The 66,075-nt window shown below is 48.5% G+C and overlaps 1 protein-coding gene across 1 annotated transcript; it reads left to right on the top strand.

Moving 5' to 3' along the window:
• Positions 1–37,350: 37,350 nt before the first annotated feature.
• On the top strand, positions 37,351–37,830 carry LOC116204234 (pollen-specific leucine-rich repeat extensin-like protein 1). The gene has a single exon (XM_031536315.1). It carries the CDS (start codon positions 37,351–37,353, stop codon positions 37,828–37,830), a length of 480 nt encoding a protein of 159 aa, XP_031392175.1.
• The last annotated feature ends 28,245 nt before the right edge of the window (positions 37,831–66,075 follow it).

Here is a 66,075-nt window from a genome sequence, read left to right on the forward strand (position 1 = left end):
CGTTGCTTCCTTCATGAAAAGTATGAGAACTAAGTTGAAGTTCAACAGAGTCCTTTCAAGCTCTCCCAATGTCATCACCAAGCTTTCTTTCTTCAAGCCATTCACACTCGCACTATGGTCCTTTTGCACTTGTTATGGACTAAGTGGTGCTAAGACAATACTTTTCCCTTCTTTGGTGAATGAATAAGTATTATTGTATCCATCGTGCAAAGCCCTCCTATCGTATTGCCACGGTCTTCCCAATAGAAGATGACTTGCACTCATCGGAACCACGTCACATACTACTTCATCTTTATACATCTTCCCAATTGAGAATGGAATACGAACTTGCTGAGTAACTCGTGCCTCGCCTTGATCATTCTGCCATCTCAACTTATAGGGGCATGGATGCTTTGTAGTAGCCAGATTCAGCTTCTCCACCAAGGTCGTAGACGCAACATTGGTGCAACTCCCACTGTCGATGATAACTCTGCACACCTTATTTTGGATGGTGCACCGAGTTCGGAAAAGATTGTCCCGCTGTTCTTCTTCCAGCTTTGCTTCGGAACTCAAGACTCGACGAATCATGAGCATCTCACCCTCATCGGCAAACTCTACATTCTCTCCCTGCGCACCTCGAGAAACCTCCTCATCCACCCCTTCATCTTCACTCTCGATCTCTTGAGTGTTTTGGATGGTCATCACTCGCCGATTCGGACATTGGGAAGCTATGTGTCCTAATCCAAGACATTTGAAGCACTTGATGTCTCGGCTCCGAACAGGGCGTTGCGGATCGGTGTGCTTCTCCTTTCCCTTTGTCGCCTCAGCTTGAGGCCTTTGAGAGCCTCCTACATCCTTCTGCTGCGCATTCCACTTCGAAGAGGATCCTGAACTAGCAGTGATAGGCTCACGAACCAGAACTGGGTAAGAAAGAAGGGTGGAGGGTAGAACCAACAAAACTCACTCGATAAGATGACTCGCCACGAGTAAGAAAAGTCGGGTTGATTCGCCACGCTCAAGGAAGAACGATAAGAATCGGGGTTTTCGCCACTAAACAAGGAACTTGTTTAGATAAGAAAGAGAAGAAACGCTCTAAGCAATTTCATTCAAATATTCATCAAAGTCTGTCTTCTTCTCTTACAATAGGTGCATATTTATATAGAGAGAATACACCTCCATTGACTCTAGAATAGGAAACTGACACCTAATAATATAGGAAACTGATATCTGATATCTTCTAGATTACTTTTGTCAGCACCCCATTTTGGCCCACCGGCTTCCTACGAGAGAATCTCCGACCAAAGCCCGGGTTACTATTCATCACCCGACGATCATAGGCGAATATGCGGGCACAGAGACATGAATTACAGGAGAAAAGCAAGGTGCACTAAAAAGGCAGAGGAAAGCAGTCAAAAGAACAGACAAACGAGGAACCCCGAAAACAGCGGAGCCGGCACTATGGCACTATTCATCGCCGGATCACCGGAGCGTCAGAAGATACCCAATATGGGACTTTAAAAATCCCTCTTGGTACCAAAATGACCAATGGCACCTCCGAGCGCATTTCAGAAGCCTCCTGCTTAAGCCGAGGCACACCCGAACATTTGCAGACGCCTTCCTAACGGGGCTCCCGGGACGCCCGATCCACGGACAAGTAAACGGCGCCCGGAAACAGGCCTGCACACCCCCAAGGACCACCAGGACCAAGGAATAAGTTTCAGACTGCCTTTCAGAGTTAGTCTTGGTCTCTCGAGCGGATCCCGACCCGGAGAAAGGACCCCTTTTTGCACAGAAACGTGGCCAGAGACGCTTTTAATGAACCGTCAGTGCACGAAATCCGCGCCAACCAATCCCGAAGACCTCAAGGCCTGGGAAAACGAACCCTGATCGCATTGTACAATCCATTTGGGTTTCCCGGGTACTATTCCGGCAACAAAAGGGCTCCTTTCAAGCGGAATCTTGCGCTTAGAGCTCATTCGAGGAAATGTTGACGTCCGAGCTTTGCACCACCCACTCCCAACAACCCCCAGGGGCTAGGAAATCATTTCGGTTCTGACCAAGCAAGTCATACCGATCTCCCGAGTGACATTTCAATGGTCACGATGCCTCCCGACAAGCCTTCGGGACTCGTTTTTGACAAACGGAGATCACAGTGGTCTCCGAACACATCAGAACACTCGGGAAACACTGAGAAAGCCCCATTCGCGGATTCCTAGGACGCCTCCGGATATCGATCTCCAACCGAGGCCAACAAGTAAACCGTTCTGTCCAAAGCACAAAGCATGCCGACACGAGCGGTACATCACGCAGAGGCGCGAACAAGCGATAGAAATGGACAACTTCACCCCGATCATCCAAACGGAGCAAAACCGGCTTTCGAGTCCCCGGGACGCCCGAGCATTCATCCATACGAAGAATGTCAATACAAGGCTCATTAAAACCGTATTCGCGCATACATCGATAATTCGTCGTTCAAGCGAATCACGGAAATCGAATGCGTGATCAATCAAGCCCCGAGCTTCTTCCGGCTTTCTTCCTAATCAAGTGGGACCCTTGAGCTAGCCAAGCCGAGCCGAGCCGAGCCGCGAGCCATGGCTCTCCTCTAAAGACAAGCCAAATGAGCCTCCACCACACATTTTCAAAATATCTTCTTACACCCATCACCTCCCTTCTCCCATCCATCACCTCCCATCCACTTTCCCCTAACTTCCCCTACACTCAACATGACAACTTCCCCACCCTAATCTTCCTTCCAAAAATTCGGATCCCCTAAGCACCACTTAATTGCACTTAACTCCACTTAATCTTGTCATATAGTCTTCCTTTATAAGCCCATTGCATCATTAACTTAATGACAACTCCTCTTGCACTCTCTCTCTAGTATTTCTCACTCAAACAAATGCTCTCAACCTCCCAAGAACTTCAGCAAAATCGCAGCAAGCAAGAACCACCCAAAAACCAAGCAAAACACTCAAGACTTAATTCGGAATCCATCCCGACTTAAATCCAAACTTGACCAAACTTCATATCCCACATGTATTCGACCTCCCGAGTCCATTTCCGGTGTTAGTTTCAGCATTTGAAGCTCCCAGCATGCAGATCTAGAACATTTCAGAATCGGGCCTCTAGGTACTTTCTCGGTTCCTAGGCGAGTCCCGCCCCCCAACTTTGCTCGAGCCTTGACCAAACTTCTTACCCGACATGTTTTCGACCTTCTAAATCCATTTCCGAGCCTAGTTTTAGCATTTGAAGCCTCCAACACACCGTTTCAGCAGGTAGCAGAAACAGTGCAGAAACGGGTTTCCATGGCCACCCCGGGATCCTTGGCACGCCATTTCTTCCCACGACCATGGCGAGTCGTGCCATCACTTCATAGGGGTTCCTCACAACCCTCACTCTTCCTCGTGACAAGGTGGTCACGTGCCGAGAGCCGTTCAACCGTGCACCACCGCCTTTTCTCTCCTTTCTCCCTTCACAGATTTTTCCAGTTTTTTTACCGGTTTTCTTTGCATCTTTCAAGAAAATAGACATGTCTAATCCTCATGAAACCACTGCAGGTATGATCCTCACTCAGTTAGGAGTCCAATGCCACCGATCTCGCACCAAAAGACCACCGGGAGCCTCCCGTAGAGTCGTTTCTTCATCGGGTGCCAGTCAGGTCTTTTCCTCTGGTCGTCTTTTCTAACCCGACCTTTGCAGGGATGCACAGGTCAGCTCGGGTTGAATCTCGCTACGAGCCACCCATCACCGTGCTCCTCACTCCGTTAGGAGTCCAATGCCACCGACCTTGCATCAAAAGACCACCGGGAGCCTCCTGTGGAGCCGTTTCTTCATCGGGTGCCAGTCGGGTCTGTTTTGACCCGACTGGGTCTGTCCTTTTTTTACTGACCCGACTTTGTTTTTGATTTCCGGAAAATCTACGGATGCTCTCCTCCCGAAACCACCACAGGAGCGATCCTTAGTCTCTTGGGAATCCAACGCAACTGGCCCCGCGCGGAAATTCCATCCCGATCAACCGGTACAGCCCCGACAAGCCAGACTGCCAGTCGGGTCTGCCAGTCGACCCGACTGCACCGGTTCGGGTCTGTTCGTTCCAACCGAGTCTCCCGACTCCCTTTGCCACTTCTCCGACTCTTTCCTCGTGTTCCGAGGCTAGGTAACATTCCTCTATGACTTAGAGAAGCTAGGATCCCCGATGTTTGCTTGTTATGAAGTGTTAATGTGATTTATAAACCGGAAATCATGAAAGTTGCTATTTTTCTTCTAGATCCGGACTTCCTCATGCCTTTCCATGCACATACGTCCATCATATTCCATTTATGTGCTCATATCATATCCGTATGATGCATAAGTTCATGTGCCATGATAGGAAAAGATCCAAATCGGGGCCGAAGAGACCATCCCGACCCGTGTGAGCCACGGAAGCTCCCGGTCATTCTTGATGGAATACGGCCGAGAGGTTCCTTGGACCACACAAGTCCGGGAGGCCCTCTTTCGCCTCGAGATGGGCCGATTCCCGTGTTTTATCCGTTTTGTTATCACTTGAGTCGATGCCGTTTTATTGATTCCGCTTAAATATTTTGTTCGTGCGTGTTTGTATGCTCTTTTGCGTGATTATGACCATGGCGGCATCGATGTGATTAAAACGTGTGTTATTATCGTGTTTGATGTATCATGCATGTAAGATACGATCGTCACCGAATAATTTCACGAATGGGAGAAACGGGACGTATCATTCGGCTAATTAAATCACTTGGACCAAATAATTGGGTTAATCGATCCTTAATTCGTAAACGCATCGATGGTTTACGGAACGGCGAGAATGCCCTTTTTCACTAAAATTCACAATTTCAAAATACCGAGACGCGTAACACGAATAGAATTGACGTCTAGCGAGTACTCACGTGCCTTGACTCGAGTCCGGGCCCAATTTGAGGCGGCTTGAGTCGGGGCATGAGAATCCTTCTTAGACTCCTTCATGTGACGCAAATCTCCAATTTATACACGAACATCACAATTTTATCATCCAAGGGCATAACAGTCATTCCTTGATTCACCGATACCCTAGGCGCTAGGAAGCCGGAAACGCCTCGATCTATGGACGGAAAAGGGCTACCCGTTCGGGTACGAGTTTCATTCACACGGCCCATTCCGTCCACTTTCGGTGTTTCTATCTTCCTATCGTAGATTCGGTGGGGAGCATTTTATTTCAGTTACAAAATACAAAGAACCGGACTAATCATACATTCGGCCTAATCAAACACTAGATAATGGATAAGCGGAATGATAGATTCCAATCTAGAGTCAAAACACGAGTTTGGATAATTCGGTGAAACCGTAGCGACACTTAACTGAATAAGAGTCTTAAAACAAACACACACATGTAATTGGCTTAGAACCCTATTCTAATCCACCATCTATGTTTGCCTAGGTTAGATACATTGTTTGCTAATCAACCCCGATTAATAACTGATTAAATCACGTACATTCGACTTAATACACCACTTGTCTGTATTCACCGACAATTGTCAGTTGCTTTCTGTATCGTGTCAGTTACATCAGTTTTCTTCAGTTTTATTCTTGCTTTTGATGATTTATTGCGGTTCGGGCCCGAACCCATAAGTCACGTGTTGCATGGGGTCCAACGCCCCAAATCACCGAACACGAGGTCCAACGCCTCTTAACTCACCGAGCGCGTGCAACTCGAGTGCGGAATGGGATCTAGCCTCGATTCACCGTCACACTCCGAATACGGCCTATGTGGAAGGCGGATTTGGATTGAGCGCGTGAAACGTGTTTAGATATCACCCGGGAGCTCGATCGATCCAACGGTTACAGTGGAAACAAGTCGTTTTTCTGCAAACCGACGGTTCGATCGGACCCGACCCCCGGCTCTTTGAGCCCGCGTTGCCTTAATTTATTTATCGGTTATTCAAAATACACGGTGAGCAGGAGCGGAATAGTGGCCCAATGCAAACCGATCGGGATCCATTTACTTATTCGGTTATACTTTGTAATTGTTCGAGAGAACATTGTGAGGATTCTATTTGTATGTTCATTCATCTCCTTGTAAGGATCCCCGATCGGTGAGCGAGAGGTCCGAGTGCTGGATCGGTTAAGTTGATCTATCGCTACCAAAGGGTGAGTAAGCTTGGATACTCGTGGTTTCGGTTCACGCAGGGAATCAACCATCACGGTTCGATGAACTGTAACGCTAAGATAGTGAACCGACTCCTCGATGCACAAGCCTACTCATCTTTCGGACTCTTGGTCCAACTTGATCAATTCATCGAATTTACGGTGTCAAAACGGGCGAGTCGAGCGCAACTCTAAATCACGCGGTAAATAAACAAAATGGCAAGCCTAGCAAGCTAGAGTACCGAGAGGGCGTGCGGGATATAGGCCCGCACGTAATAGAACCCCCGAATTCGGAATTTTCGGTTCCGTACGACCATTGCCTTAGCATTTAGGTGTATCATGTACCCCTAGACCCGGGTAACTTGCCGGCCCTCGACCCTCGGGTCGTAAAATGGCAAGTGGCGACTCCTTCTCTCACGCGTGTCCGTCACGCGTCCCCCCCCCCGAGAAGGTGGACACTCCCAAGCCGCGCGATCCAAAAGCGCGCATGCGTGCCCCGACGAGATCAAATTCGGGTGCGCACAGCTTGGCGACTCTACTGGGGACATCTAGAGGGTTCGGGCTCAATCCCGTTTGCTTGCTTGCTTGTTTATTTACTGCTTTCCGTCGTTTACCGCTTATCTATTTACGCACATTTATTTCACGTATGCATTGCATATCATACTAGTTTCTTAGGTACCTTGTCCGACATCCCACGGGCACCAATATAAGAAGCTAGGTTAGTCAGAGGTTCCGAGTAAGGGAACGGATCGAGTCGGCTATGCCACCGAACCGGCCCCCAAAGATCCTCGCTCGATTTCAAGGAATTCACACCCTTGAGTCGGGAGCCCCCATCCATAGATAGCACGGTCCCTGTAGCACCGAACCATGCATCGTGCTATGCCTCCATGCAAGCCTTCAACCCGACTCCGACAAATAGTCCATCAGGTCGGCCTGCGTGCCACTTTGAGTCTCTTCTATTTCGAGAGTGATGTACATGTACCTTGTAATTTATATTAAGCCGTGGGCATTTACTCTCTTCGTACACATGCATCATGCAGTTTTCAAAAATTAGGATGTCATTCATGTTGACGAGTCCTAAACGGAGTTTCCTGTCGTCTTGGTAAGGGACGCCTTGCTCGGCCTCCTGCCCGCGCCTCGACAAAGTCCGCCAACACACGAGGACCTCACCGACTCGCCACAGAACGCAAATGGGGTATATTCCGGGACAAAATGATCGACCTCATCAACACTAGGTTCGATCACCGAGAGGTCGCTGAGAGATGAAGAACTCGCCGGCCAACCACCTTAGAGGGATCTCTCCCAAACCCATGCCAAGATGCAGAGATGCGGTCAGGAGCTTGCTTGAGCGAACGCCGCCCTAGAGAGGTCTAGGAAGAGGGCTCGAGGAGGCCTACACATGCACTCTAGGATAGATATCTCTGTAAGGCCCTCGCCTAGAACCGATGCTTTCCGGGGCCGCGCTCGCTTAAACCCCGAGTGTGGTGGCAAATCAGCTTAAGGCTCTATTTTACAAAATTTGCATTGTATTTTGAACCTTTCGAGTCAATGTGAACGACAACATTAGCTTTTGAAAACTCACGTACTGCATGCATCCTATCCATTTACTGTTTTACACGACAATTAACACTACCACACGGTAGACAAAGTTGTGACCGCCTTTGCAGGTGGACCTCTCGTGGTCCTCACCCTTCCTCCACGGCGAGACGATCGGTAGCTCAAGGGCCAACCATCCAGGCAACACTAACTCCCCATTAATCCCGCGCAATCGATTATGTCATTGCATGGTTGAGCACACGTCCCTCTATGCTACAAGTGCTTCCATCAGCACAACTGAGCGTGCCATTTCCGCGTCGTGCGAGCATGCCTCCACCTTCTCCATGCACACACCCTCGGCGTGCTCGTACGACGCCTACCAGGCTAGATCAATCCCCTAAGCCCTTACGCTGAAATCGCGAATATGGTTTACTCCTTCATTGTTTTCTTTTCCCATTGTAGGAAATTCTACACAAGAAGACAGCCTGAATACTGATCGACCACAATTGAGACAACAAACGCCTTCCATCCATCCAGCTCCTTGGGATTTCAACACTGAGTCCCCATCCCTGCTCCACAAAGCAAGACCGCAAGCAAATCAGCGTCACCTCATTGCAGCGCCTCACGCTATTCCTCAGCATTGACCTTTGCTTTCGCATTTCTTGCACTTTCCTATCAACCCCGCATTTATTGCATCGGGCTTCGGCCCCTCATCGGGCTTTGGCCCGCATCGGGCTCCGGCCCCGCATTTACTGCATCGGGCTCCGGCCCCGCGTTTACTGCATCGGGTTTCGGCCCCGCATCGGGCTCCGGCCTCGCATTTACTGCATCGAGCTTCGGCCCCGCATCGGGCTCCGGCCCTGCATCGGGCTTCGGCCCCTCATCGGGCTTCGGCCCCGCATCGGGCTCCGGCCCCGCATTTACTGCATCGGGCTCCGGCCCCGCGTTTACTGCATCGGGCTTCGGCCCCGCATCGGGCTCCGGCCTCGCATTTACTGCATCGGGCTTCGGCCCCGCATCAGGCTCCGGCCCTGCATCGGGCTTCGGCCCCTCATCGGGCTTTGGCCCCGCATCGGGCTCCGGCCCCGCATTTACTGCATCGGGCTCCGACCCCGTATTTACTGCATCGGGCTTCGGCCTCGCATCGGGCTCTGGCCCTGCATCGGGCTCCGGCCCCTCATCGGGCTTTGGCCCCGCATCGGGCTCCGGCCCCGCATTTACTGCATCGGGCTCCGGCCCCGCATCGGGCTCCGGCCCCGCATTTACTGCATCGGGCTCCGGCCCCGCATTTACTGCATCGGGCTTCGGCCCCGCATCGGGCTCCGGCCCTGCATCGGGCTTCGGCCCCGCATTTACTGCATCGGGCTCCGGCCCCGCATTTACTGCATCGGGCTCCGGCCCCGCATTTACTGCATCGGGCTTCGGCCTCACATCGGGCTCCGGCCCTGCATCGGGCTCCGGCCCCTCATCGGGCTTTGGCCCCGCATCGGGCTCCGGCCCCGCATTTACTGCATCGGGCTCCAGCCCCGCATCGGGCTCCGGCCCCGCGTTTACTGCATCGGGCTTCGGCCGCGCATCGGGCTCCGGCCCTGCATCGGGCTCCGGCCCCGCAATTACTGCATTGGGCTTCGGCCCCGCATCGAGCTCCGGCCTTGCATCGGGTTCCGGCCCTGCATCGGGTTCCGGTCCCGCATTTACTGCATTAGGCTTCGACCTCACATCGGCCTCCGGCCCTGCATTTACTTTTGGGTTTCGGCCCTGCATCGGGCTCCGGCCCCACTTTTGGGCTTTAGCCCCACTTTTGGGCTTCGGCCCCACTTTTGGGCTGCGGCCCCTCATCGGGCCTCGGTCCCGCATTTGCTGCTTTTGGGCTCCGGCCCCGCATTTACTGCTTTCAGGTTTTGACACCTCGCGTTTACTGCTTTCAGGCTCAACTAAAATCCAAAATCGACTTGGATTCAAATTCATCCAAGCGATACTCCGAGGAGCAAGTCTAATCCTTCAACCGCAAAAGATCACAGGCAACAGCTCCGACGAACAGAGCATGGCCCTGCCCACCCGCCGCGAAAGTCACTAGCACGATCACATCTCCGACCGGAGAATGATCCCTGCCCACCCTCCGCTGTGGCCATCAACCAGCCACTGGGGCAACATGCACTCTTCCCTAAACTCTCTTTTACATTTATTCATGAATGGGCTCCAGGCATGAACAAACCCTTCAAGTGGCACTTGGACCATCCCAGAGATGCTCTATTGGTTCTGTCGGACCTATTCGACTCGCCTGTCCTCATTGGACCTGGCTCCTCGAGCCTTCCCTAGGACGGCTGCGCATGCCAACCCGTAATCAGGGAAAGTACACCTATATGGCCCTAGTCACGGTTTGCCCACTCCAGGGTGGTGATGACTAAACTCTCGGAATTGAGTGTCCCTCACGCGCGGCACTCCATGGGTCGCACGCTGGACGATGGGACTTCCCATGGGATCACTTTACATTTCTTACCGTACATTCCACCGAACAATCACCCAATGCATCATCTTCTTTGTCATCTCTCACAGGGACATGCCGGTTACAGGCAAAGAACGATACACGGGTTCACATCTCCCTGAGAATTCCTCTCAGACCCTTTCCTCATACTTCGACGAGGGAGGTTTCCGACGAATATGTACCCCCTATGAAGCCGACGACGAAAGCGTTCGAACGAGCCGCATGCCTTCAACGCAACCGTCTTAATCGACAAACAAACATGCCTATCGGCTTTGAGAGCACACCTCTCCGGCGTACAACTGATGCTGGAGCGACAACGCACGATCGGGTGCGGCAATCATACAAGACTCCCGACACAGGCTATAATGATCAGGGCATCCCCATCCAACATTCACGCGGAGGCAACCTTGGTCACCCACACTCCTGGGGCAATTTTGTTTTCGTTTTAGACAATAGGGGAAATAACTTGTAAAGCTTGCAAGGACAAAAGACGCGAAGTTCGACTTTCGAGTGCACAAGAATCAGACTTCTGAGAAAACCAGCCATCACAAAATTGGGCTAGGATAACGAAGTACATCAAGTCTCCATGGGGCTAAGCAAACAAAAGTGACCTCGGCAATGCAAAGTCGAGGAGTTTCAAACAAATACAAGGGGCACAATACAGACCCCAACTGCAAAAAAAAAAAAAGAGCGAAAAGACGCGGGAAAAACCCGCCAACAAAGAAGAGAAGAGAGAGAGAAAAGAAGCGGGAAAAACCCGCCAACAAAAAATGGGGCAATGCCGAGGTTTACCAAAAGCACCGGCACCCCAAATCCAAAAGAAATGAACAAACCCCGACAAAAAGGGGAAGCAGCAGACGCAACTCCTCGACGGAGACAGAATGTAACGCACTCGGAAGTCGATTTATTCGAACCCTTCGCCCTTGCAAACTCGAGAGACAAAAGAATCGAGCCTGCTAGGTCGAAAACCCCTCGGGGCGATCTAGGCAAAAATTAGGGCAAAAGAGAGGCACGACTGAAAATCCCAAGGCGGGCGGTCGTGGCAAAAGGAGAGTTCATCCCCTTTAGGTTGAGAGGTACGGCCCCGAGGCGGGTGACCGTAGCAAAAGGAGAGTAAAATGAGAGATAAACAAAACAGTCACCCTAGGCCTTCGCACACTGCGCGGACCAGGGATCCCCAAGGGAAATGGCCAGGTTATCTACTCCAACACGACCCCGATCGGCTCTCCTACCGAACTCAACCATCCAAGGCGGATTCTTCTTCAAGCACAGCGGGCGACCAAGCACGCAATCCAAACAGTTTAAGACAGCCAACGCCAACCGAAGGACGGAAGAGAAGGGGGTACATCTCACGGCAAGCGTGAACCCGTGTATCCTTTTAGCCTTGGGCAACCGGCTCCCCAAGCTTTCTCTTTTCTCCTTGTCATTTACATAACTCCAAAATGGGTCACAGCCACCCTTCAATCGGCTACCACAAAGCCAAAATCCTAGACATTTCTTTCCGGGAGTCTAGTCATAACACTCTGAAAATGACTAGACCGAGGTCTGACCAAGTTTGAACAAAATTCCGCATGCGGGTTACAAATGCAGCCACCCTACGGTATCCTGATGAGAAGGGTCCTAAGTTTACGGGCGCGTCGAACAACCGATAGAGTCGCTTGGGCACCTTTGAGAACGTCTCGATATGCCCATGCAAGGCCAACAGGAGCCCCGGAGGCCTCACATCGGGGCCTCTGAAAGCGGGACCCCCATTCGCACCACCAAAGCAAAAACTCTCCACGGGTCGCCCAGGCAACCCGAAACTGAAGAGCATGCGTTACAAACACTTCATTTTACCTGTGCTTACAAATCGCTAGTAATCCCATGACTTACTAATGATGTCAGGATCACAGGTACAACAAACACAAGAACTACGGCGAACTCTGATTTTCGACCCCTCGGGTCCATCTCGGCTTTTAAATTCCAATTCAGGTCTATCCTGGCCCCTCGGGTCCATCCCGGCTTTTAAATTTCTGTTCAGGTCTATCCTGGCCCCTCGGGTCCATCCCGGCTTTTAAATTTCTGTTCAGGTCTATCCTGGCCCCTCGGGTCCATCCCGGCTTTTAAATTTCTGTTCAGGTCTATCCTGGCCCCTCGGGTCCACCCGGGCTTTTAAATTCCAGTTCAGGTCTATCCTGGCCCCTCGGGTCCATCCCGGCTTTTAAATTTCTGTTCAGGTCTATCCTGGCCCCTCGGGTCCATCCCGGCTTTTAAATTCCAGTTCAGGTCTATCGGGTCCATCCCGGCTTTTAAATTCCAGTTCAGGTCTATCCTGGCCCGTCGGGTCCATCCCAGCTTTTAAATTCCAGTTCAGGTCTATCCTGGCCCCTCGGGTCCATCCCGGCTTTTAAATTTCTGTTCAGGTCTATCCTGGCCCCTCGGGTCCATCCCGGCTTTTAAATTCCAGTTCAGGTCTATCCTGGCCCCTCGGGTCCATCCCGGCTTTTAAATTTCTGTTCAGGTCTATCCTGGCCCCTCGGGTCCATCCCGGCTTTTAAATTTCTGTTCAGGTCTATCCTGGCCCCTCGGGTCCACCCCGGCTTTTAAATTCCAGTTCAGGTCTATCCTGGCCCCTCGGGTCCACCCCGGCTTTTAAATTTCAGTTCAGGTCTATCCTGGCCCCTCGGGTCCATCCCGGCTTTTAAATTTCTGTTCTGGTCTATCCTGGCCCCTCGGGTCCATCCCGGCTTTTAAATTTCTGTTCAGGTCTATCCTGGCCCCTTTCAGGTTCATCCCGTTTTCTTTCGGGTTTATCCCAGTTTCCTTCGGGTCCATCCCGGTCTTAATTTCCAGCAATATCCCTATACATCCAAGCAGGCCGCGAGCAGCCACGGTGAAGCTACAACGGAGCGGTCGCCAGGACCAAAAAGGGGATGCTTGTTATGGTCTTTGGCCACATCCTCTAACCGAGCATGCAACCAAAGAGGGGCAAGCTGTCAGCACCCCATTTTGGCCCACCAGCTTCCTACGAGAGAATCTCCGACCAAAGCCCGGGTTACTATTCATCACCCGACGATCATAGGCGAATATGCGGGCACAGAGACATGAATTACAGGAGAAAAGCAGGGTGCACTAAAAAGGCAGAGGAAAGCTGTCAAAAGAACAGACAAACGAGGAACCCCAAAAACAGCGGAGCCGGCACTATGGCACTATTCATCGCCGGATCACCGGAGCGTCAGAAGATACCCAATATGGGACTTTAAAAATCCCTCTTGGTACCAAAATGACCAATGGCACCTCCGAGCGCATTTCAGAAGCCTCCTGCTTAAGCCGAGGCACACCCGAACATTTGCAGACGCCTTCCTAACGGGGCTCCCGGGACGCCCGATCCACGGACAAGTAAACGGCACCCGGAAACAGGCCTGCACACCCCCAAGGACCACCAGGACCAAGGAATAAGTTTCAGACTGCCTTTCAGAGTTAGTCTTGGTCTCTCGAGCGGATCCCGACCCGGAGAAAGGACCCCTTTTTGCACAGAAACGTGGCCAGAGACGCTTTTAATGAACCGTCAGTGCACGAAATCCGCGCCAACCAATCCCGAAGACCTCAAGGCCTGGGAAAACGAACCCTGATCGCATTGTACAATCCATTTGGGTTTCCCGGGTACTATTCCGGCAACAAAAGGGCTCCTTTCAAGCGGAATCTTGCGCTTAGAGCTCATTCGAGGAAATGTTGACGTCCGAGCTTTGCACCACCCACTCCCAACAACCCCCAGGGGCTAGGAAATCATTTCGGTTCTGACCAAGCAAGTCATACCGATCTCCCGAGTGACATTTCAATGGTCACGATGCCTCCCGACAAGCCTTCGGGACTCGTTTTTGACAAACGGAGATCACAGTGGTCTCCGAACACATCAGAACACTCGGGAAACACTGAGAAAGCCCCATTCGCGGATTCCTAGGACGCCTCCGGATATCGATCTCCAACCGAGGCCAACAAGTAAACCGTTCTGTCCAAAGCACAAAGCATGCCGACACGAGCGGTACATCACGCAGAGGCGCGAACAAGCGATAGAAATGGACAACTTCACCCCGATCATCCAAACGGAGCAAAACCGGCTTTCGAGTCCCCGGGACGCCCGAGCATTCATCCATACGAAGAATGTCAATACAAGGCTCATTAAAACCGTATTCGCGCATACATCGATAATTCGTCGTTCAAGCGAATCACGGAAATCGAATGCGTGATCAATCAAGCCCCGAGCTTCTTCCGGCTTTCTTCCTAATCAAGTGGGACCCTTGAGCTAGCCAAGCCGAGCCGAGCCGAGCCGCGAGCCATGGCTCTCCTCTAAAGACAAGCCAAATGAGCCTCCACCACACATTTTCAAAATATCTTCTTACACCCATCACCTCCCTTCTCCCATCCATCACCTCCCATCCACTTTCCCCTAACTTCCCCTACACTCAACATGACAACTTCCCCACCCTAATCTTCCTTCCAAAAATTCGGATCCCCTAAGCACCACTTAATTGCACTTAACTCCACTTAATCTTGTCATATAGTCTTCCTTTATAAGCCCATTGCATCATTAACTTAATGACAACTCCTCTTGCACTCTCTCTCTAGTATTTCTCACTCAAACAAATGCTCTCAACCTCCCAAGAACTTCAGCAAAATCGCAGCAAGCAAGAACCACCCAAAAACCAAGCAAAACACTCAAGACTTAATTCAGAATCCATCCCGACTTAAATCCAAACTTGACCAAACTTCATATCCCACATGTATTCGACCTCCCGAGTCCATTTCCGGTGTTAGTTTCAGCATTTGAAGCTCCCAGCATGCAGATCTAGAACATTTCAGAATCGGGCCTCTAGGTACTTTCTCGGTTCCTAGGCGAGTCCCGCCCCCCAACTTTGCTCGAGCCTTGACCAAACTTCTTACCCGACATGTTTTCGACCTTCTAAATCCATTTCCGAGCCTAGTTTTAGCATTTGAAGCCTCCAACACACCGTTTCAGCAGGTAGCAGAAACAGTGCAGAAACGGGTTTCCATGGCCACCCCGGGATCCTTGGCACGCCATTTCTTCCCACGACCATGGCGAGTCGTGCCATCACTTCATAGGGGTTCCTCACAACCCTCACTCTTCCTCGTGACAAGGTGGTCACGTGCCGAGAGCCGTTCAACCGTGCACCACCGCCTTTTCTCTCCTTTCTCCCTTCACAGATTTTTCCAGTTTTTTTACCGGTTTTCTTTGCATCTTTCAAGAAAATAGACATGTCTAATCCTCATGAAACCACTGCAGGTATGATCCTCACTCAGTTAGGAGTCCAATGCCACCGATCTCGCACCAAAAGACCACCGGGAGCCTCCCGTAGAGTCGTTTCTTCATCGGGTGCCAGTCAGGTCTTTTCCTCTGGTCGTCTTTTCTAACCCGACCTTTGCAGGGATGCACAGGTCAGCTCGGGTTGAATCTCGCTACGAGCCACCCATCACCGTGCTCCTCACTCCGTTAGGAGTCCAATGCCACCGACCTTGCATCAAAAGACCACCGGGAGCCTCCTGTGGAGCCGTTTCTTCATCGGGTGCCAGTCGGGTCTGTTTTGACCCGACTGGGTCTGTCCTTTTTTTACTGACCCGACTTTGTTTTTGATTTCCGGAAAATCTACGGATGCTCTCCTCCCGAAACCACCACAGGAGCGATCCTTAGTCTCTTGGGAATCCAACGCAACTGGCCCCGCGCGGAAATTCCATCCCGATCAACCGGTACAGCCCCGACAAGCCAGACTGCCAGTCGGGTCTGCCAGTCGACCCGACTGCACCGGTTCGGGTCTGTTCGTTCCAACCGAGTCTCCCGACTCCCTTTGCCACTTCTCCGACTCTTTCCTCGTGTTCCGAGGCTAGGTAACATTCCTCTATGACTTAGAGAAGCTAGGATCCCCGATGTTTGCTTGTTATGAAGTGTTAATGTGATTTATAAACCGGAAATCATGAAAGTTGCTATTTTTCTTCTAGATCCGGACTTCCTCATGCCTTTCCATGCACATACGTCCATCATATTCCATTTATGTGCTCATATCATATCCGTATGATGCATAAGTTCATGTGCCATGATAGGAAAAGATCCAAATCGGGGCCGAAGAGACCATCCCGACCCGTGTGAGCCACGGAAGCTCCCGGTCATTCTTGATGGAATACGGCCGAGAGGTTCCTTGGACCACACAAGTCCGGGAGGCCCTCTTTCGCCTCGAGATGGGCCGATTCCCGTGTTTTATCCGTTTTGTTATCACTTGAGTCGATGCCGTTTTATTGATTCCGCTTAAATATTTTGTTCGTGCGTGTTTGTATGCTCTTTTGCGTGATTATGACCATGGCGGCATCGATGTGATTAAAACGTGTGTTATTATCGTGTTTGATGTATCATGCATGTAAGATACGATCGTCACCGAATAATTTCACGAATGGGAGAAACGGGACGTATCATTCGGCTAATTAAATCACTTGGACCAAATAATTGGGTTAATCGATCCTTAATTCGTAAACGCATCGATGGTTTACGGAACGGCGAGAATGCCCTTTTTCACTAAAATTCACAATTTCAAAATACCGAGACGCGTAACACGAATAGAATTGACGTCTAGCGAGTACTCACGTGCCTTGACTCGAGTCCGGGCCCAATTTGAGGCGGCTTGAGTCGGGGCATGAGAATCCTTCTTAGACTCCTTCATGTGACGCAAATCTCCAATTTATACACGAACATCACAATTTTATCATCCAAGGGCATAACCGTCATTCCTTGATTCACCGATACCCTAGGCGCTAGGAAGCCGGAAACGCCTCGATCTATGGACGGAAAAGGGCTACCCGTTCGGGTACGAGTTTCATTCACACGGCCCATTCCGTCCACTTTCGGTGTTTCTATCTTCCTATCGTAGATTCGGTGGGGAGCATTTTATTTCAGTTACAAAATACAAAGAACCGGACTAATCATACATTCGGCCTAATCAAACACTAGATAATGGATAAGCGGAATGATAGATTCCAATCTAGAGTCAAAACACGAGTTTGGATAATTCGGTGAAACCGTAGCGACACTTAACTGAATAAGAGTCTTAAAACAAACACACACATGTAATTGGCTTAGAACCCTATTCTAATCCACCATCTATGTTTGCCTAGGTTAGATACATTGTTTGCTAATCAACCCCGATTAATAACTGATTAAATCACGTACATTCGACTTAATACACCACTTGTCTGTATTCACCGACAATTGTCAGTTGCTTTCTGTATCGTGTCAGTTACATCAGTTTTCTTCAGTTTTATTCTTGCTTTTGATGATTTATTGCGGTTCGGGCCCGAACCCATAAGTCACGTGTTGCATGGGGTCCAACGCCCCAAATCACCGAACACGAGGTCCAACGCCTCTTAACTCACCGAGCGCGTGCAACTCGAGTGCGGAATGGGATCTAGCCTCGATTCACCGTCACACTCCGAATACGGCCTATGTGGAAGGCGGATTTGGATTGAGCGCGTGAAACGTGTTTAGATATCACCCGGGAGCTCGATCGATCCAACGGTTACAGTGGAAACAAGTCGTTTTTCTGCAAACCGACGGTTCGATCGGACCCGACCCCCGGCTCTTTGAGCCCGCGTTGCCTTAATTTATTTATCGGTTATTCAAAATACACGGTGAGCAGGAGCGGAATAGTGGCCCAATGCAAACCGATCGGGATCCATTTACTTATTCGGTTATACTTTGTAATTGTTCGAGAGAACATTGTGAGGATTCTATTTGTATGTTCATTCATCTCCTTGTAAGGATCCCCGATCGGTGAGCGAGAGGTCCGAGTGCTGGATCGGTTAAGTTGATCTATCGCTACCAAAGGGTGAGTAAGCTTGGATACTCGTGGTTTCGGTTCACGCAGGGAATCAACCATCACGGTTCGATGAACTGTAACGCTAAGATAGTGAACCGACTCCTCGATGCACAAGCCTACTCATCTTTCGGACTCTTGGTCCAACTTGATCAATTCATCGAATTTACGGTGTCAAAACGGGCGAGTCGAGCGCAACTCTAAATCACGCGGTAAATAAACAAAATGGCAAGCCTAGCAAGCTAGAGTACCGAGAGGGCGTGCGGGATATAGGCCCGCACGTAATAGAACCCCCGAATTCGGAATTTTCGGTTCCGTACGACCATTGCCTTAGCATTTAGGTGTATCCCGTACCCCTAGACCCGGGTAACTTGCCGGCCCTCGACCCTCGGGTCGTAAAATGGCAAGTGGCGACTCCTTCTCTCACGCGTGTCCGTCACGCGTCCCCCCCCGGGAAGGTGGACACTCCCAAGCCGCGCGATCCAAAAGCGCGCATGCGTGCCCCGACGAGATCAAATTCGGGTGCGCACAACTTTCCTAAAATAGAGTAATGCAATAATCTGAAATAGGAAACTTAAGATTGCTGACTCAAGCTAATATAGGAAATAATATCTAATTAAGGGAAACTATATCATAGCAATATAGGAAACTCAATATCTAATTAAGCTAAATTCTTATTTTGGAGTCTTCTAGAATGAGTGTCTAGACCCGAAAATTCGAATACATGTTGGGCTGCAATCCGAAGCACATCATCCCCTCTCGGTTGGAAAAAGACGCGTCCTCGAGTCTTCGTCAATCTTCTCCCGGTCTTGATTTGTGCGTTTCGCTGCTTCTTAACTTGCCACTTCAACAACATCTTTTCTTTGAGAACTCTTTCCAGTAATTCTTCATAAATTGACTGCTTTGTTTTTCCACGCCAGCCAACTCGTTGCCTGAACTGTTGCTTCCTCGGTGGAGTCGTATATGCTTTAGCAAATTTTGCCTCGATTGGATGAAACACCATCGATGAATCTTCAATAGCAATTACTTCCTGAGGTTCCACTTGGCCTGGGTCTAAAAACAGTTCAGCCTGGACTTTCTCTTCAAAGTTTGAAATTAGTTCCTCTCGAAAAATCTTGTCAATGGCTAAATCCTTCTCGACCAGAACATTATTATCTTGTGACGCTTGATCTGCTTCATTTTTGGACTCCACTTTTTCTTCTTTAAATTGGTCACCCTTCATTGAAGTATCTTCAAGCTGTACTTTTTCCTCAACATCAACAATCGTCATAGGAAAAGCATTTGTTTTTCCATGCTTAAGAGGATAGGTAGACTTCATGCAACCGTCTTCAGATTCAAAGAGGTGTTCTTCGTATTCTAAAGGAAAAAATCTGACCTTCAAGAGTTGTTTCATGTGCCTCCACGTAAATACCAGATTCCTTCCATCTTGAAGACGATTATTTTCCAATTTCTCCCACCAAGTAGACGCTTTGCCCCTTAACCGATAAACAACTCTAACAACTCGACTTCCATCATCAGGGATGCTGTAGTAGTCGAAGAATCGGTCCACATCCGAAATCCACGCCAAGTATTCCTCAGCGCTCATGCTTCCGTTGAAAGTCGGAATTCCCTTTGGGGGATAATCCTTATGTACCCATTGGTGTCTTCTTATTCCACCGGAACTCTCGAGGGCTTGGATAGCTCGCTCAAGCCGTGCTACACTCTCTTCTGTTCGTTGGAATATGGGGAGCAGGTCTTGGTCGAAGGTAAACCCTCTTGGAACTCGTTCTGGGTGGTCTTTAGCCATTATCTCCGCATATTTAGCAAATCCACTCAATCACACGTGTCTCACTCGGCCAACAAGGATAGAACCTTCGCTTTGATACCAAATGATAGGCTCACGAACCAGAACTGGGTAAGAAAGAAGGGTGGAGGGTAGAACCAACAAAACTCACTCGATAAGATGACTCGCCACGAGTAAGAAAAGTCGGGTTGATTCGCCACGCTCAAGGAAGAACGATAAGAATCGGGGTTTTCGCCACTAAACAAGGAACTTGTTTAGATAAGAAAGAGAAGAAACGCTCTAAGCAATTTCATTCAAATATTCATCAAAGTCTGTCTTCTTCTCTTACAATAGGTGCATATTTATATAGACAGAATACATCTCCATTGACTCTAGAATAGGAAACTGACACCTAATAATATAGGAAACTGATATCTGATATCTTCTAGATTACTTTCCTAAAATAGAGTAATGCAATAATCTGAAATAGGAAACTTAAGATTGCTGACTCAAGCTAATATAGGAAATAATATCTAATTAAGGGAAACTATATCATAGCAATATAGGAAACTCAATATCTAATTAAGCTAAATTCTTATTTTGGAGTCTTCTAGAATGAGTGTCTAGACCCGAAAATTCGAATACATGTTGGGCTGCAATCCGAAGCACATCAAGCAGCCACTGGTTTTGGGTAAAGCACCCGCGATGCATTGAGTTTGCGACGTTTTCGCTGTTTTTCCACCTTACTGGCCAGCGTAATCACATCTTCCCAAAAGACATAGGGCTGCAACTCCACGATATCCGCAATTTCCTTGTTCAAGCAATGGTCTGCTCCCGTGGCTCACTCAGTTCGCATTTCATCGACAACATTTCGAACTCCATGACATAATCTTCAACGGACATACCTCCCTGACGAATACTCTGCAGTTTGAGGTACAAGTTTTGCTTGTAGTACTCGGGCATGAATCTTCTATGCATGATGCGCTTCATCTCCCGCCAACTACGAATCCCATCTCCCCTATCTCTTCTTCGCTGCGCCTTTAAGTTTTCCCACCACAGATTCGCATAATCGGTGAACTCGAGGGCAGCAAGTTGGCACTTCTGGGCTTCGGAGTACTCATCGCATTCGAACACCTTATCGACGCGCTGGACCCACTCGAGGTACTCTTCAGGGGAACTCGTGCCTTTGAATTGTGGAATCTTTAACTTGAGATTGGTACCTTCGTGGAACCGGCCGCTCTTCTTCTTCAGGAAGTTCATCCTCCAGGTCAGCTTCATCTTCCACTCGAACATTCCGTCTAGGAACTCGATGTGCACGTTGCGGAGGAGCAGGCGCCACAGCCATTCGATTAAGAGCTTGGATCACCAGATCGAGTCATGCAGAGAGCTCCTCTTGCCCCCGCTGAAGCCCAAGGAACTGGGCTTGCTCGAGTGTGAGTCCCCACGGAACCTGATGGACGTTTTTCTCATCCATTGTGTTTCCCAGAATAATTCCTCACTAAACACTCGTGTATACACTCCTCACGTGTTTCACTCGGCCAACAAGAACAAAACCTTATGTTCTGATACCAAATGATAAGCTCACGAACCAAAACTTGATAAAGAAAGAAGGGTGGAGGGTAGAACCAACTAAACTCACTCGATAAGATGACTCGCCATGAGTAAGAAAAGTCGTTTTGATTCGCCACGCTCAAGGATGAATGATAAGAATCGGAGTTTTCGCCACTAAACAATGAACCTGTTTAGATAAGAAAAGATAAGAAACGCTCTAAGCAATTTCAATCAAAAATTCATCAAATTCGTCTGTCTTCCTCTCTTACAATAAAATGCATATTTATATAGAGGGAAGACACCCCCCCTGGACTATAAAATAGGAAACTGATATCTGATATCCTCTAGATTACTTTCCTAAAATAGAGTAATGTAATAATCTGAAATAGGAAACTTAAGATTGCTGACTCAAGCTAATATAGGAATTAATATCTAATTAAGGGAAACTATTATCTTCTCGTAACAGCTGAAGTCTTTTAAAATATGGGCCATCACTTCGGGCTGGACTCCTCATCTCCTATTTCCGAGCACTTAAGTACGGTAAAGGGCCCGGGGAGAGTTGCAACAAGCTTCTTGGCCATGGAACGAGTGATAGGACTCGAACTAGATCTGGCCTCGTCTTGGACTGCATTCTTGGGCACATCAGGAAGGACGACCAATTGCTTACTTCAGCGAAAAACTAAGCGGGGCAGCCTTAAACTATCCAACTTATGATAAAGAGTTGTATGCATTGGTTCGAGCTTTAGAGACGTGGCAGCACTACCTATGGCCTAAGGAGTTCGTGATACACACCGATCATGAGTCCTTGAAACACTTGAAAGGCCAACACAAACTAAACAAAAGACATGCCCGATGGGTGGAGTTCATTGAGACGTTTCCATACGTCATTCGGTACAAGCAAGGTAAGGAGAATGTGGTCGCCGATGTACTTTCTCGCAGGTATGCATTACTCTCTACACTTGATGCAAAATTGCTTTGTTTTGAGCACATTAAAAATTTATATGCTGATGACCATGAATTTTGTGAGGAATATCGGGCTTGTGAGAAAATCCCTTGTGGTAAGTTCTTTAGGCATGATGGGTTTCTGTTTCCAGAGAATAAGTTATGCGTGCCTAATTGTTCCCTGAGATAGTTATTAGTGCAGGAATCACATGGTGGGGGATTAATGGGACATTTTTGGAGTTGCAAAGAACACTTCTATTGACCACATATGAAAAGAGATGTTGAGAGAATTTGTGGTAGATGTGTTACATGTAGGCAAGCTAAATCCATAGTGCAGCCTAACGGTTTATATACTCCTTTACCAATTCCTAGTGAGCCTTGGATTGATATTTCAATGGATTTTGTGTTAGGATTACCTAGGACTAAACGTGGGAGAGATTCAATTTTTGTGGTTGTGGATAGATTTTCTAATATGGCACACTTTATTCCATAACACAAAACGGATGACGCTTCGCATGTTGCTGATTTGTTCTTTAGGGAGATTGTGAGGTTACATGGCATGCCTAGAACAATTGTTTCGGATAGAGATGCTAAGTTCTTGAGCTATTTTTGGAAGACTTTGGGGTGTAGGTTAGGTACTAAGTTGTTGTTTTTTACTACTTGTCACCCAAAAACTGATAGACAAACGGAAGTAGTAAATAGAATTTTGTTCACTTTGTTGAGGGCAATCATAAAAAAGAACATCAAAACATGGGAAGAGTGTTTACCACATGTTGAGTTTGCTTCTAACAGATCTGTTCATTCTTCTACTAAATTTTCACCGTTTGAAGTTGTTTATGGATTTAATCCTTTAACTCCATTGGATTTATCTCCTTTGCCTTTGACTGAGCATGTTAATTTAGATGGCAAAAAGAAAGATGAATTTGTCAATCAGATTCATGAGAAAACAAGACTCAACATTGAGCGAAGAATGGAGCAGTATACAAAACACGCCAACAAGGGCTGTCATAAGCTGATTTTTGAACCCGGAGATTGGGCTTGGTTGCATATGAGGAAAGAGAGATTTCCGGCGCAAAGACGTTCCAAACTGCTATAAACTAGACTTACCTGGTGAGTACAATGTAAGTGATGATTTGCTTCCTTTTGATGTACGTGATGATTTGAGGACAAATCCTTTTGAAGAGGAGGGGAATGATGCAAATCGTAGCACGACTTCAAGGGATCCAGTTCAAGTTCCAATTGGACCAATTACGCGAGCACGAGCAAAGAAGTTTAAAGATGAGCTCAACGGCTTGATTCAAGAGGTTCGGGCTCAAGCAAATTCGATGAGGCACATTGGACATGAATCACGTTGATATGATCCAGCTAGAGGACCCTTCACACGGGCTTGTGGAAGCATTCCTGGATGACGGGGTATGGCATGAAGTCGAGCATTGGGACATGCACGTGCTAGCTGGACTAAGAAAAAGAGCATGAGCCAAGCGAATCGAACTAGCCATGCAAAGGATGTTATTGCATGTCCATGGAGGAGTAGTCAAGCTCTTGGGCGGGCTGCATGTGGAACTAGAAGCCACGATCGTTCATATCTTAGAAATCTATTTAGAAGATGATCCAAGTTCAAAGGGCTGAATTCAGTTGCTTTTCAATTACTTGGGCCTATTTCATTTTGGGCTCATTATACTTAGGATTTATTTTAGTCAAGCCAATTAGCCCATTTAGGTTATCAGCTAGTATCTCTCTATAAATAGGCATGTGACCTCTCTAGAAAAGACATATCAATTTTCATTCAACTTTGTGAGAGAGGTTTTCTCTAAGCTGTTCTGCATCAACTTCGACGATATTGCAAGTGTGATGACTTGTGATTCCTGACATTTATAATATTGGTTTCTAGCTTCTTATAGCTAGCGGGTCAATATTCCATATTATAATATTGTTCAATAAATTATTCGCCCACTTCAAATCCTTTTCTCTTTTTTTTCTCTTTTTTTTTGATCCTTTTTTCTTTTCTTTTATTTTTTTTTGGGACGATTTTTTTTTTGGATCGCTATGAACAGACTAGACAAAGCTAAATGGAAAAGGATATAAATGGAAGATAGATAAAAAAAAAATTCTAGAATGATGAACAAGGAAAGAACAAGGATAGATGAAACCTCAATTTGGAGCCTAAGCTCTGATACTAAAATGATGCGAACCCCGTCGAACCCGTCGCGGAACCCAGCAACAATGATATGGAATCAAATCCCGGATCGTCCAAGATAGAGATTTTGAAAGGTGGAATATCGACCCAGTAGCTATATAGAGCTAGAAACCAATATTATTAGAAGCTTAAGAACTACAAGTAATCGACTTGCAACCCTTGAAGCATAAGTTCAACAAGAACAATTTGGAGAATATCTCTCACACAAGATAGAAAATGGCAGAAAAGTTCTCTAAAAAATAACCTAGGGAGGAGCTTATAATGCTCTTGTAATCTGAAGACAACTAAGGAAAGCAAGCATATTCTAAAAGGCATATTCCAACCAGATTTGGTGGCCATCTTCTGGAAGGCATATTCCAACCTGATAGAAGGTATATTCCAACCAAATTTGGTGGCTATCTTCTAGAAGGCATATCCTACCAGATTTGAGGTAGTTGTGGTCATCCTTTAATCCCTCGATGTGTACTGATGAGGTCCAGCACTCTTGATGACCAAAATCAGCCCCGAGTCGACTTGTTCGTCTCTCAAACTGCGTGCCTCTTCCCGAATATGCGTCCATAAGTTCTGCAAGGCTTGTTCCAATTTCTTGGCACGTGCTCTGGTGACCGGTCCGGTAGAAATATGTAACTTGTCCTCATGCTCGGAGTCCGGCTCAACCCTATCACACTTGATACTCTCCCGGCAAATCGAGCTTGTATGCATTGTCATTAATCTTTTCTAAGACTTGGAATGGTCCATCTCCTCGCGGATTTAGCTTTGATTTCCTTTGGCTTGGAAACCTCTCCTTCCTGAAATGAACCCAAACCCAATCTCCTGGTTCGAAAGTGACATGCTTTCTTCCCTTGTTGGCTCGAGTGGCAGCTTGCTCGTTCTTGTGCAAGATGTGGTTCCTTGCTTCTTCATGGATCTTCTTCACAAATTCTGCCTTTCGCTTTCCATCAAGGCTAACAATCTCACCAATAGGCAATGGAATTAAATCCAATGGGGTTAGTGGATTAAAGCCATAAACAACCTCAAAGGGAGAAAACTTAGTAGAAGAATGCATGGCCCGATTATATGCAAACTCAATGAATGGAATGCAATCTTCCCAACTTTTCAAGTTCCTTTTAATAACAGCTCGCAGCAAAGTACCTAAGGTTCGATTTACAACCTCTGTTTGCCCATCAGTTTGTGGGTGGCAAGTGGTAGAAAACAATAGCTTTGCTCCCAATTTACCCCACAAAACACGCCAAAAGTGACTTAGGAACTTAACATCACGATCACTTACAATGGTTCTGGGAATGCCATGCAAACGCACTACTTCCCTAAAGAAAAGGTCCACCACATGAGTAGCATCATCCGTCTTCGTACAAGGAATAAAATGAGCCATCTTTGAAAAACGATTCACTACTACAAAGATAGAATCCTTACCATTCTTAGTCCTAGGCAAACCCAAAACAAAATCCATTGATACATCAATCCATGTGATGCGAACCCCACGAGACCTGCCGCAAGACCCGACAACAAAGACTGGAAATCGACCCCGAATCGTCAAAAGAGATTAAGAGGGATGGAATACTGACCCGATGGTTATAGAAAACCAAGAACCAATATTATAAAGGAATGGAATATTGACCCGATGGTTATAGAAAACCAAGAACCAATATTATAAATGTCGGGAATCACAAGTCATCACACTTGCAATATTGTCGAAGTTGCTGCAGAACAGCTCAGAGAAAACCTCTCTCACAAAGTTGATTGAAAACTGATCTATCTTTTCTAGGGAGGCCACATGCCTATTTATAGAGAGATACTAGCTGATAACCTAAATGGGCTAATGGGCTTGACTAAAATAAATCCTAAGTGTAATGAGCCCAAAATGAAATAAGCCCAAGTAATTGAAAAGCAAATGAATTCAGCCCTTTGAACTTGGATCATTTTCTAAATAGATTTCTAGGATATGAACGATCGTGGCTTCTAGTTCCACATGCAGCCCGCCCAAGAGCTTGACTACTCCTCCATGGACATACAATAACATCATTTGCATGGCTAGTTCGATTCGCTTGGCTCGTGCTCTTTTTCTTAGTCCAGCTAGCACGTGCATGTCCCAATGCTCGACTTCATGCCATACCCCGTCATCCTGGAATGCTTCCACATGCCCGTGTGAAGGGTCTTCTAGCTGGATCATATCATTCCCGCTCTCTTCAAAAAGATTCGTCCTCGAATCTATGACAACTAACTTGATAAGTGACTTTTCTGGAGGCATTTGCTCGAGAAAGACGTTCTTGAATTCCTCACTTTTCTCGCCAATGGGCCGCTTGATTTGAAGTTGCTCTTCCTCCTTTTGGTTAGGTGGAAGCGACAATAGCGTTGCGTTCCGACCATCGCTGTCAAGGAATTGAGAAGCAATATGACCATTCTCTTTGCCGTTGGGTTGAAACATGTTTGTGGGTTTCTCTTTTATTGGCTTCAAGGCTATTTTCTCTTCCTTCTTCGTCAAAGAATCCCACTTCAATTTGCAAGAGGATGAACCAGAAGCTTCGTCATAGCCATCTAGCAACTGTTCAATCCACTTGTCTTGCATTTCCAACCTATCGTAAATCAAATCAACCATCACATTCATGCGCTCAAATTGTTGCTGCATATCTCGGATAATCATGTTGTAATTAGTTCCTCCGTTATTGTGATCATTTCCACTGCTTTCTTGTGGCATGATGAAATTTGCAAGTGAAACTTTACAAAATAGAGATGGACCTCACAACCACTCGCTCACGTGTTTGCACTCAAATTAATGTCACTCAACACTCGTGTTTCACTCAATTTTAGGCTTTTACCCTCTGCACTCTTGCCTTTTTTTTTTCTCTCTAGATTTTCTCCTCAAAGTTCCTAAGAAACTAAACAATTCAATTGCAAGAGTAAAATCAGTTGATTAGCCCAAAGCACTTATAATCATTGATTTCAGAAATTGAATCAAATTTAGGATCCAAATCTAAATGAGAAAAGAAATAATGTGATAGATGAAGTTAACGAAATAACTGAGATGTACAAGGAAGATTTGTGGGAATAAGGAAACAAGATATTTATGGAAAGTATCGAAATAGAAGGAATGAATGATTCTAAGAGACAAGAAAGGAATATGATAGGAAAATATTCAATTGAAAGGAAACAATATTAGATTTCCCAATTGCACTTTATATGCCAGTGGTCCATCAAAGTAAACAATAATATATAAAGGAAGGTAATTCTGGGATAGTGGCAGATATGGAAGAAAATAACAGGAAATATTTGAAATTCCCTACTTTACTTGATTAGCAGAGATATATCTAAGAAAGCTTCTATCACCCCAAAAGTAAAGATTTCCCAAACAATTGCTCTTTCTTTTTTTTTTCTTTCCCTTTTTTTTCTCTTTTCTCTCAACTAACTCTTTCCTCTCATCTAAGCTAAACTCTCTTTCTTTTTACTATCCCAAATTTCTTCCTTTCTAGTCTAACCAGTTTCCTCTCTCACTTGCTCACTCTCTTTTTTTCTTTCAATCTCATCTTCTACCCCACTTTTCTCACAAATTGATCTCTTGATTCGGAGTTGATCCTCATACACCTGATAAGGTGTCAATGGAACAAGTGTCACCTTTCTACCATCCTTGACAAAAGAGTATCGATTCTTATATCCATCATGTATTGCCTGTCTATCGAACTGCCATGGCCTCCCAAGCAACATATGACTAGCATGCATGGGCACTACATCACAAAGAACTTTGTCGTTGTATCTCCCAATTGTAAAGGAAACCAGAACTTGCTTGTTCACCTTCACTTCTCCACTTTCATTCAACCATTGCAGCTTATATGGCCTAGGATGCTTCAACGTACGCAATCCCAACTTATCAACAAGTAACTTACTAGCCACATTCACACAGCTACCCCCGTCAATGATCAAACTACATACCCGATCCTTCACTTGGCATCTAGTGTGGAATATATTTTCCCTTTGCACATCATCTCTCTCTTCTTCCTTAATTTGTACATTCAGTGCTCGCATGATTACTAAGGCATTCCCCTCAACAGCATATTCATAATCACTACTAGAATAATCTTGTGTTGGCATTGAATCACTTTCCTCCTCTTCAGTTTCAATTTCCCCACTATCCAGCATGATCATTGCCCTTTTATTTGGACATTGAGAAGCAATATGCCCAGACCCCAAACACCGAAAACATTTGATATCTCTCTTTTGCAGGAGTTTGGAGATGTCTTTCCCACGGAGTTACCCAATCGTTTGCCACCAATAAGGGGAATTGAGCATCAAATCGACTTTGTGCCAGGAGCCGCAATTCCGAACCGGCCAGCATATCGAACTAATCCGGAGGAGACAAAGGAACTTCAAAGGCAAGTGGACGAGCTTTTAGCTAAAGGGCATGTGCGTGAGAGCATGAGTCCTTGTGCGGTCCCAGTGTTGCTGGTGCCAAAGAAAGATGGTACTTGGCGAATGTGTGTTGATTGTCGCGCTGTAAACAAAATCACGGTAAAGTATCGACATCCCATTCCTCGATTAGATGACATGTTGGATGAATTGCATGGTTCCACGTTATTTACAAAAATAGACTTGAAAAGTGGATATCATCAGATTAGGATGAAAGAGGGTGATGAGTGGAAAACGGCTTTCAAAACAAAACATGGCTTGTATGAGTGGTTAGTTATGCCATTCGGATTAACTAATGCGCCTAGTACTTTCATGAGGCTCATGAATCATGTTTTGCGTACTTTCATTGGAAAATTCGTGGTTGTATATTTTGATGATATCTTGGTGTATAGTAAGAGCTTGAAGGATCATATTCATCATTTGCGATGCGTGCTTCAGGCATTGAGACATGAAAAATTATATGCTAACTTGAAGAAATGTACATTTTGCATGGATCGAGTTGTGTTTTTGGGATTTATTGTTAGTTCCAAGGGTATTCAGGTTGATGAGGAAAAGGTGAAAGCAATTAAGGATTGGCCGATGCCGAAATCCGTAACCGAGGTAAGAAGTTTTCACAGTCTAGCCAGTTTTTATAGGCGATTTGTTCGGGATTTTAGTACTTTGGCTGCTCCATTGACGGAAGTGGTTAAGAAAGATATAGGTTTCAAATGGGGAGTAGAGCAAGAGCAAGCATTTAATTTGATTAAGGAAAGGCTTTGTTCTGCACCCTTATTGGTTTTACCTGATTTTTCGAAAACTTTCGAGATTGAATGTGATGCTTCCGGGATTGGTATAGGTGCTGTTTTGATGCAAGAAAAACGACCGATTGCCTACTTTAGTGAGAAGCTAAATGGAGCCGCTTTGAATTATTCTACATATGACAAGGAACTCTATGCTTTGGTCCGCGCTTTGGAGACGTGGCAGCACTACTTGTGGTCGAAGGAATTTGTCATACACACGGACCACGAATCATTGAAGCATTTGAAAGGGCAAAACAAGCTGAATCGGAGACATGCCAAATGGGTCGAATTCATAGAGATGTTTCCATACGTGATTCAGTACAAGCAAGGAAAGGAAAACGTGGTAGCTGATGCATTATCACGGAGGTATGTACTTATCTCTACTCTAAATGCTAAATTTCTTGGGTTTGAACATCCTAAGGAGTTGTACATGCAAGATTCTGACTTTGGTGCTATATATAGTGCATGTGAAAAGGCTGCATTTGGTAAGTTCTATAAGCATGACGAATTCTTATTTAGGGAGAATAAGCTCTGCATTCCTAATTCTTCTATGCGTGAATTACTTGTGCTTGAGTCGCATGGGGGAGGTCTTATGGGTCATTTCGGGGTAGTTAAGACTTTGAATATTTTGAGAGAACATTTCTTTTGGCCGCATATGAAGAGAGATGTGGAGAGAATTTGCTCTAAATGTATTACTTGTAAGAAGGCGAAATCAACAGTCAAACCCCATGGAATGTATATGCCTTTACCTGTTCCTAATGAGCCTTGGACTGATATATCCATGGATTTCATCCTAGGATTGCCTAGGTCTAATAAAGGACGAGATTCCATTTTCGTAGTTGTGGATCGATTTTCTAAGATGGCTCATTTTATTCCATGTTGCAAAACTGATGATGCCACACATATTGCTGATTTATTCTTTAGGGAGGTAGTGCGATTGCATGGGATACCTAAGACCATAGTTAGTGATCGGGATGCTAAGTTCTTGAGTCATTTTTGGCGCGTCCTGTGGGGAAAGTTAGGAACTAAATTGTTATTTTCAACTACTTGTCATCCCCAAACGGATGGGCAAACCGAGGTGGTTAATAGGACATTGCCCACTCTTTTTCGTACAGTCATAAAAAGGAATTTGAAATCTTGGGAAGATTGCATACCGTTTATTGAGTTTGCTTATAATCGTACAGTACACTCTTCTACTAACTTCTCACCATTTCAAATTGTGTATGGTTTTAATCCATTAACACCTTTGAATCTAATCCCGTTGCCTATAAGTGAGATTTCTAGTCTTGACGGGAAGAAAAAGGCAGATATGGTGAAAAAGATTCATGAAGAAGCGAGGCAACATATCTTGAAGAAAAATAAACAATATGCTGAACGTGCCAACAAGGGACGGAAGAAAGTGATTTTTGAACCAGGAGATTGGGTGTGGGTTCATATGAGGAAGGAAAGATTTCCAAACCAACGGAAATCCAAATTGAGTCCACGAGGAATTGGACCATTCCAAGTCGTAGCCAAGATAAATGATAATGCTTACAAAATAGATTTACCAGGTGAGTATAATGTTAGCCCAACTTTTAATGTTTCTGATCTTTCTCCGATTGATGTAGGTTTCGATTCGAGGACGAATCCTTTTGAAGAGCGGGAGAATGATGAGGATCATGGGCATGACAATGAGGCTGATGCACATGAGCTTGGAAGTCGGACTCCTGAAGAGGGAGCTGAAGCACAAGATCTTGGAGGCTTGCATGTTTCGAGTGGGCCAATCACACGGGCGAAGGCCAAACAAATCCAACAAGCTATGGAGAGCTTGCTGATGGGCTTTTTGGGCCAAGAGGAGTCTAATTCAATTGGGTCTCCAAAGGCCTTTATTCACTTGACTTGCCATGAGATGCTGAAGATGGAATAAAAGACTGCCAACTATTCTAGATAGCCTTTATTTAGTTTCCTCTGTTATTTCTGGCTTTAGGAAACTAAGGATATTCCAATTGCCTAGTTTGTTAGTTTCCAGTTTCTCCTAAGCTTATATAAAGGAGGCTGAGTAGCTGATCAGGGAGATTATTCTGGTATTTTGGTGAGATTTTCTCCTTTGTTCTCCATTGAACTCCTTCGAACGAGCAAGCGTGACAGCTTGTGATTGTTCGGTACACTTTGATATTATTGGTTCTTGTTTCTTCATAAACAACTGGTCGATAATCCTTGTCTTGATATTGTTGGTTCTTGTTTCTCTATAAACAACGAGTCAATAATCCTCTTTATCTAAATCTGTGTTTGGCGATCTGGGAATCGATTCAAGTTGGTTGTCGGGTTTCACAATCCTTCGTGAGGTCCGCATCAGGTAATGGAAAGCCGCTTGATAAGTCGATGAAGACGCCACAAACGGTGGTGGAAAGCCGTTTGATAAGTCGATGACGAACGCCACGGAAACTTCCGATAAGTTCGATTAGTTCTTCAAGAACCAAAGAGAATACTCTCACAATTTTCTGAATGTTCCTTCCTATTAAAAATTGACTAAGATGAATATATATAGACATAAAGTAATCCTAATCTGGTCATATCTCCTCCTATAGATAAGGAAATTAAAACCAAGAATATCGATAGAGATATGACATAATCTATAAAGATTTAAAATCTAAATACCCCTAGAATATCTCTATGAGATTTAAACTTCAAACAAATCTGATGTTATCTTCTGTTGATCATCAACTATTCTAGAAGCTTCCTCAAACACTTGCTGAATTTAGCATTGTCCAGAATCTTCGATAACTTGAATAATGTTGATGGATCTTTGTGGATCACGTGATTCATGTCCAATGGGCCTCCACGAATTTGCTTGAGCCCGAACCTCTTGAATTAGGCCGTTGAGTTCATCTTTAAACTTCTTTGCTCGTGCTCGCGTAATCGGTCCAATTGGAACTTGAACTGGATCCCTTGAAGTCGTGCTACGATTTGCATCATTCCCCTCCTCTTGAAAAGGATTTGTCCTCAAATCATCACCTACATCAAAAGGAAGCAAATCAGAAACATTAAAAGTAGCACTTACATTGTACTCACCAGGTAAGTCTAGTTTATAAGCATTGTCATTGATGCGCTCCAGGACTTGAAAAGGTCCATCTCCTCTTGGAAGCAGTTTGGAACGTCTTTGCGCCGGAAATCTCTCTTTCCTCATATGCAACCAAACCCAATCTCCGGGTTCAAAAATCAGCTTATGACGGCCCTTGTTGGCGTGTTTTGTATACTGCTCCGTTTTTGGCTCAATGTTGAGTCTTGTTTTCTCATGAATCTGCTTGACAAATTCAGCTTTCTTTTTGCCATCTAAATTAACATGCTCAGTCAAAGGTAAAGGAGATAAATCCAATGGAGTTAAAGGATTAAATGCATAAACAACTTCAAATGGTGAAAATTTAGTAGCGGAATGAACAGATCTGTTATAAGCAAACTCAACATGTGGTAAACACTCTTCCCATGTTTTAATGTTTTTTTTTATGATTGCCCTCAACAAAGTAGACAAAGTTCTATTTACTACTTCCGTTTGACCATTAGTTTGTGGGTGACAAGTAGTAGAAAATAACAGCTTAGTACCTAACTTACACCACAAAGTCTTTCAAAAATAGCTCAAGAACTTAGCATCTCTATCCGAAACAATTGTTCTAGGCATGCCATGTAACCTCACAATCTCCCTAAAGAACAAATCAGCAACATGCGAGGCATCATCCGATTTGTGACATGGAATAAAGTGTGCCATCTTAGAAAATCTATCCACAACCACAAAAATTGAATCTCTCCCACGTTTAGTCCTAGGTAATCCTAACACAAAATCTATTGAAATATCAATCCAAGGCTCACTAGGAATTGGTAAAGGAGTATACAAACAGTTAGGCTGCACTCTGGATTTACCTTGCCTACACGTAATGCATCTACCACAAATTCTCTCAACATCTCTTTTCATATGTGGCCAATAGAAGTGTTCTTGCAAAATAGCTAAAGTCTTTGCAATTCCCAAATGTCCCATTAATCCTCCACCAAGAGATTCATGCACCAATAACTTTTCCTTCCTAAACACATCTAAAACAGATTTCAAATGTACCTTATGATCATCTAAGTTTTTGCTATAAACGAGTATATCATCAAAGTAGACAACCACAAATCTACCTATAAATTCACGCAAAACATGATTCATAAGTCTCATAAAAGTGCTTGGAGCATTAATCAAACCAAAAGGCATAACTAACCATTCATACAAACCGTATTTTGTTTTAAAGGCAGTTTTCCATTCATCTCCTTCTTTCATTCTAATCTGATGATAACCACTCTTTAAATCAATTTTAGAAAATACACTAGAACCATGTAGCTCATCTAACATATCATCTAAACGAGGAATAGGATGACGATACTTTACCGTTATGTTGTTGATTGCTCGGCAATCAACGCACATTCTCCACGTCCCATCCTTCTTAGGTACAAATATTACTGGAACAGCACATGGACTCATGCTTTCCCTCATGTACCCTTTCTCCAACAACTCACTTACCTGCCGTTGAAGCTCCTTTGTCTCCTCAGGATTGCTCCTATAAGCTGGTCGGTTTGGAATTGTCGCACCGGGAACAAAATCAATTTGATGTTCAATCCCTCGGATTGGAGGTAAGCCATGTGGTGTTTCATCGGGAAAGACATCCTCATACTCCTGCAAAAGAGAAACAACAGAACTAGGAAGAGAGATATCAAGTTCGTTAGTATTGAAAAATGCCTCTTTGTACAAAAGTACAATCATCGGCTGATTTAAAAACATTGTTCGCCTAATTTCTCCCATGTTTGCATAAAAATTCTTTTGTTTTCTCTCTGATTTTCTCTCAATGGCCGAATTTTGATTTTCTTTTTCTCTCTCATTTTTCTCGGCCTCTCTCTGATTTTCACTCTTTTTCTTCTGTTCACTCTCTTTCTTTTGATCACTCTCCTTTTGCAATCTCACTTGATCCTCATATACTTGCTGCGGAGTCAATGGTACAAGAGTGATTGATCGTTGATTAAGTACAAAGGAGTATTTGTTCGTAAAGCCGTCATGCTTCACACGCCTATCAAATTGCCATGGACGCCCTAGCAACAAATGTCCCGCTTGCATCGGTACTACATCACACAACACTTCATCTTCGTATTTACCGATTCGAAATGCAACTAACACCTGCTTGTCCACCCTTATTTCACCACTATCATTTAACCATTGCAATTTGTATGGCTTGGGGTGCTTCAGCATGGGTAGTTCCAATTTTTCCACCATTGTTATGCTTGCGACATTAGTACAACTACCATCATCTATAATCACACTACATACCTTGTCTTTGATGTAGCACATAGTGTGAAAGATGTTTTCCCGCTGTATTTCTTCAACTCCTTTTATTTGCAAGCTCAATGCTCTCCTTGCCACCAATGTTAATGCATCTGGAGCTAAATATTCCTCCTCGGAAACGTCCTCCAATGGGGGCATGTCACCGGATCACTCTTTCTTTGGAACGATGGGAATTTCATCTTAATACTACCCAAGTTTTTGTCTTCCCGATTCCTATCTTCTCTAAACCGCCCTCCATGTTTCATATTACTAACAACTGAATCTCGATCATCTTCATCAAAACCAACCCTCACTTCCCTCGGTTGAACTCTTTCCTTCCTACGTGCATTAGGAGCGTTTTGTGGCTGCTCCACACGTTTATTCTCCATCATATCTATTCGTTCATGAAACTGCTCAAACTCCAACCTCATCACACGCCTCATCTCACTCATCATGGCCTCTATAAGTATTTTCGAATCAGCCAATTCCGTAGCACCTTCGGGAATACTCTTAGCACTGTTGTGAGACATGATTGCTGCAAAATAAAGTTAGAAAAAAAATGGACCTCACAATTCTCTCCCTTACGTGTTTACACTCAAGAAAGTGAATCACTCTACACTCGTGTTTTCACTCAACAAAATATGTGGCTTTTAACTCTCTAATGTTCTCACCGCTCTTGCCTTTTTCCACTCGACAATTCTCTCTCAGTTCTTTTGGAACTAAACAAACAACACCAAATTTTCCAGCAACAATTCACCAAGAACTTATCAAGGAAAATTAATGTTCAAAGGAAATTTCAAGAAGAAAAGAAGCATGAGAAAAGGCAACCAGAATGAAGTATATCAGAATGTTATATGAAATTATGGAATCAGAATCAATGTAGATCCAAAGAAAGGGAAATAACAACTTTAGAGGTCCGAGGTACAAAATTTGGATCAAATTGACAACGATGTCTTCTTTCTTTTCTTTCGATCTTTTTTTGTTTCAGCTCTGTATTTATTTTTTTGGCCGAAATCTTTTTTTTTGTCAGCTCTTTTTTTTTTCAGCTCTGTATTTTTTTTTGCCGATTTTTTTTCAGCCCTGTTTTTTTTTTTTTTGCTGCTAACAATCCACAAAGAACAGACTCGACGAAGCGGAACTTAGCAAATTGAAACAAAAAGGATAGGATAAACCCGATTTGGAGCCTGATGCTCTGATACCAAATGATGCGATTCCCGCCAAGAATGACGAGACCCGACAACTAAAGGAACCCAAGATCGTTCCACAATCAGATTTGATTGACGAACCCTCGACCCGTTGTTTACGACAAAAACAAGAACCTTGGTATAACTGACCTCAACCCGTTGTTTAATGCGAAACAAGAACCTCTGTATATAGGAAGACGCCATAAACGGTAATGGAAAGCCGCTTGATAAGTCGATGAAGACGCCACAAACGGTGGTGGAAAGCCGTTTGATAAGTCGATGACGAACGCCACGGAAACTTCCGATAAGTTCGATTAGTTCTTCAAGAACCAAAGAGAATACTCTCACAATTTTCTGAATGTTCCTTCCTATTAAAAATTGACTAAGATGAATATATATAGACATAAAGTAATCCTAATCTGGTCATATCTCCTCCTATAGATAAGGAAATTAAAACCAAGAATATCGATAGAGATATGACATAATCTATAAAGATTTAAAATCTAAATACCCCTAGAATATCTCTATGAGATTTAAATTTCAAACAAATCTGATGTTATCTTCTGTTGATCATCAACTATTCTAGAAGCTTCCTCAAACACTTGCTGAATTTAGCATTGTCCAGAATCTTCGATAACTTGAATAATGTTGATGGATCTTTGTGGATCACGTGATTCATGTCCAATGGGCCTCCACGAATTTGCTTGAGCCCGAACCTCTTGAATTAGGCCGTTGAGTTCATCTTTAAACTTCTTTGCTCGTGCTCGCGTAATCGGTCCAATTAGAACTTGAACTGGATCCCTTGAAGTCGTGCTACGATTTGCATCAATGCATCTCATACATCTTGTCCCTTTACTTATTCCGTACTTATCATTTCAAAATGTCGACGTTGCCCTTACACACTCTTGGAATCTAGGTGATCGCAACTGGCGTCCCACCGTTACCCGACTCGTCAGCCTCTCAGGATGGCGGAAGAGGAACGAGTCCATATCTCCGAAAAAGTCAATCCACCGGTCCCGACTCATTCTCAACCACCCCCGGCACACGCTCCGCCACCTCTGACTCCCGCAGGCATACTCCCGGCTTATTCGGGCGCCCCTCCAACACATCTCCCGCCCCCAACGTCTTCAGGGGCGCCCCTTCCACCAGTCTCACTGACATCATCCGCCTCCGATGACCAAGCCCGCATCACGGCACTCGAGGGCACGGTCAACCAAATGGCCGCAAACATGGCGGAACTGCTCGCCCTGCTTAGAGGACCAAACCGTGCATCCTCGAGCTCCATGCCTCCACCGGGACAAGGGCCAACAGTCGACCCGACTCCTTGGGTTCCACCGACTCAAGCCCCGGAGAACATGGATGTGCCCGCGCCACCAACACTGCATACGTCCATGGCTCACCCTTTCACCAGCCCATATCCGCCACCACCGACCCCCACGGCCGTCCCTCTTCCACCGGCGACAGTCCTGTCCTCGGAGCAGGCCCTGTCCGCACCTCCTCCTATCTCTATACCGGTCCCAGCCGCAGCCTATACAGCGCCTCCACCGATGGTCTTCCCGGCATCAAGTGCACCTGCTCTGACTCACCCTCAAGCTGCGGAACTTCCTCCGTACCCGTCTCTACAACCCCATGTCAGCCTCTCTTACCAGGCACCGCCCCCTATAAACACCACCTTCCTCGAACCAGGCACGTCGACTCGTGCGGCCTAGTTCGCCTCACCAATGCACTTCTTCCCCGAGGCTGACGCCGAACAAGAATGTAGATTGAAGCCAATGGAGGAGACGATACGAGCCCTACAAGCGAGTGATGCTCGACCCGATGCACGCTACGGCGACTGTAGTCTATTCCCGGGCATGCGGCTGCCCTCGAAGTTCAGGATCCCGGAGTTCAAGACCTACGAAGGCACGACGGATCCGCGACACCACCTTCGCCATTATCGGGGAAAGATGCTACAGTATTGGGAGTACGAGGAGTTTGTTATCCACTCCTTCCAAGACAGCCTGTCAGGATCTGCTCTCGATTGGTTCATGTCGCTGAAGGCCGAGGATATTCCGACGTGGGAAGACCTCTCCCGGAAGTTTATCGACCAATACCAATATTGCGCAGAAGCGCCTCCCACCCTCCTGGAGCTGAGCACAAAAGAGATGGTGCGTGGCCAAAGGTTCGAGGAATACGCTACTAAGTGGCGTGCCCAGGCGGCGAAACACATCCCTCTGATAAGTGAAGCGCATCAGATTCAGCTGTTTCACTCCACACTGAGAGGGGTGTATTATTCACACCTGTTAGCCCACACTTCCTCGTTCTCCGACCTCATCGAGGCCGGCAAAAAGCTTGACTTAGGAATCAAGCTCGGAAGGATGGAGGGCCCCGCCAACGTCGCCGTCTTCCAGCGGAAGGAGAGGGAAAGAAGTCTCTGTTAATGCCGTCAATACGGCACATCAGACGTCCCAGCAATATTCGGTGAATCTCACGACCACACCGACTACCGCTCCTACCTACTTCCCTCTGCCCCCACAGCACCAGCCTCAGTCCATTTACTACTCAGCCCCACTGGTCCCTTCGCCAATGACCTCACAATCGTATGACCACTACGCACCCGCGTCAGCTCAGCCCCCTCAACCTAGGCCCCCGGTGTCGAGAGCTCCTCCACCGGCGCAACAGAACCCTACTTCGCAGGGTCCACAGGCCGGCGGCACGCAACACCGACCTTGCAAACAATACACACCTCTACCTGCTCCCCTTTCTCATATATATCGGCAACTCCTGGCGGGCAATCAGATTCAGCCGATATCCCCGGGCCCGAATTTTGACCCGTCCACTCAAGATCAGTCTAAGCGCTGCGAGTATCATCGGGGCGCGCCGGGGCATACTCTCGATAATTGTTGGAAGTTGCGTGATGAGATCCAGAGGAGGATTGACAGCAATAGGCTCACCTTCAACGCCGTCAAGCCCCCGAATGTGCAAGCCAACCCCCTCCCGGATCATAGATCGAGTTCGGGGCCTTCCATCAACATGATCTCCGTATGCGCCTTGGGGAGGGACGAGGACGCGCAGAACAACCCTCTTCCCTTCGTGATCGACTACACTCCCGAGGATCCCACGATCGGATTCGCGGGGCACATGGCCTCGTCAGCTCCATTCGTCGTGGATATCCCCTCGCGAGAACCGTTTGCAGACAGCAAGGTCCCCTGGACCTATGAAGGAAGTGTCGGGAGTGTCGAGCAGCAGTTTAGTGTCATGAGGGTGACAAGTTCGGGGCGGGTGTACGAGAACCTGGCAGCCAAGGACAAAGGGAAGGCGCCCGCCATTGAAGTTGGGGCAGCGCCCGAAAGCTCGCCTTTTCATCCAAGAGGGTGACCGAAGAGGAAGCCAAAGCATTCATGAAGATCATAAAGACGAGCGAATACAAAGTGGTCGAGCAAATGGCCAAGTCCTCGGCCCACATCTCATTGCTTGCCCTCCTCCTCGGCTCAGAACCTCACCGAGAAGCTCTCCTCGAGGTACTGACTGCCGCACAGATCTCGAAGGAAACGCCTCCCGACAGGATAGAGGAGACTGTCAGTTCCATCTTCTCCAATTCCATCTCGTTCTCGGACGACGAGCTCCCGTCCGAAGGCTGGGCACATTCGTGGGCATTGCACATCGTCTGCAAATGCAACAACTACATCATCGGCCGGGTCATGATCGATAACGGTTCCGCGCTCAACGTTTGCCCGGTGACCACCTTGAAGCAGATGAACGTGGACCTCAACCGAGTCCGCCCGAGCAAAACAACGGTCCGAGCCTTCGACGGCTCACGCAGGGAGGTAAACGGGGAGATCGACCTCCTCATAGATGTTGGCTCGTGCTCGTTCAGCATCACGTTCCAGGTGCTCGACATCCCGAACGCGTTCAGCCTATTGCTCGGGAGGCCCTGGATTCACTCAGCCGGCGCCGTCCCCTCTTCTCTGCACCAAAGGCTAAAATTCATCGTCGAGGAGAAGCTCATTATGGTGAAAAGAGAGGAGGACTTCGCCATCTACAAGGAGACGGCGGTGCCCTACATCAGCGTCGGGGATGATGAAAACCTCTCGTTCCATTCGTTTGAAACCATCTCCATCAACCGGGACTACGGAGAGAGTGGACCATCCCGTGCCGATCGCATGGTAGGGAAGGTTCTCCTGCGCAACAACTACATTCCTGGCACCGGTCTCGGGGCGCGCGGGCAAGGGATCAGCAGCCCTATTGAAATCGAGGAGTACAAGCACAGGAGGGGACTCGACTTTCGCCCCTCCTGTCATGAAATTATCGAAGCCCGCAGAGGCAATCATCTTCACCGCCTCGCCGCACACTATGGGAGGCTCAACAGGGGCACTCCAGTCCCCCCGCTATCCCACTTCTTCCCCGGGCCTTCACACACTATCGGGGGCACCCCTGACGGCCCTTCCTCGGACTCCGACGACACTCCTACCGCTCTGTCAGCCGTGTATGCCGTCACCGAGGAGATTCCTTCAGGGGTTCGCATCCGCTTGGCGCAGGAAAATGAGGAGCTTGACAACTGGACCTCAGTCCCGCGCTACTCGGCTGTGATTGCCGATGCGTAAGGCTTATCTATGTATAAGATGTTCCCCGCGTGTCGGCATAGCCATGCGCCACACGATGGGAGAGGGGTTTCTATTATGGCTTCATGTTCACATTATCAATGAAATCTCTAACGCATTTTTTGAATTCCCACGCGTTTCATCTCCTTTTCCTATTCTCTATTTCGCAGCACTTAAATTTTCTAAGACAATTCTCTCGAATTTCCAAGCTCCACCCGAATCCAAGTCCTCGACACTTCGATTCGAATCTATTCCAAGAGCGCCTCGGTGAGCCCCAACCCGTATACTTTGGGGAAGGGCTCCCCGAGGATAGTCAAGTGCCTGAGATAGAAGAGAGTTTGCATCGCCTCGAGGACCATCAAATCACCTCGGTCGAGCCGACAAAGGCGATCAACGTGAGCACCGAAGAAGAACCCCGCACCTTGAAGATTGGGATAGCACTCGACCCTACGCAGCGAACCCGGATGATCGACTTCCTGAAGGAATATCAAGAGGTCTTCGCCTGGTCCTACGATGACATGCCCGGCTTAGACCCCTCAATAGTCGAGCACTTCCTTTCACTCGACACTGAGAAATTCCCGCCCAAGCGCCAATAGTTTCGACGACAGCGAACTAGTCTTCTCCTCCGCATCAAGGAAGAAGTCGTCAAGCAGATCAACGCGGGATTCCTCGAAGTCTGCAACTATTCTGAGTGGGTAGCAAACATTGTGCCAGTGGAAAAGAAGGACGGAAGGGTCCGAGTCTACGTCGACTATCGAGACCTCAACAAAGCCAGCCCTAAGGAGAATTTCCCCTTGCCGCACATCGACGTCCTAGTCGACAATACGGCACGCCACGCCCAGTTCTCTTTCATGGACGGCTTCTCCGGATACAATCAAATTCAGATGGTCGAAAAGGACAAACTCAAGACGACGTTCACTACGATGTGGGGAACCTTTTGCTACCACGTTATGCCTTTCGGCCTCAAGAACGCAGGGGCAATTTATCAGAGGGCTATCGTCACACTGTTCCACGACATGATGCACAAAGAAGTCGAGGTATATGTCGATGACATGATCGCCAAGTCCAAAGAGGGAGAAGACCACCTTATCAACCTGAAGCACCTTTTCGATCGCTTGAAAGAATACAAGCTCCGGCTTAATCCGGCAAAATGCACGTTTGGTGCCCGATCAGGAAAGCTGCTAGGGTTCGTGGTCAGCGAGCGCGGTATCGAAGTGGATCCGGACAAAGTCAAGGCGATTAAAGAGCTTCTCCCGCCGTCCACGGTTCGAGAGGTGCGCGGCTTCTTGGGACGATTGAATTACATTGCGCGCTTCATCGCAAACCTGACGGATAAGTGTCAACCGCTCTTTCGCTTGCTCCGCAAGAATGCAGCGATGGAGTGGGACCATGAGTGTCAGAAGGCCTTCGACACCATCAAGGCCTACCTAATTCAACCGCCGATATTGGTACCACCCGTGCCGGATCGGCCCCTCATTTTATACCTCGCAGTAAGTCGACAATCCTTAGGGTGCATGCTAGGACAAGAAGACGAGTCGACGCGCACGGAAAGGGCAATATACTACTTGAGCAAGAAGTTCACAGAGGGGGAGACCAATTATCCGGAGATCGAGAAGATGTGTTGCGCGTTGGTATGGGTCATGCAAAGACTCCAACAGTACACGCTCTATCACACAATCCGCTTGCTATCAAAAGCGGATCCCTTGCGGTATTTGCACGATAGCCCCTCCTCCATGAGGAACATCGCAAAATGGCGCTGTCAGCTGACGGAATACGACATAGAATACGTGCCCCGCACGTCTATCAAGGGGCAGGCAATTGTCGACCACTTAGCAGAATTCCCGATCGACGACGACACGCCGATTAACACGGACTTCCCGGATGAAGGGATCGTCCAGGTAGATGAAGAGTAGGAGGAGCCAACATGGAAGATGTACTTCAACGGGGCTGTCAACTTCGTGGGATCAGGAGTTGGGGCAGTTTTGATATCCCCTGATGGGCGTCATTATCCGGTCGCAGCAAAAGTAGATTTCTCCAGTACCAATAATGTGACCGAGTACGAGGCGTGCATCCTCGGTTTGCAAGCGGCGATCGATTTCAAGGTGAAGGAGTTAGAGGTATTCGGTGACTCCATGCTCACAATCTTCCAAACGCTGGGGCAATGGAAGACGAAAGACGCGAAGTTAGTCCCGTACCACGAGTACCTTGAGGAATTGGTGAAGAACTTTGAGAAGATCTCATTCACCTACACTCCGCGCGCAAAGAATCAATTCGCAGACGCACTCGCAACACTCGCGTCTATGGCGAGCATCTCAGAGGGGAACATCATCGAACCTCTCGAAATCGAAATGGCCAAAGGCCCGGCCCACTGCAACGCGATTGAGGCGTCCGAAGCGAAGCCGTGGAACGAAGACATCAGGAACTTCCTACAAACGGGCCAATACCCCCCGTTCGCCGATCGCCGCGATCGAAAGACACTCATACGCCTCGCGATGCACTACTTCCTGAGCGGCGAGATACTATACCGCCGTTCCTTCGATTCCACGCTCCTCTGGTGCATCGACGAACACAAATCGCGACGCCTTATGGAAGAAGTGCATGGAGGAAATTGCGGACCCCATATGAATGGCCTTATGCTCGCTAAAAAGATTATGCGCTTAGGCTATTATTGGTCCACCATGGAGACTGATTGTGTAAAACACGTCAGGCATTGCCACCGATGCCAGGTGTACGCCGATCAGATTAAAGCGCCACCCAACGAGCTACGCCTTATGACAGCCCCGTGGCCATTCTCAATGTGGGGGATGGACGTGATTGGCCCGATCAACCCCAAAGCGTCTAACAGACACATGTTTATCTTGGTGGCAATCGATTACTTCACCAAATGGATCGAGGCCATCACTCTCGAGTCAGTCACCGCAAAAGCCGTGGCCAGTTTTCTCAAACGCGACGTCATCGCCCGGTACGGGGTCCCTGCGACGATCATTACGGACAACGCCAAGAACCTAAACAACAAGGTCATTGACGAGCTCTGTACACAATTCAAAATCTGACACCGCAACTCCACCCCATATCGTCCCCAAATGAACGGTGCGGTGGAGGCGGCGAATAAGAACATCAAGAAGATCATCGAAAAAATGACGGTGAACTACAAGGATTGGCACGAGATGCTCCCCTATGCACTCTTGGCGTACCGAACATCCATACGAACTTCAACCGGGGCAACTCCGTATTCCTTGGTCTACGGCATGGAGGCAGTCCTCCCAATCGAAGTGGAGATCCCTTCTGTGCGCACCCGAATTTAATCTTGTCGGGGCACGCATGCGCGCGCCTAAGCAAACGCGGCTTGGGAGTGTCCACCTTCCCGGGGACGCACGACGGACGCACGTGAGAAGGAGTCGCCACTTGCTACTTTACGACCCGAAGGTCGAGGGCCAGCAAGTTACCCGGGTCTAGGGGTACGGGGTACACCTAAATGCTAAGGCAATGGTCGTACGGAACCAAAAATTCCGAATTCGGGGGTTCTATTACGTGCGGGCCTATATCCCGCACGCCCTTTTGGTACTCTAGCTTGCTAGGCTTACCGTTTTATTTATTTACCGCATGAATTAGAGTTGCGCTCGACTCGCCCGTTTTGACACCGTAAATTCGATGAATTGATCAAGTTGGGCCAAGAGTCCGAAAGATGAGTAGGCTTATGCGTCGAGGAATCGGTTCACTATCTTAGAGTTACAGTTCATCGAACCGTGATGGTCGATTCCCTGCGTGAACCGAAACCGCGAGTACCCAAGCTTACTCACCCTTAGGTGGCGATAGACGAACTTGACCGGTTCGACACTCGGACCTCTCGCACGCCGATCGGGGATCCTTACAATTGAATGAATGAATATACAAATAAAGTTCTCGCAATGTTCTCTCAACTAATTACAAGGTATAACTGAATAAGTAAATGGATCCCGATCGGTTTGCATTGGGCCAATATTCCGCTCCGGCTTACCGACTATTTTGAATAACCGATGAATAAATTAAGGCAACGCGGGCTCGAAGAGCCGGGGGTCGGGTCCGATCGATCCAACGGTCTTTGGGAGAATCGGTCGGTTCTCACTGTATCCGATGGACCTATCGAGCTCTCGGGTGATATCTAAACCCGTTTCACGCACTCAATCCAAATCCGCCTTCCACATAGGCCGCATTCGGAGTGTGACGGTGAATCGAGGCTAGATCCCATTCCGCACTCGGGTTGCACGCTCTCGGTGAGTTAAGAGGCGTTGGACCTCGTGTTCGGTGATTTGGGGCGTTGGACCCCGTGCAACACGTGACCTATGGGTTCGGGCCCGAACCGCAATAAATTATCATATGCAACGACAAAACAGAAGAAAACTAATAAAAAAACTGACGCAATATAGGCAATAACTGACAACCGTCGGTGGATACAGACAAGTGGTGTATTAAGTCGGCTGTACGTGATTTAATCAGTTATTAATCGGGGTTGATTAGCAAACAATGTATCTAGCCTAGACAAACATAGATGGTGGATTATAATGGGGTTCTAAGCCAATTACATAAGTGTGTTTGTTTTAAGACTCTTATTCAGTTAAGTGTCACTGCGGTTTCACCGAATTAGCCAAACTCGTATTTTGACTCTAGATTGGAATCTATCATTCCGCCTATCCATTATCTAGGCTTTGATTAGGTCGGGTATATGATTAGTCCGGTTCCTTATGTTTTGTAATTGAAATAACATGCTCCCCATCGAATCTACGATAGGAAGATAGAAACACCGAAAGTGGACGGAATGGGCCGTGCGAATGAGACTCGTACCCGGACGGGTAGCCCTTTTTCGTCCATAGATCGAGGCGTTTCCGGCTCCCTAACGCCTAGGGTATCGGTGAATCACGGAATGACGATTATGCCATTGGATAATGAAATTTCAATGTTCATGTATAAATTGGAGATCGCGTCACACGAAGGAGTCTAAGAAGAACTCTCGTGCCCCGACTCGGGCCGCCTCAAATCGGGCCCGGACTCGAGTCATGGCACGTGAGTACTTCCTAGACATCAATTCTATTCGTGTTACACGACTCGGCATTTTGAAATTGTAGGCTTTTCAAGGAAAAGGGCATCCCCGCCATTCCATGAACCATCGATGCGTTTACGACTTTATAATCAATTTGTCCAATTATTTAGTCCAAGTGATCTGATTAACCGAATGACACGTCTCGTTTATCCCATTTGTGAGATTCTTCGATATTTATTATTTCATGTCTCGATTATGGTTTTGGCGGGTGATATCGGGGTCTAACATGTGGAATAAGTAATAAGCGTATAGACAACAATTAAAGGGAAGCGTAATCACAAACAATTCCAAGGATCGACTTCGGAATGATGGAGAGGCCAATCGAGACTCCAAAGGGTCACGGGTGATTCAATTCGAGTTTCGGTGGGTCTTTCACACCGTTCCTAATCGTCCCTCGCATGCAACAAATAACACATACGTGATAATAACACACATTTTACTAAATCGACGTCGACACGACCCCGATCCGCACAAATGAACATGTGAGACACTCGAAGAACATCATATACACAAAATCAACAAACAACATTGGCTCATTTCATGATAATCTTAGGAATAATGCACGGGAGACACACGGCATCACGAAGCTAAGAGCCCCAAGGCGTTGGGTGGGTCAAGGGACCTCTCGGCCCCCTTGCAAGGGTGGCGGCCGTGAGCTTCCCTTGACACAACCGACTCTCTTTTGGGTCTCTCACGCCTAGATCCCGAGTCTTCCCGTCATGCACGTATATTGTGGCCACGGTTAGAGACAAAGAAGTGTAGGGAGCAATGAATTTCGGGGCGGAAGAACTTCACGTGCGTCCGTGAGGGGCAAGGGGACTCTCGGCCACCCCTTTGGGGGGGGGGGGGGTTGACCGTGAGTTCCCGTGACCCTTATGGACCACGAGGGGCTCTCCAACCTCGAAATAGGCCGTCTCCCATCATAGCATGCATGCTCATACGACGTTCGGACGTGACAAAGGAAACAAAACGAAAAAAAACATGTGACGATGCATGGATTTGCATGGCAATATGGATCCGAAAGAAAAAAAAAAGACTTTCATGCATTCGCCCCTTTGAAACGCATGGACACCTCATACAAGCAAAGATTGGAGGTCCTAGCTTCTCTAAGTTGAAGATGTGTGTTACCTAGCCTCAATGCACGAGGAAAAGAGTCGGGGAAGCGGCCGTGGGAGTCGCAAGACTCGGATAGGACTGTCAGCACCCCATTTTGGCCCACCGGCTTCCCACACGAGGATTCCCGACCGAAGCCTGGGGCACTATTCATCACCCGACAATCGGAGGCAAATAGGCGGGCACGGGGTCATGAACAATAAGAGAAGAGCACGGCACACTGAGAAAATCCCGGGCCAATGGTCCCCGACCGAGGACGACGAGCCAACAATCACTCACGGGGCAAAAGGATCGCCAAAACAAATGCAAGGATGCACAAAGAACAATCGGGGGTCGAGGGGCGCTAAATTCCACTCCGAACATCCAAACAGGGCAAAACCGACTCCCGAGGCGCTGAGTCGCCCGAACGCTCGTCCACACGACGCATGGCGATATTAGGCTCATTCAAATCCTCGTCGTTCAAGTATTCCAAATCTTCAAATTAATTGGACATCGGAGGTCGGATGCAAGCTCAATCGGGTTTCAAGCATTTGCCGGCTTTTCTCTCAATCAGACAGGATCCACAGCTCATCCAAGCCAAGCCATCAAGCCACGGCTCAACCCCAAGCCACGGCTCAACCCTCGGCTCCGATTGGACAGCCCCAAGCCGTCGGCTCCTCCCTCCCACCGTCGGCTCCAAGCACCCCCTACCACACAATTCAAATTTCCCTCACTTCTTTCACTTCCTCTTACACACCCATCAACTCCCATCACCTCCCACCACTTCCACCTTGCTTTCCCCACACACTATGTGACATATTCCCCATCCTAATCCCCCTTGGGATTTTCGGCAGCCCCAATTTATCCCTTTAACCGCACTTAGTCTCCCCTAATTACCCGATTAAGCTAGCCTATAAGTTCCCTTCCATCATTAACTCTAATCACTTCTTGATTCTCACTCTCTCCCAAGCCAACTTCTCTCTAAAATCCTCTCAACTTTCAGCCCACTCCCACAGCTCGTGCAACCCCTTGCCAAGGCCGAAACCGGCCAAAACCGCCGGAAAACCACCTGGTATTCCGGTAACCACCCGACCCGACTTAAGCCAAAAATCATCAAACTTCCTAGCCTACATATTTCCCACCCCCCTAAGTCCATTTCCGGGCTTAGATTTTCGATTTGAAGCCTCCAACACCACGTTCCAGCCGTGAAGAGAGTCGGGTCCCGATAACGTCAATCGCGTGCAACCGAGCTCCTCGACGTGCCATTTTCTCCCACGACTTCGGAGAGTCGTGCCATCACGTTCAAAGGGTCCCTCGCAACCCTCACCCTCTCTCGTGAAGAGGTGGTCACGTTCCGAGGGCCGATCAACCGTGCACAACCACCATTCACTTGTTTCTCCCTTACCGGGTTCCATTCATTTTTACCGAGCTTTCTCTCACACTTTCGGGTCCATTCAGGCTTTGGCACGCTCGGGGCTGCCCACGGTCACCTAGATCCGCCTCTTAGGAGTCCAACGAGCCCGACCTCGCACTGCGCCGTGCCCGGAGCTCGCGTGCCGACCCATTCTCCCGAAACTGCCGCGGCTGCCTCATCTCGGGTCCCTCAACCCGTAACGCCCAAGCCGAGTCTAGTGACTCCCCGGGCCACTTCCCCGACTCTTTTCCTCGTGCACGAGGCTAGGTAACATCCCTTTATAACTTAGAGGAGTTAGGATCTTCGATCTTTACTTGTATAAAGTGGTCATGTGCTTTAAAGGTTCGGGATATGTGGAAGCTTGCATTTTTCTCTCGGATCCGGACTTCCCATGCATGCCATACAACGTTACACGTCTATTTCCTTTCTTTATCACGTCCACATGCCGTATGAGTGCGTATATCATGAGGGGAGACGACATGAGTCGAAGTGGGAGAGATCCCAAGTCACGGCCGAGCCATGGGACGCACGGTCCAGCCTTGAGGGGGTGACCCGTGACCTCCTATGGCTCCTCTGAGGCTAGGGCATCTCTCCTTCCTCGAAGCTAGTCGGTCCCCGTTCCTTTTCATCGTTGTTTATCACATACAATGTATTAGCATGGCGGGAATAGATTTAGATCGGGCTTGGAGAACTCTCCTCGATTCGTGTGAGCCATGAGGACTCACGGCCACTCTTGAATAGGTGTGGCCGAGAGTCCCTTTGGACCACATGGGTCTAAGGTGGCTTCTCCCACCCCGAAGTAAGTCGGTTCCCGTGTTTCACGTATTCCCAATCGTATGATTCAATACTGCCTTTGATATTTCCGTTTGAATGCCTCGTTCGTGCGTGTCGTGTGATTTTATGTGATTGTGGTTGTAACGGTACCGAGATAACCGATATTTGCATCATTATTTTGATTGACGCATTATGAATGTAAGAAGCGATTGAAATCGGCGTAAGAGACCGTCCGAGATTCGGGGGATGAGCCAAGGAAATATTCGGTTACTTCCTTTGGGATGTGACCGAGTGTCCCGTGGCTCTCCTCGAGTCAAGACCGGTCTCTTCCTCCGTTTGGAAGTCGATTCTTAGAGTTGCTTTGTAATCATATTTGTCGTTTATTCATTGATCACGCACCGATTACTCACTAGATGTGTTAGTCTCGGGTGACCACCCATCAAACCGTAATCGTGACCCAAATGGATAACCGTCGAATAATTTCACAAACGGGATAAACGGGGCGTACCACTCGATTAAATAAATCATTCGGACTAAATAATTGGGTTAATTGAACCCCCAATTTGTAAACGCATCGACGATTTATAGAATGGTGAGAATACCCTTTTTCATCAAAATTCACAATTTCAAAATACCGAGGCACGTAACACGAATAGAATTGATGTCTAGCGAGTACTCACGTGCCGTGACTCGAGTCCGGACCCAATTTGAGGCGGCCCGAGTCATGGCACGAGAGTCCTTCTTAGACTCCTTCGTGTGACGCCATCTCCCGTTTATACACGAACATTGCAATTTTATCATCCAAGGGTATAATCGTCATTCCGTGACTCGCCGATACCTTAGGCGTTAGGGGGTTGGAAACACCTCGATCTATGGGCGAGAAAGGGCAACCCGTTCGGGTGCGAGATTCATTCGCACGGCCCATTCCGTTCACTTTCGGTGTTTCTGTCTTCCTATCGTAGATTCGGTGGTGAACATTTTATTTCAGTTACAAGTCACGAACAATCGGATTAATCGTACACTCGACTTAATCAAACACTAGATAATGGATAGGCAGAATGATAGATTCCATTTTAGAGTCAAAACACGAGTTTGGCTAATTCGGTGAAGCCACAGTGACACTTAACCATATAAGCGTCTTAAAACGAACACACACATGTAATCGGCTTAGAACCCCATTCCAATCCGCCACTTATGCTTGCCTAGGATAGATACATTGTTTGCTAATCAACTCTGGTTAATAACTGATTAAATCACGTATACTCGACTTAATACACCACTTGCCTGTATTCACTGATAGTTGTCAGTTATTGTCTGTATCTTGTCAATTTTATCAGTTTTCTTCTGTTTTATCCTTGCCTATGATGATTTATTGCGGTTCGGGCCCGAACCCATAGGTTACGTGTTGCACGGGGTCCAACGCCTCAAATCACCGAACACGAGGTCCAACGCCTCTTAATTCACCGAGTGCGTGCAACCCGAGTGCGGAATGAGATCTAGTCTCGATTCACCGCCACACTCCGAATACGGCCTATGTGGAAGGCGAATTTGGATTGAGCGCGTGAAACGTGTTTAGATATCACCCGGGAGCTCGATTGCTCCAACGGTTACAGTGGGAACTAATCGGTTCTCCTGCAAACCATCGGTTCAATCAGACCCACCCCCGGCTCCTTGAGCCCGCGTTGCCTTAATTTATTTATCGGTCACTCAAAACACACGGTGAGCCGGAGCGGAATATTGGCCCAATGCAAACCGATCGGGATCCATTTACTTATTCAGTTGCATTTTGTAATTATTCGAGTGTACATTGTGAGGATCTTATTTGTATATTTATTCATATACTTGTAAGGATCCCAATCGGTGAGCAAGAGGTCCGAGTGTCGAGTCGATTAAGTCGGTCTATCGTCACCAAAGGACGAGTAAACTCGAATAATCAGGGTCTCGGTTAGCGTAGGGAATCGACCATCACGGTCCGAAGAACTGTAACGCTAAGATAGCGAACCAATTCCTTGACCCTCAAGCCTACTCGTCCTTCGGATTCTCGGCCCAACTCAATCGATTCATCGATTTTACGGAGTCAAAACAGGCGAGTCGAGCACAACTCTAAATCACGTGGTAAATAAACAAAATGGCAAGCCTAGCAAGCTAGAGTACCGAAAGGGCGTGCGGGATATAGGCCCGCACGTAATAGAATCCCCGAATTCGGAATTTCCGGTTCCGTACGACCATTGCCTTAGCATTTAGGTGTACCCCGTACCCCTAGACCCGGGTAACTTGCCGACCCTCGACCTTCGGGTCGTAAAATGGCAAGTGGCGACTCCTTCTCACGTGCGTCCGTCGCGCGTCCCCAGGAAGGTGGACACTCCGAAGCCGCGTCGCATTTAGGCGAGCGCACGCGTGCCCCGACGAAGATGAAATTCGGGTGCGCACAAGGACGTTACGGGTGAGTGACCCGAATGAAAGCAGCCGCGGCAATCTGTGGAAGAACGGGTCGGCACGCGAGCTCCGGGCACGGCACGGTGCAAGGTCGGGCTCGTTGGACTCCTAAGAGACGGATCTATACGACCATGGGCAGACCCGAACGTGCCAAGGCCTGAACAAACACGAAAATGTGAGATAAAGTTCGATAAAAGTTGAGTGAACCCGGTAAAGGAGAAACGGATGAAACAATGGTTGTGCACGGTTGATCGGCCCTCGGACCGTGACCACCTCTTCACGGGGGAGAGTGAGGGTTGTGAGGAACCCTTTGAACGTGATGGCACGACTCGCCGAAGTCGTGGGAAGAAATGGCACGTGGCTTGCTCGGTGTGCGCGGCTAGGGAAATCTCGGGACCCGAATGTTTCCACGGCTGGAACGGGGTGTTGGAGGCCTCAAATCGAAAATCTAAGCCCGGAAATGGACTTGGGGGGTGGGAAATATGTAGGCTAGGAAGTTTGATGATTTTTGGCTTCAGTCGAGTCGGGTGGTTACCAGAATACAGGGTGGTTTTCCGGCGGTTTTAGCCGGTTTCGGCCTTGGCACGGGCTGAACGAAAGTGAGGGAGAGGGCTGGAGCTTGAGAGGTTTTTGGAGAGAGATTGGCTTGAGAGAGAAGGAGAATGGAGAAGTCATTAGAACTAATGATGCTAGAGGCTTTATAGGGATGACTAACGGCTCGATTAGGGAGATTTAATCATGGCTTAGGGGCTTAAGAGGGGGCTGCCGAATTTCTAAGGTAATTAGGGAAGGGAAATAGTCATGTAGAGTGATGGGGAAGCAAGAAGGGTGATGGGTGTGATGGATGCATGGTGGGAGGTGATGGATGTGAGGGAAATTCAAAATGTGTGGTGGAGGGGGAGTCTTGGGAGATGGAGCCGCCGGCCATGGGGGGGGAAGCCGCGGCTTGGGTCGTCCAATCGGAGCCAAGGGTTGAGCCGTGGCTTGGGGTTGAGCCGCGGCTTGATGGCTTGGCTTGGCTGAGCTGTGGGTCCCATTCGATTGAGAGAAAAGCCGAAAAATGCTTGAAACTTGATTGAGCTCGCATCCGATCTCCGATGTCCAATCAATTGGTAGATTTGGAATGCTTGAACGACGAGGATTCGAATGAGCCTAATATCGCCATGCGTCGTGTGAACGGACATCCGGGCGACTCGGCGCCTCGGGAGTCGGTTTTGCCCTGTTTGGACGTTCGGAGTGGAGTTTAGCATCCCCCGGTCTCCGATTGCTCTTTGTGCATCCTAACACTCATTTTGGCGACCCTTTTGCCCCGCGAGGGATCGTTGGCCCGTCGCCCTCGGTCGGGGACCGTTGCCCCGGGAAGGCCTAGGGACTTATGACCGGGATTTTCTCAGTGTTCCCTGAATGTCTTGAGGTGTTCGGGGCTCGTTGTGAGGTGCTCGGGGACCGTTGTGATATCTGTTCTTCGTGGACGTGCCCCGAAGGCTCGCCGGGAGACGTTCATGACCACTAAAACGTCCCTCGGGAAGCCGGGTCGGGTTCCGGAGGTCATCTGACGCTTGTTCCCCGACTTTGATGGTCCCTGGGTGCCTGTAGGCCCGCTTTGAGGGGCCGTTTGCTTGTCAGTGGAGCTGGCCCCGGGAGCTCTGTCAGAAAAGGCGTCCGTGGGGGATCGGGGTGTCCCGGCTTAAGCAGGATGCCCCAGAAATGCTCGTTGGTCACTTTGGCACCGAGGGGGATTTTTGAAGCCCCTTATTGGGCACCTTTCGGTGCTTCGGTGGCTCGGTGATGAATAGTGCCACAGTGCCAGCTCCGTCGTTTTCGGGATTTCTCGTTCGTTTGTTCTTCCGACTGCTCTCTTCCGCCTTTCTCAGTGGATCGTGCTCTTCTCCCGTTGCTCATGACCCCGTGTCCGCCTATTTGCCTCTGATTGCCGGGTGATGAATAGTGTCCCGGGCTTCGATCGGGAATCCTCGTGTGGGAAGCCGGTGGGCCAAAATGGGGTGCTGACACCTTCCATGAGGATCCTTGCCGAGGCCGAACTTGCAGAAGCAAAGTGGGTGAAACAACGATACGAGCAATTAAACCTCATCGACGAGAAAAGGCTGAAGGCACTATGCCACGGACAGTGCTACCAACAAAGGATGGCTCGAGCATTCAACACCAAGGTCCGTCACCGAGAGTTCAATCCCGGTGACCTTGTCTTGAGAAAGGTCTTACATGTCGCAACCTATTCTTGAGGGAAGTTCTCGTACAAATACGATGGTCCCTTCGTCGTCAAAGAGACTTTCTCCGGGGGAGCAGTCATTTTGAGCGATATGGACGGCACCGAAAATGCACTTCCCGTCAACGCTGACGCCATCAAGAAGTATTATCCGTGACGACTCGTGTTTGCTTTTCGTTCGTCGGGCCTCGCACCCATTTCGTTTGTAAGATATTTCCATTCACATACACGAGTATCAACTCCCGCCATTTGCCCAATGCAAAACTTTCTGGAAAAAAAAAATATATATATATATATATATATATATATATGTCAGCACCCCATTTTGGCCCACCGGCTTCCCACGCGAGATTTTTGACCGAGGCCCGGGACACTATTCATCACCCGGCAATTAGAGACAAGTAGGCGAGCATGGGGTCATGAGCAATAGGAGAAGAGCACGGTCTACTGAGAAAAGCAGAGGAAAGCTATCGGAAGAACGAACGAACAAGGAATCCCCGAAACGACGGAGCTGACACTGTGGCACTATTCATCATCGAGTCACCGAAGCACCGAAAGGTGCCTAATATGGGACTCCAAAAATCCCTCTTAGTGCCAAAGTGACCAATGACACGTCCGGGCGCATTTCCGGGGCATCCTGCTTAAGCCGGGACACCCCGATCCTCCACGGACGCCTTTTCTGACAGAGCTCCCGGGGTTCGCCCCACTGACAAACAAACGGTCCCTCAAAATGAGCTTACAGGCATCCAGGGACTACCAGGGCCGGGAAACAAGCTTCAGACAACCTTCCGGAACTCGACTCGTTCTCCCGAGCTACGTTTCAGTGGGCACGAACGTCTCCCGGCGAACCTTCGGGGCATTTCCACGGAAAACAGAGATCGCAACGATTTCCGGGCACCTCACAACGATCCCCGAGCACCTCAAGACATTCAGGGCACACTGAGAAAACCCCGGTCAAAGTCCCTAGGTCTTCCCGGGCCAACGGTCCCCGACCGAGGACGACGATCCAACAATCACTCACGGGGCAAAAGGATCGCCAAAACAAATGCAAGGATGCACAAAGGTCAATCGGGGGTCGAGGGGTACTAAACTCCACTCCGAATGTCCAAACGAGGCAAAATCGACTCTCGAGGCGTCGAGTCGCCCGAACGTTCGTCCACACGACGCATGGCGATATTGGGCTCGTTCAAATTCTCGTAGTTCAAGCATTCCAAATCTTCAAATTAATTGGACATCGGAGGTCGGATGCAAGCTCAATCAGGTTTCAAGCATTTTCCGGCTTTTCTCTCAATTGAATGGGACCCACAGCTCAGCCAAACCGAGCCATCAAGCCACGGCTCAACCCCAAGCCACGGCTCAAACCCTCAAGCCGCGGCTCAGCCGCAATAAGCCACGGCTTGCCCCTATGGCCGGCGGCTCAAGCTTCCCCCCACCACAAAATTCAAATCTTCTTACACCTCTTACACATCCATCACTTCCTCTTACACATCCATCACACCTATCACCATCCTTTGCCTTCCCCTACACTCAACATGACATTTTCCCCTCATCAATGCCCCTCTAATTTCGGCAGCCCACTAATCCCCCCTAACTGCACTTAGCTTCTCTTAATCAGGCCATTAGCCTAGCCTATAAAGCCCCTTTCACCATTAGGCCTAATCACTTCTTCATTCTCACTCTCTCTCAAGCCAATTTCTGTCTAGAATCCTCTCAAGCTCTAGCCCTCTCCCTCACTTTCATTCAGCCCGTGCCAAGGCCGAAACCGGCTAAAATCGCCGGAAAACCACCCGGTATTCCGGTAACCACCCGACCCGACTTAAGCCAAAAATCATCAAACTTCCTAGCCTACATATTTCCCACCCCCTAAGTCCATTTCCGGGCTTAGATTTTCGATTCGAGGCCTCCAACACCCCGTTCCAACGGTGAGAACTTTCGGGTCCCGAGACTTCCATAGCCGCGCACACCGAGCAAGCCACGTGCCATTTCTTCCCACGACTTCGGCGAGTCGTGCCATCACGTTCAAAGGGTCCCTCACAACCCTCACTCTCCCCCGTGAAGAGGTGGTCACCGTCCGAGGGCCGATCATCCGTGCACAACCGTCATTCACCCGTTTCTCTCAAACCGGGTTTTCCTCATTTTTACCGAGTTTTCTCTCACATTTTCGGGTTTGTTCAGGCCTTGGCACGCTTGGGTCTGCCCGTGCTCGTGTAGATCCGCCTCTTAGGAGTCCAACGAACCCGACCTCGCACCGTGCCGTGACCGGAGCAAGCGTGCCGACTTGTTTTTCCCCGACTGGCCGCGGCTGTTTTCTACCCGGGTCACCCATCCGCGACTTCAAGCCGAGTCTTGCGACTCCCACGGCCACTTCCCCGACTCTTTCCCTCGCACATCGAGGCTAGGTAACGTCTCTCTACAACTTAGAGGAGTTAGGATCCCCGATATTTGTTTGAATGAAACGATAACGAGGATTGGAGAACCGGGATACATAAAAGATGTCACCTTTTTTTTAGATTCGAACTCCCCATGCAAAGCATGCATCGTTACGCATTTTATTTCCATTGTTACGTCCATATTTCGTATGACCATGCATACATAGTGTGCGCACCCGAATTTAATCTCGTCGGGGCACGCATGCGCGTGCCTAAGCAAACGCGGCTTGGGAGTGTCCACCTTCCCGGGGACGCGCGACGGACGCACGTGAGAAGGAGTCGCCATTGCCATTTTATGACCCGAGGGTCAAGGGCCGGCAAGTTACCCGGGTCTAGGGGTACGGGGTACACCTAAATGCTAAGGCAATAGTTGTACGGAACCGGAAATTCCGAATTCGGGGGTTCTATTACATGCGGGCCTATATCCCGCACGCCCTTTCGATACTCTAGCTTGCTAGGCTTGCCATTTTGTTTATTTACCGCGTGATTTAGAGTTGCGCTCAACTCACCCGTTTTGACACCGTAAATTCGATGAATTGATCAAGTTGGGCCAAGAGTCCGAAAGATGAGTAGGCTTGTTCATCGAGGAGTCGGTTCACTATCTTAGCGTTACAGTTCATCGAACCGTGATGGTCGATTCCCTGCGTGAACCGAAACCACGAGTATCCAAGCTTACTCACCCTTTGGTGGCGATAGACCAACTTAACCAATCCAGCACTCGGACCTCTCGCTCACCGATCGGGGATCCTTACAAGGAGATGAATGAACATACAAATAGAATCCTCACAATGTTCTCTCGAACAATTACAAAGTATAACCGAATAAGTAAATGGATCCCGATCGGTTTGCATTGGGCCACTATTCCGCTCCGGCTCACCGTGTATTTTGAATAGCCGATAAGTGAATTAAGGCAACACGGGCTCAAGGAGCCGGGGGTCGGGTCCGATCGATCCAACGGTTTGCAGGAGAATCGGTTGATTCCCACTGTAACCGTTGGGCCGATCGAGCTCCCGGGTGATATCTAGATTCGTTTCACACGCCCAATCCAAATTGCCTTCCACATAGGCCGTGTTCGGAGTGTAACGGTGAATCGAAGCTAGATCCCATTCCGCACTCGGGTTGCACGCGCTCGGTGAATTAGGAGGCGTTGGACCTCGTGTTCGGTGGTTTGGGGCATTGGACCCCGTATAACACGTAACCTATGGGCTCGGGCCCGAATCGCAACAAATCAGCAAAAGCAATAATAAAACAGAAGAAAACTGATAAAACTGATGAAATACAGACAACAACTGATAAGTATCGGTGAATACAGACGAGTTGTGTATTAGGCCGAATGTACGTGATTTAATCAGTTATTAACCGGGGTTGATTAGCAAACAATGTATCTAACCTAGGCAAACATAGATGGTGGATTAGAATTGGGTTCTAAGCCAATTACATGTGTGTGTTTGTTTTATGACTCTTATTCAGTTAAGTGTCACTGCGGTTTCACCGAATTAGCCGAACTCGTGTTTTGACTCTAGATTGGAATCTATAATTCCGCCTATCCATTATCTAGTGTTTGATTAGGCCGGATGTATGATTAGTCTGGTTCTTTGTGTTTTGTAACTGAAATAAAATGCTCCCCACCGAATCTACAATAGGAAGATAGAAACACCGAAAGTGAACGGAATGGGCCGTACGAATGAAACTCGCACCTGAACGGGCCGCCCCTTTCCGTCCATAGATCGAGGTGTTTCCGACTTCCTAAGGCCTAGGATATCGGTGAATCAAGGAATGACGGTTATATGCCCTTGGATGATAAAATTGTGATGTTCGTGTATAAATTGGAGATTTGCGTCACACGAAGGAGTCTAAGAAGGATTCTCATGCCCCGACTCGGGCCGCCTCAAATTGGGCCCGGACTCGAGTCAAGGCACGTGAGTACTCGCTAGACGTCAATTCTATTCGTGTTACGCGTCTCGGTATTTTGAAATTGTGAATTTTAGTGAAAAAGGGCATTCTCGCCGTTCCGTAAACCATCGATGCGTTTACGAATTAAGGATCGATTAACCCAATTATTTGGTCCAAGTAGTTTAATTAATCAAGTGGCACGTCCCGTTTCCCGTTCGTGGAGATTTTTCGATATTTATTATTTCATGTCGCGGTTGCGGTTTTGAGGGATGAGGTTCGGGTCTAACATATCCAATAAGTAATAAACGCGTGGGCAACGATTAAAAGGGAATGTAATCACGAACAATTCCGAGGATCGGCTTTGGAATAATGGAGAGACCAACCGAGACTCCCACGAGGTCACGGATGATCCGGCCACCTCTCAAGGGTGAATGGCCGAATGCTCCTTGACCCGGTTTGAGCTTCGGTGGGTCCTTCACGTTGTTCCTAACCGTCCCTCGCATTCAACAAATAACACATACGTGATAATAACACACATTTTACTAAATCGACGTCGACGCGACCCCGATTTGCACAAATAAACGTACGAGACAACCAAAAACAACATATTCATGGAATTAACGAACGACATCAACTCATTCAACGATAGACCCGGAAATAATCCACGGGAAACACACGGCCTCAAGGAAAAAAGAACCCTAAGGATTCGGGTGGGCCAAGGGACCTCACGGTCCCCGTAGCAAGGGGGATGGCCGTGGGTCCTCTTGGTGCAACCGAGTCCTCTAAGGCCTCTCCTTCTTAGATCCCGAGTGTTTCTCGTCATGCTCACACATTACACGATGCTCGGGACAGTAAAATGTGGGGGACGACGAACCTCGGGGCGAAAGAGCGCCCGGTGCGTCCGTGAGAGGCATGGGAACTCTTGGCCATCCCTTCGGGAGGCATGGCCGCGAGTTCCGTGACCCCTGCGGACCACGAGGAGTTCTCTAGCCTCGAAATAAATCATGTCCCGCCATGGCATGCACGTTCATACGACGTCAAGACATAATCAAGGAAATAAAACAAGCAACGATGTATGGGGTTGCATAGAAGTTCGGATCCGAAAGAAAAGAGGGAGCTTTCATGCGTTCGGGTTCTTTAAGCCACAATAACATTTCATATAAACGAATATCGAGGATCCTAACTCTTCTAAGTTGTAGGGGGACGTTACCTAGCCTCGGTGCACGAGGAAAAGAGTCGGGGAAGCGGCCACGAGAGTCGCAAGACTCGGTTTGGGGTTGCGGGTGGAGTGACCCGAGAGGAGGACAGCCGCGGCAGTCTCGGGAGAATGGCTTGGCACGCGAGCTCCGGGCACGGCACGGTGCAAGGTCGGGCTCGTTGGACTCCTAAGAGGCGGATCTAGACGGGCACGGGTAGACCCGAGCGTGCCAAGGCCTGAGCAAACTCGAAAATGTGAGACAATGTTCGGTAAAAAACGTGTAAGACCCGGTAAGAGAGAAACGGGTGAATGGTGGTTGTGCACGGTTGATCGGCCCTCGGAACGTGACCACCTCTTCACGAGAGAGGGTGAGGGTTGTGAGGAACCCTTTGAATGTGATGGCAGGTCGAGGAAGTGTCCGGTGCGCGCTGGTATGCTCTAGGAACCCGATTATGTTTTCGGCTTGAACGGGGTGTTAGGGACCTCAAATCGAAAATCTAAGCCCGAAAATGGACTTAGGGGGTGGGAAATATGTAGGCTAGGAAGTTTGATAATTTTTGGCTTAAGTCGGGTCGGGTGGTTACCGGAATACCGGGTGGTTTTCCGGCGATTTTAGCCGGTTTCGGCCTTGGCACGGGCTGAACGAAAGTGAGGGAGAGGGCTGGAGCTTGAGAGGTTTTTGGAGAGAGATTGGCTTGAGAGAGAGTGAGAATGAAGAAGTCATTAAGCTTAATGATGCTAGAGGCTTTATAGGAGTGACTAACGGCTTGATTTGGGGAGTTTAATCACGGATTAGGGCCTTAATCTAGGGCTGCCGAATTTTGGAGGGGATTAGGATGGGGAAATAGTCATGTGGAGTGTAGGGGAAGCAAGAGGGAATTGATAGGGTGATGGATGGGTGATGGGTGTGATGGATGGATGGAGGGAGGTGATGGATGTGAGGGAAATTCAAAATGTGTGGTGGAGGGAGTGTCTTGGGAGGTGGAGCCGCCGGCCATGGGGGGGGAAGCCGCGGCTTGGGGCTGTCCAATCGGAGCCGAGGGTTGAGCCGTGGCTTGGGGTTGAGCCGCGGCTTGATGGCTTGGCTCGGCTGAGCTGTGGGTCCCATTTGATCGAGAGAAAAGCCGGAAAATACTTGGGACTTGATTGAGCGCGCGTCCGATCTCCGACGTCCAATTAATTTATGGATTTGGAACGCTTGAATGATGAGGATTTGAATGAGCCTAATATCGCCATGCGTCGTGTGGACGGACGTTCGGGCGACTCGGCGCCTCGGGAGTCGGTTTTGCCTCGTTTGGACGTTCGGAGTGGAGTTTAGCGTCCCTCGATCCCCGATTGTTCTTTGTGCATGCCTGCATTCGTTTTGGCGATCCTTTTGCCCCGCGGGGGATCGTTGGCCCGTCGTCCTCGGTCGGGGACCGTTAGCCCGGGAGGACCTAGGGACTTTGATCGGGATTTTCTCAGTGTGCTCTGAATGCCTTGAGATGCTTGGGGATTATTGTGAGGTACTCAGAGATCGTTGTGGTCTCTGCTTTCCGTGGAAATACCCGAAGGCTCGCCGGGAGGCCTTCGTGACCACTGAAACGTACTTCGGGAGACCGAGCCGAGTTCCGGAAGGTTGTCTGAAGCTTGCTCCCCGGCCCTGGTGGTCCCTGGGCGCCTGTAGACCCGTTTTGAGGGGCCGTTTGTTTGTCAGTGGAGCGAACCCCGGGAGCTCTGTCAGAAAAGGCGTCCGTGGGGGATCGGGGTGTCCCGGCCTAAGCAGGATGCCCCGGAAATGCGCCCGGACGTGTCATTGGTCACTTTGGCACTGAGAGGGATTTTTGGAGTCCCATATTGGGCACCTTTCGGTGCTTCGGTGACTCGGTGGTGAATAGTGCCACAGTGCCAGCTCCGCTGTTTTCGAGATTCTTTGCCTGTAAGTTCCTCCGACTGCTCTCTTCGACTTTTCTCAGTGAACCGTGCTCTTCACCTATTGCTCATGACCCCGTGCCTGCCTATTTACCTCTGATTGCCGGGTGATGAATAGTATTCCGGGCCTCGGTCGGAAATCCTCATGTGGGAAGCCGGTGGGCCAAAATGGGGTGCTGACAGCTTGCCCCTCTTTGGTTGCGTGCTCGATGAGAGGAGGTAACCAAAGATCATGAGGAGCACCCCTTTTGGTCCCGGCAATCGCTCCCGTCGTTACTCTCCGTGGTAGCTCGCCTCTCCTGCCATAAGGCAAAAGCCTAACTGAGATTTGGAGGATGTGAAGTGGTAGGTGAGGGGCCAAAGCCCGCAAAAAGCGGTAAAATGGACGCGAAGTCCGGATAGCAGTAAATGCGGACACGAAGTCCGGGGACCCGAAGTCCTTAAAGCAGTAAATGCTAGGCCGAAGCCTGTGGAAAGCAGTAAAACTACTAGGCCGAAGCCCGTGGAAAGCAATAAAGTCACTAGGCCGAAGCCCGAGGAAAGCAGTAAAATGGACGCGAAGTCCGGAAAGCAGTAAAGTCACTAGGCCGAAGCCCGAGGAAAGCAGTAAAATGGACGCGAAGTTCGGAAAGCGATAAAGTCACTAGGTCGAAGCCCGAGGGAAGCAGTAAAATGGACGCGAAGTCCGTGGACGCGAAGTCCGGAAAGCGATAAAGTCACTAGGCCGAAGCCCGAGGAAAGCAGTAAAATGGACGCGAAGTCCGGAAAGCAGATAAAGTCACTAGGCCGAAGCCCGAGGAAAGCAGTAAAATGGACGCGAAGTCCGTGGACGCGAAGTCCGGAAAGCGATAAAGTCACTAGGCCGAAGCATGAGGGAAGCAGTAAAATGGACGCGAAGTCCGTGGACGCGAAGTCTGGAAAGCGATAAAGTCACTAGGCCGAAGCCCGAGGAAAGCGGTAAAATGGACGCGAAGTCCGTGGACGCAAAGTCCGGAAAGCAGATAAAGTCACTAGGCCGAAGCCCGAGGAAAGCAGTAAAATGGACGCGAAGTCCGTGGACGCGAAGTATGGAAAGCGATAAAGTCACTAGGCCGAAGCCCGAGGAAAGCAGTAAAATAGACGCGAAGTCCGTGGACGCAAAGTCCGGAAAGCAGACAGAGTCACTAGGCCGAAGCCCGAGGAAAGCAGTAAAATGGACGCGAAGTCTGGAAAGCGATAAAGTCACTAGGCCGAAGCCCGAGGAAAGAAGTAAAATGGACGCGAAGTCCGTGGACGCAAAGTCCGGAAAGCAGACAGAGTCACTAGGCCGAAGCCCGAGGAAAGCAGTAAAATGGACGCGAAGTCCGTGGACGCGAAGTCTGGAAGGCGATAAAGTCACTAGGCCGAAGCCCGAGGAAAGAAGTAAAATGGACGCGAAGTCCGTGGACGCGAAGTCTGGAAAGCGATAAGTCACTAGGCCGAAGCCCGAGGAAAGCGGTAAAATGGACGCGAAGTCCGTGGACGCAAAGTCCGAAAGCAGATAAAGTCACTAGGCCGAAGCCCGGAAAGCAGTAAAATGGACGCGAAGTCCGTGGACGCGAAGTCTGGAAAGCGATAAAGTCACTAGGCCGAAGCCCGAGGAAAAGCGGTAAATGGAAGCGAAGTCCGTGGACGCAAAGTCCGGAAAGCAGATAAAGTCACTAGGCCGAAGCCCGAGGAAAGCAGTAAAATGGACGCGAAGTCCGTGGACGCGAAGTATGGAAAGCGATAAAGTCACTAGGCCGAAGCCCGAGAAAAGCAGTAAAATGGACGCGAAGTCCGTGGACGCAAAGTCCGGAAAGCAGATAAAGTCACTAGGCCGAAGCCCGAGGAAAGCAGTAAAATGGACGCGAAGTCCGTGGACGCGAAGTCCGGAAAGCAGTAAAGTCACTAGGCCGAAGCCCGAGGAAAGGTGTAAAATGGACGCGATGTCCGGAAAGCGCGATAAAGTCATTAGGCCGAAGCCCGAGGAAAGCAGTAAAATGGACGCGAAGTCCGGAAAGCAGATAAAGTCACTAGGCGAAGCCCGAGAAAGGCAGTAAAATGGACGCGAAGTCCGGAAAGCGATAAAGTCACTAGGCCGAAGCCCGAGGGAAGCAGTAAAATGGACGCGAAGTCCGTGGACGCGAAGCCCGGAAAGCGATAAACTCACTAGGCCGAAGCCCGAGGAAAGCAGTAAAATGGACGCGAAGTCCGTGGACGCGAAGTCCGGAAAGCAGATAAAGTCATAGGCCGAAGCTCGAGGAAAGCAGTAAAATGGACACGAAGTCCGTGGACGCGAAGTCCGGAAAGCAGTAAAGTCACTAGGCCGAAGCCCGAGAAAGCAGTAAAATGGACGCGAAGTCCGTGGACGCGAAGTCCGGAAAGCAGTAAAGTCACTAGGCCGAAGCCCGTGGAAAGCAGTAAAATGGACGCGAAGTCCGTGGACGTGAAGTCCGGAAAGCAGTAAAGTCACTAGGCCGAAGCCCGAGGAAAGCAGTAAAATGGACGCGAAGTCCGAAAAGCAGATAAAGTCACTAGGCCGAAGCCCGAGGAAAGCCGTAAAATGGACGCGAAGTCCGTGGACGCGATGTCCGGAAAGCGATAAAGTCACTAGGCCGAAGCCCGAGGAAAGCAGTAAAATGGACGCGAAGTCCGGAAAGCAGATAAAGTCACTAGGCCGAAGCCCGAGGAAAGCAGTAAAATGGACGCGAAGTCCGTGGACGCGAAGTCCGGAAAGCGATAAAGTCACTAGGCCGAAGCATGAGGGAAGCAGTAAAGTCACTAGGCCGAAGCCCGAGGAAAGCAGTAAAATGGACGCGAAGTCCGTGGACGCGAAGTCCGGAAAGCAGTAAAGTCACTAGGCCGAAGCCCGTGGAAAGCAGTAAAATGGACGCGAAGTCCGTGGACGTGAAGTCCGGAAAGCAGTAAAGTCACTAGGCCGAAGCCCGAGGAAAGCAGTAAAATGGACGCGAAGTCCGAAAGCAGATAAAGTCACTAGGCCGAAGCCCGAGGAAAGCCGTAAAATGGACGCGAAGTCCGTGGACGCGATGTCCGGAAAGCGATAAAGTCACTAGGCCGAAGCCCGAGAAAGCAGTAAAATGGACGCGAAGTCCGTGGACGCGAAGTCTGGAAAGCGATAAGTCACTAGGCCGAAGCCCGAGGAAAGCAGTAAAATGGACGCGAAGTCCGTGGACGCAAAGTCCGGAAAGCAGATAAAGTCACTAGGCCGAAGCCCGAGGAAAGCAGTAAAATGGACGCGAAGTCCGTGGACGCGAAGTATGGAAAGCGATAAAGTCACTAGGCCGAAGCCCGAGGAAAGCAGTAAAAGGCGCGAAGTCCGTGGACGCAAAGTCCGGAAAGCAGACAGAGTCACTAGGCCGAAGCCCGAGGAAAGCAGTAAAATGGACGCGAAGTCCTGGAAGCGATAAAGTCACTAGGCCGAAGCCGAGGAAAGAAGTAAAATGGACGCGAAGTCCGTGGACGCAAAGTCCGGAAAGCAGACAGAGTCACTAGGCCGAAGCCCGAGGAAAGCAGTAAAATGGACGCGAAGTCCGTGGACGCGAAGTCTGGAAAGCGATAAAGTCATAGGCCGAAGAGCCCGAGGAAAGAAGTAAAATGGACGCGAAGTCCGTGGACGCGAAGTCTGGAAAGCGATAAAGTCACTAGGCCGAAGCCCGAGGAAAGCGGTAAAATGGACGCGAAGTCCGTGGACGCAAAGTCCGGAAAGCAGATAAAGTCACTAGGCCGAAGCCCGAGGAAAGCAGTAAAATGGACGCGAAGTCCGTGGACGCGAAGTCTGGAAAGCGATAAAGTCACTAGGCCGAAGCCCGAGGAAAAAGTAAAATGGACGCGAAGTCCGTGGACGCGAAGTCTGGAAAGCGATAAGTCACTAGGCCGAAGCCCGAGGAAAGCGGTAAAATGGAAGCGAAGTCCGTGGACGCAAAGTCCGGAAAGCAGATAAAGTCACTAGGCCGAAGCCCGAGGAAAGCAGTAAAATGGACGCGAAGTCCGTGGATGCGAAGTATGGAAAGCGATAAAGTCACTAGGCCGAAGCCCCGAGAAAAGCAGTAAAATGACGCGAAGTCCGTGGACGCAAAGTCCGGAAAGCAGATAAAGTCACTAGGCCGAAGCCCGAGGAAAGCAGTACAATGGACGCGAAGTCCGTGGACGCGAAGTCCGGAAAGCAGTAAAGTCACTAGGCGAAGCCCGAGAAAGGTGTAAAATGGACGCGATGTCCGGAAAGCGATAAAGCCACTAGGCGAAGCCCGAAGAAGGAAAGCAGTAAAATGGACGCGAAGTCCGGAAAGCAGATAAAGTCACTATGCCGAAGCCCGAGAAAAGCGTAAAATCGGACGCGAAGTCGGAAAGCGATAAAGTCACTAGGCCGAAGCCCGAGGAAGCAGTAAAATGGACGCGAAGTCCGTGGACGCGAAGCCCGGAAAGCGATACTCACTAGGCCGAAGCCCGAGGAAAGCAGTAAAATGGACGCGAAGTCCGTGGACGCGAAGTCCGGAAAGCAGATAAAGTCATTAGGCCGAAGCTCGAGGAAAGCAGTAAAATGGACACGAAGTCCGTGGACGCGAAGTCCGAAAGCAGTAAAGTCACTAGGCCGAAGCCCGAGGAAAGCAGTAAAATGGACGCGAAGTCCGGAAAGCAGTAAAGTCACTAGGCCGAAGCCCGTGGAAAGCAGTAAAATGGACGCGAAGTCCGTGGACGTGAAGTCCGGAAAGCAGTAAAGTCACTAGGCCGAAGCCCGAGGAAAGCAGTAAAATGGACGCGAAGTCCGAAAGCGATAAAGTCACTAGGCCGAAGCCCGGGAAAGCCGTAAAATGGACGCGAAGTCCGTGGACGCGATGTCCGGAAAGCGATAAAGTCACTAGGCCGAAGCCCGAGGAAAGCAGTAAAATGGACGCGAAGTCCGGAAAG

The sequence above is a fragment of the Punica granatum genome, chromosome 4 (genome assembly GCF_007655135.1).
Source record: "Punica granatum isolate Tunisia-2019 chromosome 4, ASM765513v2, whole genome shotgun sequence".
Lineage (NCBI taxonomy): Eukaryota > Viridiplantae > Streptophyta > Magnoliopsida > Myrtales > Lythraceae > Punica > Punica granatum.

Excerpts from the sequence above, each read along its gene's own strand:
- LOC116204234 (XM_031536315.1), top strand. The coding sequence starts at position 37,351 with ATGGCGGAACTGCTCGCCCTGCTTAGAGGACCAAACCGTGCATCCTCG.